Below are 69268 nucleotides of genomic sequence, written 5' to 3' on the forward strand. Positions count from 1 at the left end.
ATGAATGTTGTACAGCTAATCGATGCAATCTCGTTGGGAAAAAAAACTGTTATTGTTTTTATTTCTTTCTCTCAAATTTGATTAAATATTTTAGGACTTTGTATCAATGTTATTTATATTTAAGTGAACTTATTTATTTGTAGCAAAAGTTAGTCCAATTGATTTATAGTTTTGGCCACCCTAGGCTACATTATATTAGTGTGACTTTGCATTATTTAATAGTAGTGATGTACAGGTAACAGAAGACAATTATATTTTGCGTAACTATTCACAAATGATTAACCGGAGGCTGATTTGGTGCTGTAATTAATCCAGTGAGCAGGTAATAAAGTAAAGCTTGACCATCCACTGTATAGCTAAATTTCCATCCGAAGATTGAGCACGTGTTTTGTGTTTGACAGAGACATTTATAGATGTATTAGAGCATGTACAATGGGATGCTTAGGGGCAGGCCCGGGCCAGATGAGTGTGCAAGCTGTGCGATGGCACAGGCCCCGCCCCTCTTTCTTTTGCTATGCTATATTGTACAGCACGGCCCCACATGTCACAACCCAGCAACAGGCCTCCTGGCCAGCTCTTGCTGCAGGCCTTGATCGGCCGCACCAACGCTTGCCAAGGAGCCGAGGACTCTGGCCGGCTCATCCAACAAAGAGGGACACGAGCGAGGAAGCGAGTATTTGATTGAGGAGCGAGCGATATCACGCGCCAACCCGCGGTAACTTTAATTAAGTAATTTTTTAACCCTCAATCTAGCGAGTCTAGTCCGCCCCATTTTAGAATTTTGTACAGAACCCCAGTTTATACCGGCCCGGCCCTGCTTAGGGGAGGTGCTTAGCAAAAGAAAACGTTTTCTTTCACCATTCAATAAACACTTTGTGCTTAAAAGATGGCAAACATGCTTAAATTAGAACCGGTGCTTAATGTGTGTTAACAAGGTAGTTTATCCTATCTAAGCACCAGTTGCATTGTAACAATTAGTTTCTATACTAGTGCTTCACATTATAACTTCATTCTCTCTCTTTATGCACTTAGGTTTAAGCACTTAAATTGTACATGTCCAAACGTAGTACATTATTTCATACTCTCTCTGTTTCACACCCACCAAGGTCAGCAGAGCCGCTCGTGCCCTCTCTACTTCGTCGAGCTTGCTCTCCCCTATCCATCTCTTGTCTGAACCTCGCCTTCCACCGCAGCTTCAGGCGCCGCCATCTCTACGCTCTCTACCAGTGCCACTGCGGTGGAACGGCAAGCCCCGCCGCGGAGCTCCGAACGCCGACGCACGCCGTGCCTATGGCCACGCCTCGCTGCCACTCCTCTAAGCCCGAGCCCAGGCCACAAACCACCGCCCTAGCCCTCTTTAGCCCTTGCACGTGCCCTCCGGCAACCTTGCCGCTGGAGTCGGCGATGCCGCCGCCGCCATCCTAGCCTAGCACCTCGCGGGGCCCACAAACCGGCATCTGCGGGAGGTCGCCACGAGCATAGTGGTGCCTCCCTACCGCCTCTAACCTCTCCGCCGGCGGTCAAAGCTCTCCCCTGCTCTGAGCATATGACAGGTGGGCCCGGTTTGACTCTGGGTCCCCTACATCAGCCCCTCCTTGTACACAGCATCGGGTGCACCTAGCAGTTCCCTTAGTTTTTTGTTTTTATTTTTCTTTTTTTAGAAAAAGTGCCAAACTTCAAAAATTCATATCTTGAGCTAGAGAAATTCAAAATCGGTGAACCAAATTTTTTTTAGCTTCATAATTTTATGTTCTACTTGATAGAAACTTGAAACTTGAATTTTGGTAAATTTTGTAGGGTGCATTATTTAACCTATTTAATTTCTCTTTTAATTAGATAAATGCAAAACTAATTCTAGGAGTGTGATAAAAAATGTAATTCTTGTTTTTCTAGATTTTTGATGACATCTAGATGCTAGGAAATATATTAATATTGCTGTTTAGATATATTTTCTAGGGTGTCTTGATTTATCCTTGTTTAAATGCTTGTTATAAAGAGGAAATAAGTAAAATAAGTTATATGTGTCGAAAAATTGTGAAACCAATTTCGTTGCTTTGTTTCTGCATGAATAAGCTAGGAAAAATGTTGAACCTACAGTCTGAGTGCTTTTTTGTACCTTTTGTTTTAACCATGTTCTTGTTGATTAAAAGCTAGTTCTACTTGTTCTTTTTGTAGATTCAGTTTGGTATCTCTAAAAATTCTGAAATTTTTACAGTAAGCTATTGGTTTCATGAGTTAGCTTATGTAATTGTTCCATAATTTTCTGTGCACAGAAAATAACATTTCACTTTTCACCTATAATTCTTATATAAAATGGTAAGGGCATGTAAATAATTTATTTAGGCTTAACCATGAACTTTTCTAGCATGTTTAGGAAATGTACAAACTTTCTTGATAAGTGGATTTTCCCAGATTTTATTTTTTGTATATAACTTGTTTACTTGGTGCTTGCAATATATGTGAAAGTGCTCCTTTTAATCTTTTCTAGAGAATGCATGTTAGTGTAATGTATGAAACCTTGTAGATGTGCTAGCATACCTGATGATTAGTTTGATAGATGTAAGATAAAACTTGTCTTCTCTACCAGAGAAGAGATTTGCACCTACTTAGTAAAAAGAATTTAAAATTGATCACCATTTTTGCCACCTCTGCGTTGTATGTTCAGTGGACTTGTTTCGTATGCACTAGGGCTGCATGTGATCATCTTTGTTTTGCATCATGTCATACCTTCTATTGCGTCTCCTATGCACCCCTTTTATTTTTGCACCATATTCATGCATATAGGATCAGAGAAAGCACCACTGGAGGAGTTCGTGATCCTGAGGAAGGAGAATCCTCGAGAGCAGTAGCCCGAAGAAGACGCACAGGTCTCTGAGTAGCTTTCTGGTGTGCCCAAACAATGTCTTACTACTTGAGGCAAGCCCCCGGAGCATACTTTATATTTCCGTGTCCTTTTATTAAAAATGCACTTGGGTTTATAAGATAGTTTGTGCATTAGGTTGATGGGAGTTGAATTAGAACCCCTTGCTGCATATCTTACCTTGTCTAGAAATAATAACCTACAACATTCCAACTAAATGTAGATTGTTTTAATGCTTAGCTATGCTTAGACCGGTAGAAGTCAGATGATTCCTGTCATCTGCGAGATATAGGTTGGCGACTTATCTTATCCTTTTTGGAACCTAACTCGAGACCGGGCGGATCCGGTGTTACTGTGGTTGTTGTTGGGCAGGCTTGGCCTGTGTTTTTAATCCCGCCTGTATTGATTAAGGGACCGTACCATTGACTGGACCTTGGTTGAGATTGCACACCTTCACATAACGGTCGGTAAGTTGTTCCGACCGTGAAGCAAGTACCTCGTTCGATGTGAGAGCACTTTGGGCTGAACTAGCATCGCGGGGAGGTGAGCATGATGCGGAGGGGAGGAGCGGGTGCCAGTATTTTATCGGCAAGTCTATTTAAAAATACAGTAATAGATTTGTTGGTAGGATGTCATCAAGAATAGAAATTCGAAGGTGCTAGCAACACAAGTTTAGATATATTCGGACCGCGAGTTGCGTAATACTCTACGTTCTGTTGGGTAGTTTGTATTGCCTAGGATTAATTATGTTCTAGAGGGGGCCTTGCCCGCTCTTATATACTCTGAGGGATAGGGTTACAGATATCCTAGCCTAGTACGGGCTTATGAGTCCTACCGAGTACTACTCGGGTAGTTTCCTTCTGCACCAACTAGTCCTACTCAGAGTCCGAGTACATTACATCAGATATAAGCTACGGGACATGCTACGTCCCTATTCTAGAATATTCTATGTCTTATGAGTAGTCCCGCTGCCCCGGATCTGACAAGCCACCGAGCTGTTTGTAGTCATCCTTGAGTTCTTCTAAAACTATATCTTGAAAGTATCTTCCGATTATTTCGTTGGCTGCTTCGAGACCGTGAGTTGTTGTACCCCATTAGCTTTTAAGTTTTTGAAAATAATCTTCTATGTTGGGTATATAAAGTAGCTCCCGAATCTTAGGTTGAATCGAAAAATCAGGCTGCCCACCAAGCATAACAAATTCAAGAGGAAGTTGGAAGCTGAGGGCACCTGTGATATTTGCGGACTAAATTCAGAAACAAGCTTCCATGATGCTGTGGTGGCTTGTCAGCAGGCGCTGCGCGACCACTGGGAACTACCAGCGGAGAATTGTTTCAGTGACAGTGAACCGGACTGGCTGCTGGTACTACTCGACTATGAAGCACCGATACTGCACCGAACCACAGTATCAGTATCTCGATACGTATCCGATACTTCGATACACCGATACTCCTCCGATACCGTATCGGTAAAGTATCAGAAAATAAGGGCAGAAAAATAAATAAAATTAATCCCGATACTTATTCGATACACTTCGATACCTCTTCGATACTTTATGGCCCATAACCACTCATTTTGCAGCCCGTAGACTCAACAGCCATGCAGCTAAATGTTACTTGCTATTTCATATTATTAGTTATTTCTCTTTAGAACTTTATTGCAAGAACAAAATACTATGCTGTCTGGAATGTGTTATTGAACCATGCTTTCTTTAATTATCTTTATTGTTATTTTTATTTTTATTTTTTATATTTTGGAGTATCGGAGTATCCTTATTTTTCGTAGCTGCCGTATCGCTGTATCGGAGTATCAGTATCCAGTATCCGTGCATCGTAGCTACTCGATGGGTGCACACGGGAGCTGAAGGAAAACTCTCTCTTATTGCTATGAAGAGCTTGGCTAGTGCACAACAACACCCATGAGTCCGGCCCTACGGGTGTCGTGGAGTCTGTCCATGCACTAATCAGTCTGAAATCAAGCTTCCAAGAGAACCGCCAGCAGCCTGAGGTTACTGGTAAAGGAAAAGAGCAAGCGAATCTAGCAAGAAAAGGATCACACAAGGCGGAAGCTGGTCCCAGGGAAACATGGGCGCGACCACCACACGGGTGGATCAAAGTGAACGTGGATGCTTCCTTTGTGGGCGCTACAGAGTGCACAGGGGCTGGGGTGGTCGCAAGAGACAGTGAAGGAAGGGTGATTCTTACTGCTTGGCGTGCGCACAACTGCGCTAGCGTGGCGGAAGCCGAAGCCCTTGCGTGCGTTCAAGGTGTAAGACTCGCCTTCTAATGGTGCCATCGTCTGATTATCCTGAAATCAAACTGTGCCCGTGTGATTCAGGCAATATCGTGTACACGTTCAGAGATAAGCTTCATTATAGCCGAGGGCAAAGAGCTATCTCAGCTTCTGCTGAAACTGAAGATAGTTAAGGTTAAGAGAGATTGTAACAAAGTTGCTAATGAATTAGCTGCATTAGCTATGTGCAATACTCATTTAGCGGTGTGGTTAGGTCAGGCTTCTACGTGGATTGTAACCAGATCCCTGCCTAGTTAATAAAGCTCTCTATTTACCCGGGGGGAAAAGATGAACACTAAAGGAAAAAATTGTAAGATAGGTGCTGCAACAGGCTTTTGTAACAATCAGGTTTTAGTTTTTCTAAAAGTTCCTTTTCATCAAATGTAAGTTCAGGCTGGTCAGCTCAATGGGTCTTTTTTTGAAAATTTTGTTTATTTATTTGCAATGTTCCTCTGCATCGTCGTGCACATATACAGGCTGACAGAACAGAACTAAACAAGCAGGGTTCCTTCAGATTTCCATTTTTCGTTCATCGTGGATGATGATGATGAGTTTCCTGATTCATCAGGTTCAATGGAGACCAATACGAGCAGCGCTTATCTTCCACCACCAATCTCAATTTCTCAATGTATGTAGATGTCTGCCTCGCCTTGCAAATTTCAAGGACACTCGGTTTGGATTTCGTCTTGTTGATTTGAATTGATAAATGGCTAGGCCAGCAGGTGAGGAGGGCCAGCAATGGAGGTGGAGCAGAGGAGACCAAGACGGCCAGACGATGGTGTTGCCGTGGAGCTGGGGCTCCGGCGGACGGTTGCGAGCGCGGCGCCGGAGGCAGCGGCGCGGGCAGGGCCGACGCTGCAGCCGCCACCACCGCTGGTTGGTTCTGTTGAGGGGTGGTGGCGTCGGATGTACGGTGACGGGATTCGCGGTGTTCGCCGGCGGCAGCGCGGCCTCGCCGGCGGCAGCGCGGCCTCGCCGGCAGGCAAGTCACCGCCCTGGATAATTTGCATAAAGACCCCTCATTTGAATCGCGATTATTAATCGCGATCCGATATTTTACAAAAACCCCTCTGATTTGGATCGAGATCTATAATTTCAATCCAAATAAGGGGGATTTGTGTAAACTACCGGATCGATATTTTACAAAAAGCCCCTTTAGAATTTATAAATGAGCCCTCCCCTGTCGTTGGCAGCTCATTTGGCTTCTTCCCCTGCTTCCGACGCCGTCGCCGACGGCCACCGCCCGTGGCAGCTCAAAACCCTAGCAGCGCAAGCTTTTGGCTCTCCCTGTTCAAAGGAGATCGAGGAGATTCCCCGGCCGACCCCGGCGGCACGGGCACCCGAAGCAAGCGCGCGACTCAACTGCTCCGATGTAGGGGACCACCCGTCGCCGATGCGCTCGCGGCTCGCGGGACGGGACGAGACTCGATTGCGTCGAGCCGGCGGCCATGGGATGGCAAAGCGGGAGCAATGAGCGTGCTGCGTGCCATGACAAGGGATGCTGCAGATTCTGATGCAATTTGAAGCGATTCAGGAAACATGCAAATTGCGAAAAGGAAAAAAAGACGAAATCCTGATGAACTAATAATTGATTTCGCAAACTGAATTTCTTCTGTAATGTAAGCGATGCAGGCTGTCCACAATCAACATCAGTCGTCAGCTAAGGGAGGCGGCAACACATCGGTGAACGGATGCAGTTCTTGTTCTTCCCGATGGATCCTTCCTATGAGCCTCACGTCTCCATTTCTCCAACGCATTTGATGAGCATATAGGGGCATTGCTTGTTTCTCTGAAGATCCTCGATTAGGTTCAGATCTCTACTTAGATATAATTATGCAGCAACTTACGTTCAAAACCTATTTTGATGCAGCAGGAGATGATGGCACATTCTTACCTTATGGACATGATGGTTTGCTTTACTACTGTAGATCTGAAAACAATACCCATCTGAACGTATCCTGTAAAAATGATGGCAAACTGTATCTAATCAGTAACGAAAAAGAGGAAAAGAAACTCGAATAGCGCAGTGATAGCATGTTACAAGATTTTGCAGAAAATAACAAACAGAATTGGGGCTCAAAAAGAACAGAATGCAAACAGCAGAACACAAGAAAATGTACATTCAGAAACCTGAGGGTGTTGTGAAGACACTGCACTACTGCAACAAAATGAAAAAACATTATAATTATAAGTAAACACTTTGCGAGAGATGCCGTGAGATACATCAGGCAATGCAGTGCTAGTGCCGAGTACAATTGAAGAAAACTGTTTTTTTTAAGAAACAAGATGAAGTATGCTTCTGAAGCTACAAGTGGAAAAGGCACCGCGGAACAAGGTTACAAGATATTGCGAATACAGAATTGCAGATGAACACAGGGATGAGTGCTGTATGTCGTTGATATGTTTCAAAGCAAATTCAGCATCATTCTTCAGTCAATGTGCCTGCACAAGCCACAGAAAACAGACAGAGACGAGATATATGTATGTACACAGTATTATCTAAATGACATTTTATGATAACTGTCCACAATATTTACAATGGCAATAACCAAGAACTGAGAATGCCATCATACTCCCTCATAAAAGCACATATCATGTCCAATGTCACCAGACATACATATAGAAACAAAAATGCACCACCCGTAAGTTATACCTATGCACAGACGTCACAGTATTCCGCTGGAAACACAAATATCTGACACGGCCTTATTCTCAATACACCACCTACCAGTAGGCCAGTACTAGACCGGTAGTAGACACCATGGTCGAACACACCGGCTGCTGCATACCCCAGGTATGGCCTATGATACCTTCGAAGCATACCTCTGTTGTCAAAAGTCAAAACTGGCAAGAGGTGCCCAGCCTCTGCGTCAGCCATGGGCTGCAGGCTGCAGTTTGCTTCCTCTCGTGGAACATGCTTGGGAGCAACTCCTGAAACTTTTCAAGGAATGCACTCCATTCAATGGCACTCAAGTCTGACAGCTTCACAAAACTTGAGCTGGGAGGCAGCATCTCGTTGGCGCTCCAACCTGCAGACTGATACTCGCTACGATAGCCACTATAATAGTCAGTTTTAGCACTCACCCTATTCTTTGGAACACTGGTGCGGCACTTGCTGTTTCCACTAAAGCAAAGCCCCTTCAAAGAGACCGGCAATTTTGAGGTGGAATGAGTACATTTAGGAACTGGACTGGTGCAAGCGTCGACGTCATCCTGGCTCACCTCATTACTTTCATCCTCCTCGATGTCCTCATTGCCCTCGGTTAATTTTGAAAGTGGGTTCCTGCAACTTACCCCAATAGACCCATACTTGTTGAAAAATGATGCTTCATATGTAGCTGCATCATCTCCTGAGTCGAGATCGAACTGGGTGAAGTCTGCATCGCAATCATCATCGTCGTCATCTTCTTCAAAGTCAGCTTCTGGTAGAAGTAATTCTCTTCCCTTAACCCAGTTCCTTGCTTCCATACACAGAACTTCAAGCGTACTAGGTTCCTCTTCTTTCCCAGTGAACTGCCTGCTCATCATGTCCCCTATCTCAGACAAGCAGAGGCCATAAGCTGCAGCTTCCTTAAGAAATGTTGTCGAGAGGACCAGCACCCTGAGACTTGCCTCATGAATCATGGGCAGCTCCATGCGAAGCATTTCAGCATCCTTTATAGGGTCCAGATTTCTGATGTACTCAAGTTCTTCCTCGGAGAAAGGAATAGATGCCTGCGGCCAGTGAATCCACTCAAAGTAAGGATCTTCCAGACTTTCTGGAAGACAGAGACCATGATCAATAGGAATGAGTTCTGCCCGTGCTTCAAACCGACCAGATTCACTGTCAAGCTTCTTGACTAGAAGATTTCCACCATGTCTATCGGTGTTGAAGATTCTGATATCAAGTATGCCAATCCTGTGAATGCAAGAGACAGGAAAGCTTGATGTTCCATGGTCACTGGCGTCATAGTCATGTGGAATAAACTGCTGCAATGAGGCAATCTTGCTATGAGCCTGCGATCTATTCTTACTGGTCTTATTTTTGCAGTTAACATCTTCATTCACATTAAACACACTGTGGGTAACTTTGACTAACATAGTAAGAGGAACTTTTGCGAAATTCTTGTGATCAAGGAGGTATGCAGCAACCTCTCGGAACCCTGTCTCACCAACCCGTACTGATCTTTTGAGGCCTGGCTGCCCAAGAGTCTTCCCGACAAAACCTTTAGGATTATTTGGAGCAAAAGGTTCCTCATCAGTAGGTTTAACAATTGCAACACGTTGGCCCAAGATATCCCCAAAATAGTAGGCACCTCCCATCCCACCAGTAACAGCTATTGGATCAACACCATTGGTAATTCCCCTGATGATATCCTTAACCAACTGTTTCATTGCAGCCGAAGGGCTTGAGCAGCCAAGGATTTCAATAACTTTACTTCGATCACGCTGCTGACCTTCCCCTTTGGGAGAGAGGCAAGGTGTGGAGCAGCTTCTATGCATGTGATTTCTGGTGAGCAGCAATGGCGAGTCATTCAGAACATAGCTGAGATCATTGTTCAAAACTTGATCACCAAATGTCAGTGAGCTCTCCTCTGTGGATACATTAAGGGCTATCTGCATCTTCTTTTTTACGGTGTGTGCATTTTCTCCTGGCTCTAGTTCAATGCCCAGAACAGAACCATTGTCAGTTTGAACAAACACACGCTTCCAGCTAAGGGACCTCCCCTCAGTTATGTTCTTCGAGGGGTAATCATTGCTCAAGCTGTGATCCAGAACTGCAACAGCCATCTGTGTCTTAACAGGACTGTCAGTGTTCCAAGGCATATATTGCTATGAAGAAACTGTCGGTAATAGCTGCTACCTCCTCTCTTGTGCCCTGGCAAGCACTAGTTGAGCTGGCAATAAGAGGGAGAGTAAACCAAGTTTTCCAACTTATGGCAGTCGGATAAATTTCTAACTACTGATGATTAAGCATGTCCAATTGCACCTTAAGCTGCTGTGACATCTAATACTGAGTGCTAGTCATTACACATCTAACTGGCATAGATCCTGAAAACAATAAAAAACAAAAGCTCAGCGACTTGCACAGTTCACGGTTATTTCACCATGTCTATATAAAAATGAGTAAGGAAAAGGCAGGACCAACCAATTAGGAGGAAATTAACAAGATCCCCATGTGCTCAATCAAGACCATTAAAGTAATTGTAAACCCAGCGCTAGAAATGGCTAATTTGTGGGAGGTTGACATCCACATACTATTGTTACAGCTCTGCCAGCTAAACGAAAGGATAGGTAAATTCTGGTTTCATTCGAATACAAGGATCAGCTACAGAATTTCAAATTCAGTGCCTTTTTGTTTTTTACTTCAAACATAAGGATATTATTAAGTATATGCTGGTCTCATAATATGAGAAGAGACGAAATAGGCACATTCCACCGTATTTAGTACATGCTATTGCTTAAGCAGAAATCCAACACAAACAGTCAGAAGACAAAAAAACCAAAACTGTCTTTAGAAAACAAAAACTGAAACCGGGTGTATCTGCTTGTTTGGAATGGTACAATCCAGAATTCAAACTGTGCCACATGATTCAATTTGTATTAATTAATTTGTCCAACTTACACGCAGGAGACAATCAAGTAATGAGCTCTATAGCATATCCATGGCTTCTCCCAAGCTCATTGGTAACTATAGGCATAACAATCAGGTTCCGTTTGGATGTAGATATTGGAAGGCTTAGCATTGAATTGGGTTCAATGCCAAATCAGAGTAATATTGGTAATGGGTTACAGTACCAAATCCATTGTTTGGATGTAGATGAAATTGTTAGATGGAATCCAATGAGCTAACAGATTCTATTTCATGTTTGGGTGTCCAACCTTGGCATTGAGAATTAGACCATCTTCTTCTCCTCTCCACTCGGCGATGCTGGCGGCGGACCGCGCCTGGGGCGGAGCTCACCACGCCTCCCGCCTCCTGGGCCCGAGCTCACCCGCGCCGCCCGCCTCCTGGGCGGAGCTCGCCGCGCCTCCCGCCTCCTGGCCAAAGCTCACCCGCGTCGCCCGCCCTCCGGGCCGGAGCTCACCCATGCCGCCCGCCTCCACGGGGCACAGGAAGAGGAGGGGTGCCAGCCGCGAGGAGGAGGAGGAGGAGGAGGAGGGGTGCCGGCCACAAGGAAGAGGAGTAGGAGGAAGAGGAGGGGCGCCAGCCGCGAGGAAGAGGAAGGGCACCGGCTGCGAGGAAGAGGAGGAGGGGCGCCGGCCGCGAGGAAGACAAGTAGGAGGAGGAGGAGGAGGGGCGCCGGTCACGGAGGGAAGGAGTGGGAGGGCGGCGCGGCCCGCCGGCGGAGGGAGAGGGAGGGTGGCGCACCGGCAGAGGGAGAGGGATGGTGGCATGACCCGCCGACTGGGGGAGGAGAGGGCGAGCGGCGCGGGGACGAGACGACGAATGCATCGCAATACCGAGGTGCGGGGCTCCGATTTGCTGCGGGCAAGTGAAGCGAATGCCGCGCGGTAGTCGCTCACGTTTCCAATTTTCAATTCTAGTGACGTCCAAACGACGGTACTGGTGCCAGCGAATTCCAATTCCTGATTCCAAGCTCCAATGCCAACATCCAAACAGGGTGTCAGATGTATGCTATTTTGCTGTCAAAAACTTACACCGCCGTCTGCAGCTTGCATCAATTTTTGTTATACAACGGCAATGTTAAAAAAATCCTGCTCATTCCATCATAAATGCCCCCAAAAACATCTCAGCAACGAGCTAGCCAAAAATGTACTGCTCGATCCGCATTATTACTCGCAAACATAATAAAATTCTCCGCATCCTCCAAACCCAAAATTTTGGAAGAGATTAAAAGTCACGGCTGAATCAAAGCACCAGCCAGCCGCAATGCGCCCCTCCACCGCAACCAGAGCAGGACCACACCGGCATTGACGACACAGGGGGGCATCGGAACTCACCGTTCCGTCCGGCCCACGCGCGCGGGGGGTGGCGGCGATGAGGGAGGAGCAGCTTGTTTCCGGCGGGGGCCGGGAAGGAGACCCACGAGCGGCCGCGGCCTCACCGCCGCCAAGCCGACGGCCGAGATTGGCCGGCGCCGTCCCCAGTTACAGGCTCAACTCGCCGTCCGTCCGGAGGACGGATCAAACTCATAACCGTGGTTAAAAAGAGAGGCGAGGCGCCCGCGGCCGGCGCCCTCTTATAGCCCCCCCGCTGCCTGCCGCCCCTCGCTGGTCCCTCTCGGAGGAGCAGTTGCAGCTGGCGACGGCACCCTTTTAGCCATGGCCGAGAATAGTCTCCGTGCAATTTTTGGCGCGGTCTTAGCTGGAAGATACGATCTTTTCTTCTTTAGTAAAAGCTCGTGCGCAATGCTTATCCGGAGATGCAGCTATTTTTAGTGCACGTCTCGGTCGGACCAGTAAATCTGTAGAGCAACGGAGTTGGGCAAGGACAGAGCATGTTTGCAGCTGTGTTTCATTCCAAGGTGTGTGTTTTTGTGCCAATGAAAGTTTGGTGATTCAATGCATGCCCATGGAAAGGGAGTTCCTAATACTTATCATGGCTTCTGAGAAATGCCATGAGAGCATTTTTGTTTTCGTTTCGCTAGATCTTGGTCATCTTGCCAGTTGATGAGGCACGCTACAAACTGGTGGCAACCTTTCTCAGGCAGGAGGGTACCTTCTGGGCATTGTGCAGGCAGACAGCAAACCGCCCGCTGCTTCAGAACCTGGCTCTAATTTCTTGCATTTTACGCCGAAAGGCGCGCGAACACGAGGAGCCGGCCGAGCGTCTGGAACCACAACTTCCTTTTCTAGGGATCGAATGCGCATCGTGCAATCATAAGATATGCACCGTCCAGGCGTCCACGATCGACGACATCACAAGGCGACCACGCAGGAGACAAGGGCAACCGCCGGCAAGCAAGCAGCGAGCTTTCGGTCCGAAAGGCCTCTGGAAGTCACTGGAACCACGTCACACACACACAGAGTAATGTGCAACCAGAGTTACAGTGGCGTCTGGGTCATCTCGGCACAGAAAAGGTGAGACCCGCCGCACCCACCACGAAGGCAAGCAAGGTGCCTCCATTGCTGTCGAGCCTATCACCACGAGCTTGCCGTTGCAAGAACATGCGGGGCATCTGGCACCTGCGGCGTTCCAGCACTGCATGACTGCACCATCAAAAAAGAAAGACGGGACGACTACCTGATAATTGAGTGTAAGACAGCTGCTGACTGATGATTGTTTGTTTCGACTGAGACGCTGTCTGAGGTGGTGCTGTATTTCGAACGAAGGCCCCCTTTGAAAAGGGTGCATAATAACCCGGGAGCTCCTATATAACTTGTGGAAGCTGGTTAACCAATATAACTTTAAAGCCCATTAGGTCCAAATCAGATGTCTAAAGTTCAACATTTCGAAAGACTAGATTCAACAATTTTTGAAAGATAAATCAACATTTAAAAATAGTAGATTCAACATTTCTCACAAACACATTGCAACATTTTTAAAAATACTAGGATCAACATTCTTCGTAACCTATTTCAACATTTCAAAAGAATGGATTCAACATTTTTCAAAACTTAGATCAACATCGTAAGAAATAATTTGTTCATTGGTTTTCTTCTCCGGCGACGGCGGGCAGATGTGGAGCGAGCACAGTGGGGCGGTGCACCGTGGTAGGCGCGGTGAAGGTGGCTGGGCAGGGCGCAGCTGCGAGAGCGGCGCGCCGCAGCGGGAGGTGGCGGGGGTTAGGTGCAAAGCGGCGCGCGACGACCGCAGCAGCTCCGGCGGCGAGCGCAGCGGCTGGTGGGGCGCGCGGAGGAGGCGCTGGGGGCGGCCCGCGGCAGCTGGAGCGGCGCGTGGCGGAGGAGAGGGGCGGCGCGCAGCAACGGAAGCGGCGGGCGAGCGCTTGAGAGGCGGCGGGTGAGCGCGTGGGAGGCGCCGGGTAGGAGACGGTGGAGCCGAGGTGAGACCAAACGGTCACGGGGCACTGCATGAATCTCAAACACCGGAATTCATGTAACAAACGGGCTTCCGGAAGGTATATAGGTTTGCTGTAATAGCCCTGGAGTTGTTTGGGCTTTGCTTTAGACCCAATGCAAGTCTAGTTGGCCTGGGTCATCCACATGTCCGTTTTATTGGCTCAAGACACCATGAAGCATGGTCTTATTTGGCATAGCTTCTGTATTAGTATAAGATACACAATTATGTAACATATAAAGTTATAGTTTGTACATAACTTTATTTCACTCTATGTGGTCATTTGCTTTTATTGATTTTAAGTTCATGTCTGCATTAGCCCATGCATATGCACGGATTGACGGCTAGCCTCAAAAAACAAATAAAACCTGCAGAGGTGAAACAAAGCTGCTCGGATTCTTGGGAGTGTCCATTAGAAAAATAATCTACATAATCCACTAACTATTTATAGTGGACTACTTCACCTCGCCCAAACTATAAAACCGGATATTCTACCCCTTGAACTTTCCAAAACCATTCAAATAACTCCCCAAGTGAGTTTGGACTGTGGTTTTGTTTCAGTGGCGCGGTTTTATCTTTTTTTATTTCCGCTGAATCTTTAAAAAATCATACTAAATCGCAAAAAAATTATAAAATAGAAAATTTAATTTTATTGGACTCCACATGAGTAGATCTACACACTGGACATATAATATGGTATTCTTTAGTACAAAGTTTTTGTTGTATCTTTAGATCTATGCTTTTCCGTAATTAATTGGAATAATTCATAACTGCAGCTCTATGGTACAATTGTGGTGAAATTTTTATGGTGGGAAAATTATTGTATGCTTGAACTGTAGTAAAAATTTAATACTTATTGAATAGTTCAATCATAAATAACTAAGTTATGATCCAATAAGTATTAAATTTTTACTACGGTTCAAGCATAAAATATTTTGTCAACCATAAAAATTTCACAACAGTTGGACCATATAAACTGCAGCTTTGAATTATTTTAATTAATTATAAAAAAGCATAGATCTAAAGCTACAGAAAAAATTTTGTACTAAAGCATACTATATTATATCTTCACTATTTAGATCTACTCACGTGGAGTCCAACAAAATTGAATTTTCCATTTTATGATTTTTTTTGATTTACTATGATTTTTCAAATATTCAGCATAAATAAATAAAAAATTAAAAATAAAACCGCGCCACCGTAGCAAAACCACTGTTCAAAACCACTTGAGGAATTATTTGACCGGTTTTGAAAAGTTTAGGGGTAGAATATCTGGTTTTATAGTTTTGGGAGATAAAGTAGTTCACCATAAATAGTTAGAGGTTATGTAGATTTTTTCATGCCCATTAACCTTCATACGCATTATATGGAATCAGCTCCATTATATATCTATTCTGAATATTATGACAATATGTCAGCCCATTAGCTACTGCTATACTTTTGGGCAACTTAAGGTCCAGCATTACCAATGTACCATGCTATGAGATGTTTAAGCATCTTCCTTGCACGTTATTAGTTGTAGCTAGCAGAAAACTAAGAGCTTACATGATTCAATCTGGATAGGCAAGAGCTGTTTTAGTTGCAGTAGCTGCAGGTAACAACAGGTAACTTAAGTTGGAACTTGGAAGGTGTCATAGCTACATAAACGAAAGAACAATGGTAACTACGCCAGGTGCTCTTTGCCTTGCAGATCTGAAGATACAAATCAAACAACATTATCGTACAATGACAGCTGTTGCTACATTCATGTCAGCGTGGCACGCAAAAAAAGGCAGAAACACATGTTATTCGAACACATTATATTACCACACATCAGCTGAACATATACACGGATATGTTACAGACTTACAGTTAGTACACTGGAGAGTTCAGATTAAGCAAGCCGCCAATTCAGATAGATCAGAAAACTTCCTTTCTGAATCAGCGCTCGTAGAAAATATACAGACAAAGCTACCAACATTGTACACATGCACATAGGTTTTACACACACACATATATCAAACCTAGCAAGTGGACTACCAGTCCAAGTGTCCAGCAACGCCAACTCTAGAACCCAAGCTTCAAATCCAGCGCCGCGTTCAAGCTTCCGTCCTCGTCGATCTTCCGCGGCAATGGCGGCATCGTCCCCGGCGGCGGCAGGTTGAGATCCAGCGTGGTGGCCACCGCCGCCGCTCCTGACGTTGCCAACGTGCTGCAGCTGCTAGGTGCTGCAACCGCCACCCCCTCTGCGCATGCCCTCTCCCAGTGGCACCGCTTGTGCCCGCCCAGAGCCTGCCCGGTCGCGAACCCCCGAGCGCAGACGCTGCACTTGTGGCCGTCGCACCTGGGCGGCGCCGGCGCGGCGGCGGTCGGCGAAGGAGTCGGCGTGCTGCAGCTCTCCTTCTTCGCGCTAGACGGGACAAGGGTGCTCTTCTTGCCCTTGACACCGCCGGGTCGTGCGCCGGCGAGCATGAGCAGGCTCGTGGCGATCTCGCGCTCCTGCACGGTGAACTGGTCCCCCGCGGCCGCCGCCACGGCGAGGTGCTGGTGTCGGAAGTGCGGCGGCGGCGTGATCCCGCGCCACTGGCGCTCCGGGTGGCACCGCATGTGGCCGAACAGCGCCTTCCACGACGTGAACCGCTTGCCGCACTCGGTGCACGGCGGCGTGTCCCCTGTCGGCGAGGACCGCACCCTGGCGAACGCGGTGGAGGAGGAGGCGACGCCGTCCGGCCGCGGCCTCCGCGCCTGCAGCGGCCTCGGGGAGAGCGCGCAGGCGAACGGGGGAGGCGGCAGCGGGGGCGGCAGCGCGAGCGCCAGCGTGAGCGTCGTGTCGTGGTGAGGATGCGGCGGCGGAGGGCGAGGAGGAGGAGCGGCGGCGGGCTGTACCGGAGTGGCCATGGCGAACCAGCAGATCGATCGGGGAGGATGGAAAATGGAAGTGGAAGTTGCGGACGAGGTGGGGGCATCTGGGCATGGCGGCGCATATGTACGGGCGCGCTCGTATCGTGGCGGTTGCCGGCTTGCCGGCGGTTGCTGCGTTTGGAGAGGATGCCTCATGCCTGCGGGCCGCGGTTGCACCTTACACGTTCCTTCGTGCGGCCGACGATGGCACAAAAATTGCTGTGAAGTGTGAATCATGCAAAGCAAACGTCTGCCCTAGTTTAGTACTATTGAAATGACATGTGTATTCTGTTTTCTGATGAATGTTCATTCGATAATTATCTACTGAACAACCCCCTCAACATTTGTGAAAACTGAGCAAGAATTCATTTCTAAATCTGGTTGGACAGTTTTTTTTCTAAAAACCATGCAACAACATTTTTTGAGTGAACGTTTACTGAATAAAAAAAAGTTTGGTGCCCATGAGCCAAGAACTTATTTTTCTTGAAACTTTCCTCCTACTGATCGAAAGCGCCTCCAATAATAAGTCAGTTTGCTAGCTATAAGATTGCACATGTCATTATAGATAACATAACGGATACATAGCTACATGGATTTTTCTTTTTTAAGAAATTTGCAGGAGCACTGCACCGTCGTTTAAGCTGGGAGAAGCAATTGGAGTGTCTTACAGAGTTGATATTACATAAAAAGTCTGAATCTCTAACACCGAAACAAACCAACCAAACAAGCAGCTAAACATTAAAGAAACTAAGGTAACTCTGGCCCTCCACAGGCCAGTCTTCTTGCCTCCACCTCCATCTTGATCTCATGTAGCACGTCAGCTGGTGTCCCTTGTTTGTTCTCGAAGATCCGCAGATTTCTTTCCTTCCATATGTTCCAGGCGCCATACATCATGAACGCAGCTTTTGTTCTTCTTGTTTTCTTTGGCAGTTGTGCTAGTTCTTTTTGGCACCAATCAATTATTTCGAACCCTCCCTGCGGTGGATGCACTAACTCTCTCGTCCAATCTTCCATTTTCTCCCACACCAATCGTGCGAATGGACAATGCAGTATGAGGTGCGCCGCCGTCTCCTGCTCATGGTTGCAAAGCACACATACCGGATTGCATGGCCATTGCCTGGCCATCAATTTGTCTGTTGTGAGTATTTTGGATTGCACCAGTAGCCACGCAAAAAATTTATGTTTGCCTTCAGATTCTGCCTTCCAAATAGATGCTCCACTGGAAAGACCCCAAGAACTGTGTATTGTAAGCTGATTTTGCAGTGTAAACTCCATCTGCAGTCCACCTCCATGTAATCTTGTCTGGCTCATTGCTGAGTTGCGCAGCGTGTACAAGTCCCAAAGCTTCACAAAGTTTGCCATCTCTTCAATTGTTTGCGTCTTCCACAAACCTCTTGTCCAGTTTAGATTGACCAACTCTTCTTGAACTATTTTATTTTTGCGCCAAGCTAACTTGAACAGATCAGGAAGACAGGAAAGAGATCCATTGGCGCCTGTCCTTGTAGCCATGAAGATTGCCAAAAAGATGGCCTTAGATCCATCTCCCAGGGTCACCACAGTGCTTGCTCGGAATAATTGTCTGTCAACAGCGTTCGCTGGTGGTTCAGTGCCTACCCACGGCCTATTTGGTGAAGTCCATTCATACCAAAGCCATCTCAAACGTAGAGCTCTACTGAACAAGTCCAGATCTAGTATCCCCATCCCTCCAAAACATTTCGGCCTCATTGTTTTACTCCACCTAATCAGGCAGTGACCTCCATTTGTCTCTTCTGACCCTTTCCATAGGAAGCTTCTTCTTAATTTGTCTATTTTCTTGATTGCCCATTTCTGCAGTCTGAAAACTGTCAAAAAATGTGTTGGTATTGCTGTTAAAACTGAATTGATTATCCTTAGCCTTCCTGCTCTATTCAGCAGCCTTCCCTTCCATGTTTGCAATCTTTTCCCCACTTTATCTATCAATGGTTGCATATCTACTCGTCTGACATTTTTCACATGTAAAGGCAGGCCCAGATATGTACATGGAAAGGATTTTATTGGGCATTGGAAAGGTTCCATGATGTGCTGCAAATCGAACCCTTCACACTTGACTATATAGACTGCACTCTTGTCAGTATTTGTGATCAGTCCTGACACGCTTGCAAAAGCATTTAGAATGTTTTTCACCACTTCCATCTCTGCACTCACCGGGTTGAGGAAAATTGCTGCATCATCTACAAAGAGACTGATTCTGAGCTTGGCTTTTCTATTGCAAATTGGTGTTAGCATCCCTTCATCTGTAGCTTTGTTAAGCATTAGCTGTAACGGTTCCATGACTAAAATGAACTGCATTGGAGATAATGGATCTCCTTGCCTTAACCCTGTCCTGTGTCTGAACCATTCCCCCTTGCTCCATTCAGAAGAACTGATGATGTTGAAGTTGCTAGCAAAGTTGTCACCCAAGACCTCCATCTGTGGCCAAATCCAAATTTATGTAGCACTTCTTGCAGGTAGTCCCATCTAACTGTGTCAAATGCTTTTGCAATATCCAATTTCAAGAATAAAGTTGGCTTTCCAGCTCTATGCAGCTCTCTGATTAAATTTTGTGTGTAAAGGAAGTTATCTTGTATGCTCATTTTCCTTATGAAGGCACTTTGAGCTCTGGACACCAATAAATCTAGATCTGATGATAGTCTGGCAGCCAACATCTTGGAGATGAGTTTGACAATACTGTGAGAGAGACTGATTGGCCTGAAATCTCCCACCACCTTTGCATCCTCCTTTTTTGGCAGTGGCACAATGTGTGCATTGTTCAGTAAGTTGAAGTGCTAATCGGTGCTACATGGATATTGAAATGTGTTATTGGCTGACTACTACCTTCGAGTGCTACCTGTGTGAAAAGCTTATGTAAGCAATCTTATAGCTGGCTGATGTGGCGTTGTTGGAGAGGCCTCGAGTCAAATCAAGTAATTAATCATTGTAACTAAGCAAAAACAAGAGAAGTCAAGTAGTAAGCATTACAAACCCAACTAGCCTAGTTACTGAATTTCTGTACGGAGGTATGGGGGCGTCTGTCATTGCACAATCTTTTCATGAGCAGTGTGGTATGCTCTGCAGCACCCGTTCGCAATGCTCAGGTTGTTTACTCAGTAATTAATGGATCCGCTCGTCAATTTTGTTTCTGAAAGCGATTTGGAGGGGAGTGAAATGTATATCCGTCTCAACGAAGCTTGCCTGTGCTTAGCCAATTGCAGAGTTGAAAATACTACAGACTACACCTAAAAGAGCTTGTTGGAGATGCTAAACAGGTGATGTATTATTGAGTTCGATTGTCCATTCATGTGCCGTTGTTTTTACATTTATCATTATCCTTGTGAGAGTGAGATTCGTGCAAACTGATGTGGACTTTGAAATTCGACTCATTTTCATTGTGCCAATATTACTAAGTTTTTCATTTCACTTTTGCAAAGAGACATGACCAAAACTTAGCCCAGAAGCCAACAGGAGGTAAGTAGGTAACTTCACCTCCACAAAAAGCCAAGGTCACCATATCACTTTATTAGCAAGCTAACCAAACACAAACTTTCTAGACCAGGCTTAGCTCATGCAGGAAAACCAAACAACAGCACATTGCATTGTGCAAGACAGGCTTCAGCTGGCCTGGGTTAGGTCCAAGTCTGGCTAGTCCTAAACCAAGCAACCAATCACTATAAGTACTATCAAGGAGAGCCAATGGTGATCTGTCCTCGATGTGCAAGTGCCATCTGTGGTTTGTGCTTGTAGCCAGCCGCTACAGAGCGACTGCATCTCGTACAACTACAAAGGGAACATTACTACACGTGCCTGGCTGGCTGCGGTGGAGGATCGAGCGTGCGCGCGGCGCGAGACACGGCAGGGCAGCTCAGAGCCGTGGCTGGCCGTGCATTCTTGGCTGCTGCAACCTGCAAGCCACCACGCACGGGAGACGGCAGGTCGGTACAGCCGTAGCGGCGCGGAGGATGAGCTGAAGGACAAGAGGATGAGCCGCTGCTCTCCCAGCTGAGCCGAACCAGGAAGATCTTGCCGTGGCGGATACCATGCTAGCAACCCCTTTCCACGCGCATCACTCTTTCCCCGGAGTCCTGACCATACCCGGCCGTCGGCATCCATCCTGTCATCCTGATGACTAGTTTCCCTTTCCCTTCCCTGATCCATCCTGAAGAAAACGCATCAACCGAAGTGCATGCCTGAATGGACTATTCGTGGATCTGCACTTGACAATTGCGTGTACGGAACCCTGGCGGCGGCCGGGGATGAAAGTCCAAACCCTATCATGGCTGCACCGGTGAGCGTTGACATGCGCATCGACCAATCATGGCTACTGCAAAGAGTTCAGGACCTCAAGGATCTCTGTCGGGCAACAACGGCCAACGGGGTCGGGATACCGGCAGTCCAAAACGGGTGAGATCAGATCAGTCATGGATTGGATGGCATTTGTATGATGGTACGCTACAGTGCTACTAATGCAACTGCAAATCTGCAATTGCTAAAAAAGGGGGGTCTGAACAGTGATCAGGATCACTGCTGCAGACACACGAGCGGAACAGCCGCCCCCAACGAATCCAAGCGGAACCCCACGGGCTGCTGCAGGCTGCAGCTGCAGAGGTCGGCAGCGAGCTCGCGTCACGGCGGGTCAGTAACAGTTGCTCGCCAGCGAGTCGGCAGCGCCCGGCGCCGTGGGGCCCGGCTTGCCCAGGCAGAGTCTGGCGCCGGCAGCCGGCAGCAGCGGCGGCGTCAGCGCGCCCCGGGCAGGCGGGTACTCACGTGAGGATCTGGGCCCGCTCGCCCGCCCAGCTGGCCCGGGGCGGGGACAGGTCGCCGCTGGGCTTGGCCACCACATGCTGCTGCCGCACCCGCACGGCGGCCGCGTTAAAGAAGAGAGGCCCCGGCCCCGCCGCCCCGGCCAAGCCACGGCCAGGCGGACGACGACGGGGAGAGGAGACTAGAGGGGGGCGTCCCCGCCGGCGGCGCGGGGGAGAAAGCAAAAGCGAGGCGTTTGCTGGGCTGCGTGGGGCGTGTGGCCCACCGGCGCCCACTTGACACGTCCCCCGCCCGTGGGCCCGACAAGGCTGCACGTGCTCGGTTGCTCCGGGTCGGGCCCGCCTAACTTCCAGCTCCTTTTTCCCATCCGGCTCGATCCAAACCCTGCACGAAACGAGTCGCTGTCTGTCACGATTCTCTTTTTTTGTGCTTGTTGTGACGAGCCTAGACTCAGCGTTCGGCGACGTGGTTCATGCTGCGCCTGGGACGGGACAGAGGTCACCCGTGTCGAGATGCCGGCAGAGCCTTTGACGGGCTCGGAGAACCACCTCGCCGCCGGCTGGCCGGCGGAAAAAAGAGTAGGGGGATCGGACTAAAGGTTGACGTCAACCTCTCGGGAAACGCACGCGCAGCAGCGGGCAGGTCAGGCGTCGGGCGTGCTCGGCGAGCGCGAGCAAAAACTCGACGGGAACAGAGGGTTCGAGGCCACGTGCGCGGCGCCGCGCCGCCCGGACTACGGCGTCGCCGTCCGTCCGCCCGCCCGCCTAACGCCGCGCCGTCCCACCCACCTGACGGCGTCCGAGCCGGACGCCTCGCTTTCGGCTCTGCGGCCTCCACCTCAGGCGCTCGGCGACAAGCGGGGGCGACCGGCCGAGGCGGGGGGCGGGGCCCACCGCACGCGGCGCGGGCCACCTGTCACGCCTCTCGAGGCGACGGTTCGGAGGCCGCCGTGCGGTGGGTCCGCGCGTCTCCCCGCGGTGCGGCTCGGGTGGGCACCGGGCACGGGAGAGGCCCGGCCGGCTAGGCTAAGGGTCGTGCTGTCCGCACGTGAGCGGAGCCGCGCCGACGCCTCCCTCGCGTGGCCTCGACAGCGACGGCGGCGCGGCGGGGCCGCCACGACGTGCCGGCCACGCTCGATTCCCCGGACGACGTTTTCTTCAGCCATCTTCCGTCCGATTTTCTGGACGCTCGTTCGTCTACCCCCACAGCCTGCTGTCTGCAAGAAGGTCACATGCACACGCAGGCGTGCTTTCGCCTTCCAAGACGTGGGCCTGTTTAGATTGCAAGCAACTTGCAACAGTGCTACTGTAGCACTTTCGTTTGTATTTGATAAATTTTATCTAATTATGGACTAACTAGGCTTAAAAGATTCGTCTCGTGGTGTACAATTAAACTATGCAATTAGTTATTTTTTTACATATATTTACTGCTACATGCATATATTCCAAAATTGATGTGATGGAGAGAGAGTGTAAAAAGTTGGAATTTTGAAGTCATCTAAACAAGACCGTGATTTTGGATCACTGGTTCACTGCACGATTGGGGGAAAAAAGGACACGACGCAACAAACCTGCAGAGCAGTTGGGACTTGGGAGTCTTGGAGAGCACGGGCGCACGGCGCGCAAACGCAGAGAGGCCCCCAGGGGAAAAGGATCCCGCACCCGCAGAAGCCTCCCCTTTTCCTCGCCGCTTCTTTTGCCGTCCCCCGGCGCGCGCGGGGGGCGGCGGGACCCGCCGGGCCACCGCGTGTGCGTTGGCCACGTGATCCGCCGGATGCCTGGACGGCGACGGCGACGACGACGACGTGCTTCCATCCCCTCCCCCGCGCCCGCGCCCGCGCCCGCCCGCCCTCACGTGATCCGGCGGCGCGGCGCCAACCGCAGGCGCCCACCACCGCCCGCGCGCGCGGCCCCACGCGTCCCGGCCACTAGCGCTTTAATTAAGCGCTCACATGGCGCGCGCAACGGCGATTATTAAGCGGGGGCACGGCATCACGTCACGGCGGCCGCTAGTTAATCCAAACCCTGACGCCCAAGCAGCAGCAGAGGCTGTGGCCTGTGGGGTTAGCACTAGCAGGGCGATGACTTCTGCAGCCAGCAGGTTAATTTACGGACCCCTAAACCGATTCTTTAAACAAAGGGGAGGTCCGAGACCCAGCGCAGGGGGAATGTCGATCAAGTGGGTGAACCAGTTCTTAATCCGGCCCTGCTTAAACTACTCCGAACCCGCGGGCCTTTTCATCCATCCATCCCCGGAATCTTCCTCTCTGTCAGACTGTCACTGTGTCGGCTAGCTCCGTCACCTTTACTAATCAAATACACCTCTAGTTCATTAACCAACTAATTAATTATTAAGTAGTTCGATTAATTAATCTAATAATAATTAGTTCCTCCCGCGAAAGGACGGGGCTAGCTGCCACGTACTAGCTCTGGGAGTGTTTTTTTTTTTTCTGTTGAGAGCTGTTTCGTTTATGCCAAGGAGCTGGCATGTCCGGCTTTGGGCGGAGGGCGCGCATGCATGAGACGTACGCCGTGGCGCGATCGAGTACTCGAGTGGTTCATTCCTCTTTGGAGCAAGGAGGACGAACAGGTAGGTAGGTGGCCAAGGGGTCATGTGACTCCATGATTGCCATTGGCGTGTGACCGATAGTTAACTTCATCCTGTCTACCATTTGTCAAGGAAAAGAAACCCCGGACCCTTGCTTTGTAGTTTTGTTTTATTAGTTACATTCCGCTTAATTAAGTTTTGAGCGCTAATCGCACCGCGGCGATGGATCTACGCCTTTAATGATTGGTTTGCCAAAGAGAAATAGCGAGAACATGGGGGGATGCCGCGAGCATGATGGAGGGAGGGGTCGGATCGTCCAAAGCGAGAGGGGAGCCAGCGTGCATGCACGGGAGTATACAAATGGAGAAAGGGAGCTTAGCGTAACATGGCCGGGCGATGCGAACGGAGCTACAGGCTGGTGTGCTCCGGGCGCGCCGCGCATACGGATGCGGGTTGCTACTTGTAAAGCTACTGGTATTTTAAATCGCGGTCGCGGCTAGATCCCTGCAGAAATGATTGGCGCCAGGCACTTTTCTCGCTCTGACATGGGGATACTGTTGTCAGAGGAGCTGGTACCGAATTGTACAGTGGTGACTGCCTACAGAATAGCTGCTCTGTAATAAACCTAGGAGACGTACAGTGTTCAGGCCACGCACAAGTACAGCAGCGCCAAAAGCGTATGCACAAAAAATAACAAATAGTATGTCACCGATAGCTCAATATAAACACGAGCTTTTACTTTGATGATTTATCTGGATTAACTGGATAAAAACAGCAAAAAAAAGTACGTTTGATAACTTTTTTATCTCACAAAATCACAGAACTATGCACTTGTTGCGCCGAAACACGGGGGGTAATGATTGTCGTACAGGACGATTAGCACACGGTGCCGCTTGTGAGGGAAACATGGGGCCGGCGCTTGTTTACGCTTTTCTTATTAGCTGGGGAGCGCTCCCCATGGCGGCCGCGCCACTGCTTTCGCGTAGCCCTGCACTAAACAATGCACCGCCACCGGCGACCCTGGCCATGCTCGTAGTCACGGGGCCGTCTTTTCCCGGCACGCGGAGACGGAGACGACGGGGCGGACGCGCCGCGCATGCGCGTATCCGGCCGGCCTCGCTTTCGTGTCATCGTGTGCAACCACCGCGGCATATGGGTGTCGCCTGTCGGCCACGTACGAGTCGAGAGGGTGACGGGTAAAGGCACCTGCCGGGGCCGTCCTGGCTAGCTTGGCAAAGGCGAGGAGTAGTAGTAGCAGCCTAGCCTTCGGAAAAGTACTCGTTGTGTCGAGTTGGCGCGGCACATGAGGGTCGTGGATCAGGGCGCATGACAGAGGGGCAGAAAAGAAAGGCTCGATCCTGATCGCCGTAGCTGGAGAGGCCGGCCCTCCGCCCTGGCCGCGATCCCGATCTGTGCCGGCAGGCCACTAGCGGCAACTAGTGCCGGGAAAAGGCGTACGCGGACGCAGTGCCTCGGCTCGGCGCCACGCTCACGGCGCGGGGCCACGGGCACCGGCCCCCGGCGCAGGCGCAGCCGCGCAGGCAAGCCACGCGGGGGCCTCTGACGGGCACGGGCCGTCCGGGCGGTCGCGGCGCTGCGTCGGCACGTGCGGCGGGTGTCAGCGCCACACGTGGGTCGTCGGCGTCGGGCCCTCCTGCACCCGCAAAGGCTGCGGCGCGGGCCTCCCCGCCGGCCGCGCACGCGGCGCGAGCAGTGCGCCTGCGCGCGTGCGGCGTCGCGCATGGAGGTGGCCCGTTGCCCAGTTGGGTGATTGGGGTCAGGTGGGGGAGGCGGGGAGCCATGTCTGCGCACCCGCACGGGGCTTTGTCCCCCCTCAACTCGGCGCACGTCGTACATTGGCCGAGGTGACGGTCCACGCCGTACGTGGCCGCACATGCATCGCGCATTCGTGCATGGTGACCGGTTACGAGGTTACGCGGGCTGGTACACGAACACCGTGTCCGTCTCCCGTGGATGGATCACATACAGCAAAATGTTTTCCTCGTAAAAGAAAAACAAAATCGCATGCATTTTGTTTTCAAAATTTTTAGACGCAATTTGACTTGGCAGGCTTTCTGTTCATCACTCGCGCATCATGAACACTGGCTCGACACGTATCATCTGCGCTAGTAAAGCTTTGAAAGGGAGCTCCGATTCCGCACGGCACCATCACGAGAGTCAAGCCAGCGCATGTTTCTTTCGTGACGCTTAGCTAGCTTTATTTCCCCGCCTTTTTTGAAGAAAGAAAAAGGGCGGGGGTCGGGTCATGCGGAATCGCCGCGGTCGCTGTCGCGATTTAACTGAGTGCAGCGTCCAGATATGGTCCGTCGACTGGTGTGGAAATACGCAGGGCGTTAGGGTAGGTTCTAAATTAGAGTTTATTCGGATACATATGGCTAAATTTTAGTCTCGTTACATCAGATATTTGAACACCAATTATAAGTATTCAATGTAGATCAATTATAATATTAATTGTATAAATGAAGGTTAATTCACAAGACGAATTAATTAAGTCTAATTAATATGTTTACTGTAGCACAACATGATCAAATTACAGACTAATTAGATTTAATGAATTCATCTCCTAAATTAGTCTCCATCTATATAATTAGTTTTATAATTAACCTATATTTAATACTTCTAATTAGTTTCAATTAGTGTTTAAACATCCGATATAACATGAACTAAAATTTAAAGTTAAAGTTCAGTGTGGTGATAACCTTTAGTCATTTTTAAAGAAAAATGATTCGAATTCTCTGACAAATTATCCGCCGTAAAAACAAAGCTTCCCAGAGGATCAGGACGGGAGTTCATTGAAAATCAGCCGTACCAGCGCCGCCCTAATCTAATCCTCGCGAGGTGTTCCAGTTTCACGAGGTGCACGCGCGCGCGGCTCAGGAACAGGCACCGGCGCCAGAGAGCGCATGCGCAGAGGGCGCGATCACGTGAAGTGCTCTCCTCGGCGGGAGCGCACGTCTGCCCCCCCCGGCCCGGTCGATGGATTCATCATGGAATGGATCGATCGGATCCGTTCCATCTCTGGACGCAGGACCACCTTTTTACCCTGGTTAAAAGAGTCAAGGTTGAACACAGCGTCTGCTCTGAAACCGGAGGATCAAAAGGTTGCCCGTCCACGTCACCACTCACAGGTGCGGTAAGAATCTTCTTAATCCATGCCTGATGGTGTTCACTGTTCAGCCGCACGGTGTGGATCGGCGGTGATGCGATGCCGGTGTCACGCTGCTTATGACAGCAAGCAAAGCAAAGCAAGCGAGAGGCGCGGATGCCACCGGCGTACTAGCAGCCAACATTATTGAGGTCGCTGTTGGACAAAGGGGGAAAGGAAAGGAGTGGCCCTGCGGAATCTGGCGGGCGGGGAGGCACATGACCGGCCCCGGCGACCACCCCTCCCCCTACCTCCGATCTCTATCCACGGGATCCCCGCAATCTTCGGCCTCATGTGCCGCCGCGGAGGGGCCCCAGCCTCCCCCTCCAACCGTCACGTGACCCAATCACCCGACCTCCTTCTTTCCTCCTCTCGCTGTCTGCTCCAGTGCCCCTCCTCCGACCTCCGGCGCCGCGCATCCGAGCGGCGGCTGGTTGCTCGTGATCTTGCAGTAGCACGCGAGGCTCTACCATCCACGACCTGAGAGCCCTGAGCTCCGCCGGGGGTCCCTTCCGTGCGGCGCCAGGCCCGAGACCGCTCCTCCCCTGGCTGCTGGCGTCGCCGTCCGGCATCACATGCCCCCGTTCCCGTCCAAAATCCCCTTCGTTTTCGCCGCCCCGCGCGCGCGTGAACCGGCAACGAGCGGGCGCCCAGACAAAGCACCGAGCGTCTGATCCCTATCAGCGCCGTCGGGATCACGCCCCACTAGCGACCGCGATGATTTTACCTTAATCTAATCTACTACGAGTAGTAAGGTAGTGTTTAGTTAGGGAGCGGATCGGAACGGAGCTGCTTCGCTCCCATTTTCCGCGTGTTTGGTTGTAATTGAGTAGAAGCGGAGTGGCTCCAGGAGCCCAAAGATGCCAATATTCCTATAAGATGCGGAACGAGACCGCTCGCCCAAATCGACCGGACGTGAGCGCTCCCGTTCCTACCGCCCGTCCGCCCCGCTCCCCTCTCCCGGGGCGCCGCCGCCAGAGCCCTGCCGCCGGAGGATGCCTAGGTGCGCGCCCACCCCCCCCCTACCAGCCGCCCGCCCGCCGGCGATTCCAGTCGCCCCCCCGCCGGAAGACGGCCCCGCCGAGGATGCAGGCGCCCGTCACCCCCACCCACCCCTCCCCCCCCCGCGCCGGATCCGGACGGCCCCGCCGACGGTGCAGGCGCCCGCCGGAGGCCGCCCAGGCAACTGCCCGGAGGATGCCCGCTTCCCCTCCCCCCCGGCCCAGGCGCGCGCCCGCGCCCGCCCGCCAGCGATTCCAGTCTCCCCCCCCCCCCCCCCCCGGAGGATGGCCCCGCCGAGGATGCAGGCACCCGCCGGAGGCCGCCCAGGTGCTCGCCCCGGAGGATGCCGTGGCGCACCCCGCCCCCGCCCCGCGCCTGCCCCGCTGCCGGCCGGAATCCAGATTGAATGGAATGGTTCTCCAACCAAGCACGGGATGGAATGGTTCCGCTCTACTGCGCTCTCCAACCAAACGAAAAATGGAGCGGCTCCGTTCTATTTGCCAAACGTAGAACAGAGCGGCTCCATTCTCAGAAATTAGAATGGAGCCGTTCCATCCAACTTAGCACCCCAACCAAACGGACCCTAATATAAATTATATTAGAAACCACCGCGGGCAGGGGGCTTAGCGGCGACTCTTCCCCTCGGTTAAAAAAAGAGAGGAAAAGTTACTGTGCTTCTAGTCAACGCTCCGGTCAACCCACGTCCGGCACGTGCTGGATCCCCACCGCGCCACCAGCCAGCCTCCACCGGCCGCGGTACCCGTACACCTCAGGCCTCATCCCCCGCGCGCCGCTAACGGCCGTTGCGGTCGGGTAACGCCGTCGTCACGGAGGAGCGGAAAAGGCCTCTCGTCTCCGCTGCCGGGTGCCGCCGTATAAAGCATCCCGCGGCACAGGAGGAAAGGAGAGGCCAGAGAGAGAAGCAGCCTTTGAGCAGCAGCAGAGATCTCTCCCTCTCCCTCCTTCCCCCACCTCCCTCCCTCCCACGCGCCCCGCGGGCTCGAGGTAGACGAAGGCGGAGCCGAGCTGCCGAGGTGTAATGCGTGGTTATGGGGCTGCAAGGTAAAAATCCCGCTCACGCCATTGCTCGACCTGCTTTTTTCTTCGTCTCGAGCTTCGAATTTCGAATTCTCGGTTTCACGGGTGGGGGAGGCGGATCGGGTGATCCTCCTCGCGTCTGGTTTCCTGACCCCTGACGGCGAGAGGTTGCTGTTGCGAATGCAGGGGATAAGGCGACGCACGACTTCCTCTCGCTCTACAGCACCGCCAAGGACTCCGCCCTGCCGCTGCTGCCGGAATCCAAGCCGCCGCCGCCGGCCGCTCATCAAGGTGCGTGCGCTTCACCATCTCTCTCTCTTCCTCTGCCTCTGTCTCCGGGTGATGGATCAGAATTCAGACGCTCGCGCGGCGGATCCTTGCAAGATTTTGCCCAATTCGGTAATTCTACTAGCACACGATAGGTTGGGTCTGAAACAGTCGGATATGCTATTTGCTACAATGTGCCTGCACGAATTAGCCTTCGAAAATTACCTTTTTTATTTTAGTTTTACGTTGCGTGGATAGCGTGGTTAGAGAAAAGTAGAAAACGACAGATTAACGGAACAAAGAAATGATCACGTGCAGCTAGCTGAGGAGGAGGGCGCCTAGTGGTGGATGCAAAGAGCCGTGCACGACCTTTTCTGCGCTCCTGGCAATCCGTCCATATTTTAATTCAATTTTCAGGTTTCGCAAACTGCAAATTCGAACGGGTTCGGTGTAGTTTTCTCGACAATTTCGTGCCCCAATCATCAGATCTCCATGGGCTTTTTTTTACATGCTTTTATTCGTCGAGCTGGAAAGATTTCACCGTGTTTCGCGGTGATTACGAATTTTTGCTGTTTTTATCGCGACGCTGTTGCCGCGGCAGCTTTGTTCTGAACTGAAACCACAGCCGGTGCATGCTCGTCGCGCAGGTTTCTTCCTCAAGACGCACGACTTCCTGCAGCCGCTGGAGCGGCCGTCGTCGCAGTCGCCGCCGCCGCGACCCGCCGCGGAGAAGCCGGTCCGCCAGCACGCGCTGCCCGGCGGCATCGGCACGTTCAGCATCAGCCGCGCCGCCGCCGCCGCCAACCAGCCCGGCGCGGCCGTCAAGCAGGAGCAGCCGCCCTTCGCCGTCTGGGGCCAGCCGGACCCTCGAGGTACGCCACGCACCACGCGCGCTCTCGTTTTCCTTTCGCCGCTCCGGCCCCGGTTGGTGGCGGCTTGACGCCGACGCGTAGCTCGCCGCAGGCGTGAGTCGCGTGGCACGCGAACGCGAAGGTGCGTGCGTGCCGAGGCGTGGAGCTTTTCTAGGGTGGGCGACGCTATATTCGTAGACTCGTAGGTCTGGTCGGCGCGGGATCCATGGACCCGGGCCGGACCCATAGGCTAGGCCTTGTGGGCCTACTGCGGGCCAGGATGTTGCGCGGGCCTCTAACGGGCCCCAAGTGCATGGGTGGATGGGGGAACCTGAACAGTTTGACGTTGTTGTAGCCGAGGATAAATAAATAAATAAATAAACTCACGAACATCCTGATTTCAGATTACACCTTCTTCCTCAAAAATAAAAAAGGGGGGAAACATCTTGAGCTACTGCTCCCTTTCCTCTCCTGTGAAGTCCAATTTCTTTTGCCAACCTTTCCCATGTGTAACTACCGATGTTCTAATTCCAAACTCCAACTGATTTTTTATGTTAAACCTGCATCCATTTTACTTTGAAAAGCTTATCATTGTGGTAGGCTCGTTTTTTTTAACTGAACGTATGTTACACTTTGCCAACCTCCAATTATTCATCAAACAAAAAGCCGGGGAAAAGGAAGACGTAGCTAAAGGCGTGTGCTTTCCGCTCTGTCTGTTTGTCGACTTGGCAGGTCACCCGTGGTCGCTCCCCTTCGCCGCGCGCTGTGTCGCCGTCGCCTCCGCCAGGCCGCAGCCACAGCAGCAGCAGCAGCAGAGGCCGCCGGAGCGGAAGGCGGGCGGTGGCTTCATGGACGCGGGCTCCAGATCCAGCGGCGGGGCGGGCTTCGACGACGACGACGGCCTCGCCGCTCGCCGCGAGGTCTCCTCCGCGCTCAAAGGTAACACTAGGTCAATTATGATAAATCTGACTTTTGTTCGTGTTGTTCGAGCCGTTTCGGAGATTCGGTGATGGAGGAGGCGATTTTGACAGTTTTTTTTTGTGTGTACTTTCTTGGTTGCAGAACTCTCGGTCAGGGTGGAGACCAAGGGTGGAAGCTGCAGCGGCAGCGCTGGGACGGACCAACTGCCCAACACGCCGCGCTCCAAGCACTCCGCCACCGAGCAGCGCAGGCGCAGCAAGATCAACGACAGGTTGGTTGCTCTAGCTCCCGCAGCTCATTTAGAAATGGTTGGCCGTGCTGTTTCTTTCATTCGATTGCTTGCGTGTCCTTGATGCCTAAGCGCACATGTGTCAATAAGCACGTTTTTGCAGTGTAATATTGTAGTCTCTAGCTTGATTCAACTCGATCTGCGCACGTAGCGCACGTATACTATCTAGTCTAACAGATGTGGGTAGAAGCATGCTGCAGCAACGTGCAACACCATTTGGTTTGGCTGGGAAATAGTCAAAGAGGATACATCTGGAACTTAGTGACAGTGACGGCCCTACTGTATTTTTAGAACAAGGGATTAGATACCGCAGTAGATGTGGCCTGGCTAAGGGCCCGTTTCTCAGTTGAGATGTGAATATTTTATGGACTTCCTGGTACGAGGTGTTCAGAAATCATGTGCTGACCCTGAAGAATGCTAGAATATGTGAAGATTTAGCTCCATATGTATTGTGCGGTGAAATGAATGTCTTTGCTTTTTATTTCGTGACAAAGATTTATTGGTACGCCATTAAGTAGTAAGAACTGTTCAGAACACTAAACATGCACTTGATCTAATGTTTCTACTCCTAATCCTTTTACAGATTTCAGATACTTAGAGAAATTTTGCCACAAAATGATCAAAAGCGTGACAAAGCATCATTCCTCTTAGAGGTAAGACATCGCAGCCTTTTATTCTTTCCAGACAAAGACTGCATTCACTAAGATACGGAGCTCTCCTATGTATTCTGGACAATCTGTTCCCAACTTATTATTTACCATTCTATCAACAACTGCTTAAATGCAGGTTATCGAATACATAAGGTTTTTGCAAGAGAAAGTACAAAAGTACGAGGTTTCAAACCCAGAGTGGAACCAAGAAAATGCAAAGATCATGCCATGGTCTAACATCTACTTCCGATCTTCCTGGAAAAATTCACAGGTAAACTATTAAAGCAACTTTATCTTCTGCACAATGAGTCTTCTGAGGCTGAGATTCTAACCCTCCCCTTGTCTGAACCTTATCCTTGTGCTGCAGAACAAGGACGAAATAAATGGAGATCTGGCCTCCGATCCATCACAAGTTATAAAAAATGGTTCCTCCCCACGGTTCCCTTTTGCTGCAAAGCCTGAGGACCATAACAATGCAGGTGCATTTGAGATTGCTTCGGGTGCACAGGAACTGGCAGAACCAAAGGGTTGTGTGCCTTTCAAACAGGCTGAAACTCCCAGCAATATCACAAGTATGGTTTGCTCAATCCAATTACCGTTTACAATCTGCTCTATTTTATGTACTCCTTCAATGGAACTATTAATCTCTGTAGCTCATGGAAGATGTTTTATTCATGTGCAGACACTGTTGCATCCCAGCAACCAGGGCCATTGACAAATTCATCACCTTCAGACGATGGTGCAGCACCCAATGGAATGTTAAGCAACCCAGAATTGGCAATAGACGAGGGGACAATCAGTTTGTCAAGCCAATATTCCCAAGGGTATGCACTAATAATGGATCCTAACAAAATAATTTTTTTTCATACGTTTATTGGATCCTCTGTATTTTTATGTTTCTGTTTCTCCCAATGCTGTTTTCTTGTTGCATTTGTAGTGCTTGAAATCTGTATAGCTTCCTAGTGAAAAAAATTATTTTTTTCCTTATAACAGGTTGCTTACTACGCTGAATCTTGCACTTCAAAACTCGGGTATAGATTTGTCACAGGCTAGCATCTCGGTGCAGATCAATCTTGGTAAGCGGGCTATCAAGAGATCTGCTCCCGGGTTGAACTCCACCTCCAAGGTACAATATTCCAAAATCAAGATGCTCCAGTCATGTTATCAATCTGCCGTCCCCTGTAGGATTTAGTCATATAGATGACATGTTTGGTTTCAGTTTCAGAACGTTGTTACAGTCTGTGCTGCTTTTCCTTGTGAAATTCTTACCAGAAACCCTTTGCATCACAGGATCTCATCACTCAAGCGTCCCGTGATCAAGAGATCGGGCACCAGCTGGGGTCAGGGGATGGCGCAAGAGAACATTCCCAGGCGACCAAGCGGCATAAGTCAGACAGATAACAGCTGATTCCAGCTCCTTGCAGAAGCCCGGATAGTCTGATCCATTTTTTGCGCTCCCCCCCACGGGGGAGCCTTCATGTTTCGTGTATACTACGCTCGCTTCCCGCGACGTCCAGACGCACAAGACCATGCTGCATTGCTGCTGCATTCTTTTCATTCGATCGCGCTGCCGCTCTAGCGTTAGGCTGCTTCCCAAAAGCTTCCATCGCAGATTGTGAAGCTGCTTCTGTTCTGTCCATAGGCTTCCATTCATATGAGAAGTTCAGGCCGTCCCCCGTTCTGACGGACCCCTCTTGTAACATATTCTGGTGCTGAATTCCTCGTCACTGTGCAGCCGCTTCAGAGCGAAACATCAATGTGCTGTAACCTTTTCTGTGCAGCGTGCCTCTGTTCCTCTGACCATCCTATGACCTGGGAATGGCACTGCCTGCAATTACATGCTTTCACCCTGCTCCCTTGCAGTGTTTAGCACTGCTACGAATTCTTCTTTTTAGAGTAAGAGGCAGCCACGTCCTGCCCCATTCCATTAGAACAAAGCCATTGCTACGAATTCTGTGGCAGCCGATCACGTGAGTGGCGTCTGCCGTGTGCCGCACTAACGCGAAATCAGCAATCCGGGCAGCGTGGTTCTGCAGGCCTGCCTGTGGTAGCCTTTTCTTCTGATGGATGGAATTGATGCCTGCCTGGCGAGTGGAGTGGACTCCACGAGCTTGACATTCCCCAGCCGGGAAAAAAAATCTGGCATGGTTGATTAGTGGGTGGGGGAGGCCTGCAAGAACTCGATCCCCTCTGGTCATACTGGCATGATGATCGCGAGGATCTTCCCGATCCAAAGTACGATCGACACGAGAGGGCACCGAAGCAGAGCGGGGGCGGAGCGCGCGTGCGCGGGAGGCCCCAGCGCGCGCGGCGGCCGATCCTGCCGTGATCCTCCGCGGCCCCGCCGAGTGCGCGCCCACTCCTCCTAGTCCCTAGAGGAGACCCCCCCGGCGTCGCGTCCGCGCCGACAGACAGGTGCTGCTCCCCCGAACCCCCCGACCTGATCCTCCGATCGCGACGTGAGCCATGGACTTTGACGGGGCCTCCGGGACGTGATCTGATCCGTGACCGGACGGATCCGGCGGCGACGGGGACCGGGCGAGCGGCGCCACCCCGCGTCCCGTCCCCGTGGGCGTGGCGGGTTCCCAAGCCCCTCCGCGACGTGCCGGTGGGCGTCGACTCGGGGGTGGTGGTTGCGTGCGTCGTCGGCGGACGGATTCGGCCGCGCCACCACCCATATCGTCCGCCCCGCGGAGAACGTCGCGCCACGTCGCCCCCACTGTCCCCGCTTGTGCGCCGGCGCCAAGCGGGAGCGCGGCTGGCGCGCGCGAGCGAGCGAATAATGGAGGCGACGAGAGGTCGGATGGCGCGCCTTGAATGATAGGCGACGGCACATGGCACGTCGAGCTGCTGAACAAACCCAGCCCAAATTCGCTCCTGGTTCCATCGCGAGTGGACTCGTGATGATGGCAACGATCAACGAGGTAGCTGGCTGGCGCAGTGGCTTGGCTTGGAACCGCAGGAATTGGCGTCGTGCTCATCTTCGACATGGGGAACAAAGACAGCGCGGCGGATGAGAACGAGAGCGCGCGAGAGGCCGGCCGATTCCCGATGGATCGGTGGGTGGGTCATCGGCGGGCCGCGGGCGGACCCCGCCGCACGAAGTGGACGGGGCGGAATCCAGTGCGATCCGATCGACGCCGGGCGCGGTCGTTCTCGGCGGATCCCCACGCGCCCTCCGCCACAGGTCGTGCGCCCGGCGGCCCGCGCGCACACGCGGCGACCGGCGAGCCCCGCCAGATGATGCGCGCCAATGGCTGGAGGGCGCCGCTGTGCCGGCGCGGGCGGGCGGGGGCTGCTGGGGGGCCATGTGCGCGTGGCGGCGCCGTGGACGCGACGCGACGCCAACCCGTTCGAATTCCTCTGGCGTGACGGGCGAAGCGGCACCACGCCTCCACGGCACGGGCGCATGGGCGAGCGGAGCGGGAGCGCGGCCGCCACCGCAGCGGGCGGCGGAGGGTCTGCGGCTGCGCGCGTGGGCGACGCGATTCCTTGCGTGATGCGTCTCGCGTCGGGGGAGGACGGGGGGTCCATGCCGGGGCCCCACCCACGCGGCGACCGAGACCACCGTCCATGCCACGCCATGTGCCGTGCGCGCGCGCGGCACCGGGGGCCAGAGGGGGCGTACGGCCGGCGGCCCGCGCCCGAACCGAGTTCGGCGGGCAGAGCAGAGCAGGCGGGGGCCACATGTGGGGGCAATGTGCTTGGTCGGGACTCGTGACCCGTCGCATGTTTCAGAGTCTCTGACGTGCGTGATGGGTCAGCAGGCAGGGACTAGGAAGGTTTACACCAGCGAAGTTTGAGCAAATAGAACGGGATGCACTTGGTTTATCCGTGGAGTTGAGCTGTGGGAAGTGTATGTATAATAAAAAAATAATTCTAATCACTGTTTTTGCTAAATTGTATAGATATATTGGCACCCCTAATTGCTATCTACCTTCGCTTGTGAGGAAGGAGCGCGTGGGATTAGTTGCGGCCGCCATGGAGAGGCGCTGATACTGGATTCGTGGTACTGGATGGGATAAGGTGTTTTTGGATCCATCGCATTAAAATTTAATCCCGTCACATTGTATCTTTGAATACCAATTAGAATTGTTAAATAAAGATTAATTATAAAATTAATTATATAAATGAAAGCAAATTTATGAGATTAATCTATTAAATCTAATTAATCCATCATTAGCATATTTTTTCTGTAGCACAACATGATCAAATTATGAACTAATTAGGTTTAGTGAATTCGTTTCGTGAATTAGCCGCCATCTGTGCAATTAGTTTTGTAATTAGTCTATATTCTAGTATCAAACATCTGATGTGATATGGATTAAAATTTAGTCAGTTAAGGGCCGTTTGGATCCAGGTACTAACTTTTTAGTCCGGATCACATTGAATATTTAGATACCAAATAGAGAGATTCAAGATGAGCTAACTATAAAACTAATTGCATAAACCGGTGCTAATTTACGATATAAATCTATTAAACCTAATTAATTTATCATTAGCATATGTTACTGTAGCACAATATGATCAAATTATATACTGATTAGATTTAATTTATTTGTATCGTGAATTAGCCTCCATTTATATAATTAATTTTATAATTAAACAATATTTAATACCAAACAGTCCCTTGGTCGTCGACGAAGCATTAGACGGCCAGCTGGGAAGGATGGCAGTTGACGAGTGATTTTTTCTTCGCTCTAAAAACGTGGGCGAACGTAACTAAACTGACGACGACCGACGGCGGCTTGCCGTCGACCCATCGGTCGATCCGGTCAGATCACACACCCAACGAGTAGAGGGGCAGGCGGCGAAACAAACAGCAGCAGGCACTGCAGGGTAGAGACTTCCAGGAGCAGGTGGTCGGGCCCCACCAGCGCGGCTACAGGCAGGCAGGCGTCAACTCGCGCGGGCCCCGCAGGAGGCGGTACGCCCGGCCCCACCTCTAGCCTAGAGCCTCGCGGAGCGTAGCTGCCCCTGCCCGACCAACGCGCCGCCCCGGGACGTGGCGCGCTCCGGACCACCCGAGGCGAGCCGGCGGTGGCCGACAGGGCGCGTGGTTCCGTTCCGTCCCGTGCGCCTAGACCCCCAAACCCAACCACCCCGCCCCACGGTAACTCGGCGGCGGTGGCTTCGCGACGGATGGGGCGCCGACACGTCGGCCGAGCCGGGCGCGCGGCGGCCGGCCGGCCGGCCAGGCCAGGCCAACCGCTGTCGCCGGCTCGCCGCGGCTGCCGCGCTACGCTCCACGCGCGCGTACGGCGCGGCGGGCCGCGACGGGTGCGGTGCCCCGTCCCTCGCGGCACAAAACTGACAGCGATCGCGCGCGCCTGTACGGGGTCACTACTCCGCTGACGCGCCGGCCCCACCGGGTGCCCTGGTCGCGTCGCGCCGTCGACCTCACCGCGGCGCCGCCCCTCACGTCACGCGGTGTGGCCTCTCTGGACCGTGGGCCCGGGCGGGGTCTGGCTGGTCCACTGGGGTACCCGCTGTGATGGCGCGAGCCGCGAGCACGTCGCCATCGCCATAACCGCGACGCGACCATAAGAGAAGAGCCTAGCGAACCCCCGGCGGCAACCGCCCCCTCGCGTTCGTGCGCTTTCAGTTCCCACACCCCTCCCTTCTCCTCGCTCCGCTCTCTTCTCTCTCCGCCGGAGGCGCGCGCGGGCGCAGGCAGGCAGCTACGGCGCCGTCGCGCATGCAGGAGGCGGCGGCCGAGCCGGGACGCCGGCCGGCGCAGCAGCAGCAGTTCGTGGGCGTCGACCTCCGCCGGCCCAAGGGCTACGCCGCGCCGGTGGCGAGCCAGGCGGTGGCGGCGGCGGCCCAGCCAGCGGAGGGGGATCCCTGCCCGCGGTGCGAGTCGCGGGACACCAAGTTCTGCTACTACAACAACTACAACACGTCGCAGCCGCGCCACTTCTGCAAGGGCTGCCGGCGCTACTGGACCAAGGGCGGCACGCTGCGCAACGTCCCCATCGGCGGCGGCACCCGCAAGAAGCCCTCGTCTTTGCCGCCCTCGTCCTACGGGGCCGCCACCAACTCCGACAAGCCCAAGAAGCCGTCCAAGAAGAAGCGCCGCGTCGTAGCGCCGCCCCCGGAGCCCGCTCCAGCCGCCGCGTCCGCCGCCACCGACGCCGCCCCGGCCGCCGACTCCGCCAAGACGGCGGCGACGGCGACTACCACGACGGTGGCAACACCGGCGACGACCGACCCCGCGAGCGAGATCACCACCGAGCTCGTGGTCCCGGCGGCTGAGGAGGAGGACTCCCTCGCCCACCTGCTGCAGCCGGACGTCGCGCTGGGGCTCGGCATCTCCGACTTCCCGGCGGGGAAGGGGCTGGACGTGGAGCCGGACTCGTTTGAGTGGCCCGCGGCTTTCGACCTGGGCGCGTGCTGGAGCAGCGCCGGGTTCGCCGACCCGGACCCCGCCGGCCTGTTCCTCAACCTCCCGTGACGGGGGACACGCGACGGCGGACACCGCGCGCACCGCGACGTGCTCCGTGCCGTTCTGCGCGCCGGCGCCGGCGCCGGCTGCTCAGGTGTGGGTTTTGAGACCGCCCTGATAAACGGTTCTCTTCTTTGCAGCTTAACTAGCGGTACATGATAACATGCTTTCGGGTATATGATATGATCGTGACGACGACGACGAAGAACTTGATTTTTAGCTTTGTTTTTTTGGAGGTCAACTAGTGGCCGCTGGATGTTTTACTCATCAGATGGCTAACTCTACAGCTCCGGGGATGGTGTTTCATCTGTCTATAGACTGAGCTTTGTTTGAGCTGCTTCTTACATGGCTATGCACAACTTCTTCCTGGCCTCTCATCTCGATGTCGTGATCCGAATCAATCTGCCGGCGCCTGCGTGAAACGTTGATTTTTTTTCTATGTTCACTCTAGCAAGAGCAAGAGCAAGATCATGGAGTTCATCAGCAAGTTTGGAGTCGAATGACGGTTAGCTAGCTCCTAGCCCGAGAAGGGAGGAGTTGCTGATGGCTGGTGGCACGTCGAAGACGCCACGATTCGCCGGTGGGTCGGTTCCGGCCGCCGAAGCAACGGCCCTGAAGATTCTTCGGCATCGTTGCCTCAGCGGTGAGCCTCGAGTAGATGATTCGCCGGCTCCAGCCAGCCTGACGCGCAAGCCCCATGATTCCGAGCGCGCGGTGGGGGAGCCATCCCGTTTCGTCCACCACCCGGGCGCCGCCGCGCGGCAAGGCATCCGATTCCCGCGGCGGCCGCCTCTCGGCGTCACGCGCGCGTCCCCCGGCATCATTCGCCGATGCCCGTGTCCGCGCCGCGTGACCGGCCGGCCGCCTGGCGTGGTGTGGCGTGGCCTGTGCGCGCCCGGTCCAGGGAATAATTGCTTGCGCGCGGAGCAGCGGCCAGCGGTAGGGCGCGGTTGGCGCCGACGCCGAGCTCCAACCCCACTTGATGGCAAGTACGACCGGCAGGCGCCGCCCCGCCCCGCCCGCGCGCGGGGTCGGCCGAGGGATCCCAGCCCGGGCGTCGCTTCGCGGGGCGGAGGAGCACGCGCCTCCTCGACGGGGCGGCGGCGTGCGGGCCGTGTCGCGTGGCGCGTCCGGTTTCGGTTGGACGTCGCGGTCCGCGGCTTGAATGGCGGGTGGGAGCGGGGTGCCGGTCGCTCGGTCAGCCAAGGGGCGCAAGGGGGCGGCATGGCGTCGACGACGCGCGCCCTCGCGCGGCACCCGTGAGCCTTGACCCCGCCGTGACCGCGACAGATGGGGGGTTGTGGTGGGGCGCGCGCACGTCGGGGTCAGATCAGAGCCCCGATCAGATCGCGCGTCGGGGGGCGCGGCCGCTGCTGATGGCTCGCGGCGCGGGCCCGGCGCGGCACTCAGCAGCCGCGACGCGTCGCGCCGGCGGCCCGCGTGAATCGTGGCGGGTGTCGCGGGCGCGTACTGTCGACAGCGGCGGCGAGCCCTGCCCAGCGCGCCCGGTCCGACGGATTCGGTGTTGGGCTGCGGGCGGTTGCGCGGGCGCGTCACGTTCCGGGCAATCTGTTGTCTACGCGCGTCGTGCCGGCGGGGGTGGTTCGACGCGCGACGGCGACGCGCGGTCGCCGTGCCGCGGGTCCGACGACGTGTCGACCGGCGGTTGGGTCGACGCGGTCAGTCGCAGACCTAACCTGGTACGGGCAGAGCTGTCGAGAACTGTTACGCATGTCACCGCGTCGCTCCAAGGAGGGCCGCGTCACCGCCACGCTATCCTGGAGCCCGGTGGCGGACCGCGACGCCGACGGGGTTGACGCTTGGCAGCCGCGCTCGACCATGGATTCGCTCCAAGTTCAGACACCCCCGGGCTGGAATGGAACCCGGCGAGCTGCCTGCAGTATAAGTGTATAATATCCTACTGTGCAGAAATGTCAAGCTAGCGAATAGGTTCCTATGTTTTCTGTTCTAGGCGTTGACGATGAAAGAAAACAAATACAGAGACAGCAATCATCCAAGGAAAGCGATCTTGGTGCGGCCGAGAGCACGTTCGAGATCCAGCCCTGTGCAGCGGCAAACGAGAAAGAAAAGAGCTCGAGTGACTGTGAGAAGAGAACAATAAACGTAACAGATAAAACTGCTGTATGTAAATTGGGTGTAGCAGCAATTGGATTTTGGAGTTGAAAAATTCGCGAATAAAAACCAGAAGACGTAGCGCGCTGTTGCTGTTTGGGGGTGTTAAAGCATAAGAAGCACAACTCATAGTGGAGATCATTTGAAGGAAAATAAATCGCAGAAAGTACGATGCCGCGTCACATCAGTGACCAGAGCCTGCAGGCAATAACCTGATGAATTGGATTCGCAGAAACTCCAAAAGTCAGCAGTTCTCTTTGCCACCCAAAACATATATTTACATTCAATTTATCAGAATTTCAGAATTAAAGCAATACGCTGCTCTTTCCATCTCAAATTATTAGTCGTTTTAATTTTTCTAGATTTATAGGTTTTGCTATGCATCTAGACATATATATATATATATATAAATTAATATATCTAGAAAAATCAAAACGACTACTCCCTTCGTCCCAAATTATCAGTTGTTTTAACTTTTCTAGATTCGTAAATTTTGCTATGCATTTAAATATAATAAATATATCTAGGTGTATAGAAAAAAACTCGACCGATATCAAGTATCAATGCTAAAAAAAATTAAAGATATCACTGTCCTAACGTTCTTGTAGGCGTCTATTTCATAAAATAGAGAAGATTCAGTTGAATTAATTGATTTAATTCGAACATCATGCGTACACATACAACTCAGAAAGATAGGAATCAATTATCAATTCATGAGCTCAGCAGGCTGCGCACCTCACGTTGGGGGTCTTCGGCCTTGCGTTGCAGGCAGCGGCAGCGATGCATGAGCCGATGAGCGCACAAGGAGACACAGACTCGCCGAGATGCAGCGCCGTCATGTCGTCAAGGCATAGGCTGTCAAAGTTTGGGGCCCTTCCTTCGTTTGGGGGCCCGGAGCGGTCGCCCACCCCGCTCCTGGCCTGACTTTCGAGTAAACCTGAGCATAAAAGGCTCTGCCCCCGGCCAACGGCCGTTCAAGGCCGTGGGGTGTGGTGCTGAATTAATCGGCCCGACAAAGGCCGGCTCGAAATAGTTAAATCGTTTATTTTTCTATTAAAAACAGATGTTTGGCCACTAAAAAAAAACTGATGTTTGGCCCGATTTTGCCCGGACTGATGGATTTAATGGCCGGGTTGGGCGTGGAATTTAGGATGTGTTTGGTCGGGGAGCCAACTTAAATGGAATAGCTCCATTCTAATTTCTGAGAATGGAGCCGCTCCATTCTACGTTTGGTAAGCAGAATGGAGCCACTCCATTTTTTGTTTGGTTGGAGAGCGCGATAGAGTAGAACCATTCCATTCTGTGCTTAGTTGGAGAACCATTCGAGTCAAAGATAGACGACGAGCGGTCGCTTGGATCCTCCGGCGGGGGGGGGGGGGGTGGTCGCCTGGAACTGGATCCGCCGAGGGGTGGGGGCCGGCGAGCAGCCGCCTGGATACTCCGGCGGGGGCGGCCACGGGGGAGGCGGGCGGCGTCGGGGGGGGGGGGGGGGGGGGGGGGTGAGGGGAGACGGGAACGGGAGCACTCGTGTCCGGTCGGTTTGGCCGAGCGGTCTGGTTCCGCATATTAGGGGAATATTCCTATATTTTGGCTCCCGAAGCCACTCCGCTTATACTCCATTGCAACCAAATGCGTAGAAAAAAAGGAGCGGAGCGGCTCCATTCCGATTCGCTCCCTAACCAAACACACCCTTAGCTCCGAAAGAAAACGGGCTTTCCGTCTCCCTGGCCTACCTGACGGTCAGATCTAGTTTCAAGTGGCAGAAGCTGAGTTGTACACGCCAAAATTTTACCAAATAATGATGTGGATTGGGGTGTACTTCAAGGGCCGGAAGAACAAACAATTGCTGATAAAAATATGGCGGAAGTTTTAACTTCGGTAACGCCACCAGCTTGCTGGTGGGAGGGCACAAGGTTTGATCGTCCCTGCAGTAAAAATACTAAATCTGCAGACTGGTACACACATACCGAAGGATACACCAACGTCGTCGGTAAAATGTTACTCTAGCAGGAACACTAGGAGTCGGATCTACTTATTGCTGGTAACAAACTGAACTTCCTACTGATATGCTGGTAGCTCATATGAGCTAAAGCTTCTATGTTACAACGTTCATAATCACAGATATGTAGTCACACTTGCTTGGTGCCTGCAAAAGATAATGAAGATTATACGAGTATCTCATGGCATCAAGAACCAGATGAAAATTTGTAGGCCAAGGCCCCAGGGTATATAATTATATGGCACAGTCTACCACCTCTATGGCGTCCCTTTCACTGCTCTATTTAACCTGATAGATAATAAATCAAGAAGAAAATGTGATGAGCAAACAGATTGATAACACATATAAATGCACTGTATTCTTGTCATACATCAACATAATGGAAGAAAGGATAATTTAATGTTGGTAGACATACCACATTCCGCATGCAAACAGGAGTTAGATTCATCCTGAAATGCTGCTGTGTGCAAAAGAATAGACAAAAAAAGAAACATGGATTATGGAACCAATAAGTCACCTTTGGAGCATATGGGGCAAAAATGGCCTCAACGTCTTCGAGCACCTCAGGATTTGGTTTCGCCGCATCAATATATTTTGTATTCAAGGTGGTTTTGATCCAAGTATGACTCACAGAGTCAGTTTGGCACGGTTCATTAGCTTCGCTTCTGTAGCAAGAGCGAGAGAAACTTAAGAAATAATGCAACTCCCAGATAAAAGACTTCATACCCATTGCACAGTCCCGGACACCCACGTTAAAAGACACGCAGAAATTTCTTGCTAAAATCACCCACATGTGACTTCATAACGAACGAAAAATAGATCACGAATATAACTTGCAAGGTGGAACAACCATCCTTCCACCATGATATCAGTCAAAAGCATGATGCCTTGCCCTTAAACTGGTTTCTCACCTCCCCAACCACAAAAATTTAAACAGGAAGCAACTATCAGTTACATATCTCAGAGGAGGAATGAACCACAAGAATGTCCAAAAAGTCATTATAATTTGTCCACTACCAACAGAGGCAGATGGGCAAAAGACAATCATAATACCAACCATTTGATCATCCTAAGGCTACGACAGAAATAGTTGTCCCAGTTCTTCGATAACAACAACAACGCAAAGCATCGGTCCCGAATTACAAAGTAGATCATTACGTCTTCAGGAAACTCAAGACATTTAACACTGCATACAATACGAGGCAGCAACTATTATCCAGGGAAGTAGGCCTTTCACACAGCTGAGCAGGGTTCCAACCACGCAGTCCTGCAAAATGAGAAGAAAGGCATTAGTGGCCTTAAAAAAAGTTACAACAGAACAGTGCATGAGAAGAAACCATGACAAGCCACATCGCATTGGGAAGCCTGCAAAACCCGTGATAAAGCACAGCAGTACCACTTAGAGACCAGGTACAAGTCAAAGCAGCATACTGTGGCTTCACATGATGGAAGAACCTCACGATGGGAAATACAAGAAATAATCATAGCAAGCACCCTCCACATATTATCTAAGAATATAACAAGGAATATGGCATTGCTCCCATAATCATACTATTTCTATGTTTATCACAAACTTTAGTGCACCCTATTCCTGATACTCAATGGCAAAACAGTACTTAAAACTAGCCAAAAAAAAGTACAGAAAGCTAGGAAGATATCCTAATACAATATATATATTTAACATCTAGAAGCTCCAAAGGTCAGCAGCTCAAGTAAATAGACTACAAATGTTCTACCATCTTTGCACAAAAGAACACTAAATATTGGACATGTAACAGATTAAAAAATATATAAAGCAGTCATGCGGAGTTATGTAGCAAAATACAGCTCAAGCTTCAGAGAAAGAAGTCACGGAACATATGCATTGAACTAAATGGTAAGTAATATTTTTCACAAAATACCACTCAAGCATACCCAAGTGTGCCCTTATTCCAAAATCAAAGATAGCATGCTCTTAAAGTACTCGCGGAAATCCACCAGGACAAATTACTAGTTAGACTGAATATTCTAAAGCATCTTATTTTTTCGCCAAGTATCTTATCAAAGTAAATATAAAAACGTTCCTCCCCGCATGCCATGTATATTTAGGTGAAAATATGATTAATCATCATTACTGGAAAGGACAAACATTCTAAAGCAGCTAGTAGGTTGGCAGAAACAAGTCGTTAATGAAATTGAATGTACAACAATTCTGTGCCCTAATGGAACCAATCATCTGTCATAATGTTTTTCGAGGCCATAGTCCTACAGCAGTTCACTAAAACCATTTCAAATATTTCAACTAAACCATTCATTATATCTTCGGCCACCTATTTTCAAGAATCATTCTGTGTACATGCTACTATGCTTAGCCTAACAGGTGGTCGAGTGACACATCTTTATATAAAAACTGAATAAATGACTTGTACAGATGATACTCTATCTAGTGTTCACGATGCAAATTCATACAAGAACAGGCTCAGTGCAATTGAGGTCAACATAAACTGTTAATTTATCACGTCATCCTCTCTACATGTAAATATTAAATGCAATGCTCCCACTTCCAATCAGTAATGTATTACAAACCAAATGTACAACAAAATAGCCTTTACAGATTCCCTTTTCCTAAATACATATTGACAATCAAGATGATTACAAGGAGACATCGATTGCTACAGCAAAAAAATTTACATTCCATTGTCCTAGACAAGTACACTATGTTACAATTGTTGCCTTAGACAATGCCATGTAGCTACAAATAAACAAATCAGAATGGAAAAAGAAACAATTTTGTGTACATGACAAGTTACAAGAAAAGTCCCGGTACAAAAGGGAATCTTACATGGTGTTACCAGCATGCAACTACCAAACAGTACAATTAAAATTAGAGGGTTACAGTTGGAAACAAACAAGTAATCAGATTAAGCTCACTTACATCTCAAATTCTTGCTACAACAAATTGCCGGAGACACATGACACCATAGCCACAAGCATTAAGAAGATGCTAGTTGTTAATGAACCATGCCTGTGTGCAAATAAGACGCTGCCCTGGATCATTGTTGCCTCTATATTAGTAGCTCACCAAGCTACATTACTGAGGTGTCATCCGCCTACGCTTGGAGTGGTCGGCCTCCCTCGACCTGCTGCGTATCCCAGATGACCTCCCCCTGTCCCAGTCCTCATTGCGTTCTGAATCACGATCTCTGTGCCTGTGATAATCACCATAGCGATCTCTGTCATCCCTATGCCTGTCCCTCTCCCTCTCCCTGTCTCTGTCCCTCTCTCTGTCTCTGTCTCGATCTCTCTCTCTGTCACGATCTCTTTCCCTCTCTCTGTCATAGTCACGATTCCTCTCTCGGTCCATGTCACGCTCATCCCGATGCCTCCTCTCTGGCCACTCCTGTGCTGGGGGCGCATCCCTATCCCTCTCACGCCTCCTCTCTGGTGCACCAGACCACTCCCTCTCTGGTGGCCTCTCTTTCCCATGGCTACCCCCTTCCCCATGTTGCTGATCAGATGCCGCATCATCCCCATAACTTGATTGTTCCTCCCCACCCCAAGCCCCCATGTTGGGATCAGGCCACATTCCGCCAGCCCCCATTCCGCCACGGCCAAAGAAAGCCGGGTTAACATGTGGAGCAACAACCGGCGGGAATGGCTGCATCAGCCCAGGGAATGGCATGGCTCCTGGTCCACCGGGGAAACCGCCAAATCCACCACCCATCCTTCCCATAGCGCCATAGCCAGTAGGATCGAAACCCTGCCCCAGCATTCCACCCGGTGGCATCATAGGTGGTGGAGGTGCAACCATTCCCCCATTGCCCATGATCCCGCGGCCACCACCAGCTGGGCCCATCCTGTTCCTCATATTACCAACCGGACCTCTATTTCCCATGCCTCCGCCACCTCTTCCCCAATTCCCACCACCTCCGCCTGCTCCACCACCAGCACCAGGTCCAGCAGCTCCTCCACGGCCACCACCATAATTACCACCTACCTGTGGCCCTGCGGAACCGCCGCCGCCTCGCCCACCCTTCGGCTGCATAGCAGATGTCTGTGCAGCCATGGCCTGCTGGTTCTTCACCTGTGCCTCGCCCATCCGTCGCACGGTGTTCGGTGTGGCGAATGCCACAACACATGGACGGCCATTAAACAGGTGCCCGTTCATGCCCTCCTTGCAAGCAGCGGCTGCACCAGGGTCGTAGAAGTCGACCTGGCAATAGCCCTTGGACTTGCCGCTGGCCTTCTCATCGAAGAACCTCACCTCCTTCACCGGCCCATACTTGCTAAGCTCAGACTCCAGATCTGCGTCCGTCGTCCACCAGTGGAGCTCCCCGACGAACAGCGTCGTGCCGCCAGGGCCGTCACCCCCGCTAGCGGGGCCACCGTTCCCGACCACGATGGGACCACCGCCGAAGTTCCCTCCGGGGCGGTTGATCCCGTCGCCTTGCTGAATCTGGTGGTGCTGAGGCAGCGGCGGCGCGGGCGCGGCCGGCGGCTGAGGTGGCGGCGGGAGGTTGGGCTGGGCGGGAGGTATACCAGGAGCAGGAACGGGCACCCCCGGGATGCGTACCTGCTGCTGCTGCGGGGGTGGGGCCTGTGGCGGTGGCGGCGGGAGGGTGTGTGCCGGTGGATGCTGCTGCGGCTGCTGCTGGGGCGGCGGAGGCAGCTGTTGCTGCTGGTGCTGGTTCTGCTGCGGCGGCGGGGCCTGCTGGGTCGGTGGAGGCGGCGGCGGCGGCGCCTGGTGGGAGGCGTGGAGGAAGCCGTCGCCGACGTTGACGTCGTTGTAGAGGTCGTCGAAGTCGTCGTCGTCGCCGTAGTACTGGTCGACGTCCTGGACGGCGGAGATGGCCTCGCTGCGGTGGAACGCCGGGTCGCCGTCGGGGTCCATGGCGGCGGCGGCCGGTCGAGCTCTAGGGTTAGGGTTTTCCGGATCCGGGTGGGCGGAGGCGGGGAACGGAGCTGCGGGGTTGTTCGCGTAGGCTCGGGCGAGAACATATCAGCAGCTATAGGGCGCATCAGGTGCTGCCCTCTGACGTCGGCCGTCCGATGGGGAATGAACGGACCAGATTTGCGCAAGGACTTCCCCGCACAGGCGGGTCGCTGTGGGGCCCTGGTGCCAGTGACAGGTGAGGAGAAGGTGTACGAATGTTCGTGGGTTCACCCGGAAGTTCGGTGGTAATGGGCTTAATTTAAATACTAGGCCGTAACGTGTTGTGGGCATCGGACAGGTCTGTAATAAAGCCCAGCAGAACCGGTACTGCATATGAGAATTTCAAACATGGATATCTGCACTCTAAAATAGTAGATGAACTGTTATGCTTCAGATTTTTTTCCCCGAAAATCTGTGCGTGTACATCTTGAGTTCATGACAAATCATACGCGTGTGTAAAAATCTTGTGCGTGCCATATCACTCGTTTTTTTCCTGCTCAAGCACAATGGACAAAAAGATTTGTAATTATGCACATGTACAGATTGGTTTAATGCTTTTAAATTTATAAAATGCAGAAGTTCACGTACCCATAATCGGTGTAGAGTGTAGATAGACTTGACAAAAAGAATCCTCTCAAAGTCTCAATGTAGTGTTCGCAAAACTTAGCTCGTAAACCACCGTCATTAGTCTAGGAGCTACAGAGTTGTTTCTTCCAACGTTGCACTGCGACGTTTAAAACTTCTTGATGATCCCTGCAGTTGACTTCAGGAGCAAGAACCAAGCACAAACACGAAGGTCAAAAGATTGCAGTCCCAGCTAAACTATGAGCAAAATTCATGCAAAGCGTCATATGGTGGTCAACTCTAGTCAACCGTCGCAGGTCATGATCACAGTCCCACATACAGCCGTAGGATCTGAAAGGGGGCAGATCCAACGGCTGCAAACAAACAGACCAAAAATACCCGCCATTTTCCCAGCGGGCCACCGCCACCGTCGCAGGCGGAGGAGCCCATGGAGGCGCGACGCGACGCGCTGAGAGGCCCCCCAAATATAGACACCGACTCCACCGTGTTTCTCTCGCCGGCAGGTTCCCCCCGCCGTCGCCTATATAGCTCCGCGGCGACTCCTCACGCCGTGACCACCAGACGGGAACCGACGAGCAGGATATCGCACGCACGCACCATGGCCCGCGCTCTCGCTCTCGCCGTCGCCCTCCTTGTCGCCTCCGCCGCCGTGGCCTTCGCCGCGGAGGCCCCGGCCGCCTCGCCGAAGCACTCGGCCTCGGGCTCATCGGCCTCGCCATCGAAGGCGCCCGCGGCAGCCGAGAAGTCCGAGAAGGCCCCCGCGGCGACCCCCAAGGCGGCAACCACCGCCAAGGCCCCGGCCTCCAAGTTAGAGACCGCGCCTTCCGAGGCGCCCACCTCCGAGTCCGGTGCCGCGTCACCTAGCGAAAGTACCGCGTCGAAGGCGTCCCCCGCCGGTGCCCCCGAGAGCGAAACGTCCGGCGGCCCTTCCGCGTCCTCGTCGGAAGAGGCCGCATCGCCCGACAGCAGCGCCGCCGCCGCGGAAGGGCCTTCCGGCAGCAGCGACGCCGCCGCCGCCGCCGCCGAGGAACCGTCGACGGCGGAGGCGGCCGCAGGCCCAGCCGCCGATAGCCCGCCCGAGCCCACCCACGCCTCGGACACGCCAGCGGAGTCTCCTGGTCCAGCCGCTGATGAAAGCGGCGGCACGGGCATGGGTACCGGCGTCGCTGCTGCCGTGGTGGCCGCCGTCGCCGCCTCCGTTGTGCTTTCTTTCTAGACAGGCCCCGGTGGCTTTGGGCTCTGATGGTATGTACACTCTTCTTTTATTTCAGAGGAGGCACGTTTCTGAGGAATACGGGTGATCTTTGACACTTGAGGAGTCAGAAGATTTATTAGGCGTCTCTGAATTTCTTCTCAAAATATTTAGGTCTTTTCCTTTGGTGTATGGTTAAATTTGTCCGATCCCGTTGTATTGTGTATCTGTAATTTGAACATCGATGAATTATACATAGTTGTGTTTCTTTTTCTTTTTTTGTCAGTTCCGTATTGAGTGAACATTATGCAAACCATGTCAGTATCTCGCATACTAAACTGAACATAAAACTTCCGAAAGGCCAAGTGAATCAAAACTGGCTATAACCTCCTTTCACAAATATATGTGAGATAGTCTACATTCGTAGCGATTTTGCAAAATGCAACATATGGAACTTATATAGAGCAAAGCTCCTTAAAACTCGCAATCAACTCCTTTAAACGTACCTGAAATCCGTCAATTGTATGTAGAAATGCTTAAGTTTACATATCTAATTTTTTACTCCAGAGTAACAAGTATGGAACTTACTGCCTGTTTGGGTCCACCTAGATCATCTAGCTTTTACTATCTAGCCTTTATAATCTCATAAGCTGCCCCTCTCTAGCTTATACCAGCTTGTGCATTGTAGCTTTGTAAAACTCTGACTGATCCAAAAGGTCCAGTTCATTGCAAGTTTAAGCGGATCCGAGCATTATACATTTAAAGGAGTTGATTGTGAGTTTTAAGGAGTAAGTGGATTCGAGTAGGGGCTTTATAGATATAAATTAATCCTTCTATTCTAACAAGTAGTATGTTTTTAGCTAGGATAAGGCTTAGAAAAACAATCATTTCATTATTTTTTATTTTTGTGATACAAAAATATAACTATGATAAAGTATTTTTGGACTACAAAACTAGTAACATCAAAGTTTGTATCATAAAAATAATATCATGATAGCAATTGTTGATCAAACATTTAGCCTAACAAAATGATCTGAAACTTCTAAATTAAAATGGAAAGATTATTTGAAGAAAATAAACATCATTCATGTATGATGGCGAATGGTATCATCGATCTTATGTTCTCCACCCTGCCCCCCCCCCCCCCCCCCCCCCCCAAATGAAGTTGTATTTCCTCTAATGAAGTTATATTTCTAGGGAATAGCTAATACATAGAAGTTTTCAATGGTTAATTCTATATAAGGCCCCCTCAAACCACGCAATTGTTGAATAATGATGCAATGCTTCAATCCTGGAAATCACCCGAATCTGATTTCGGTTAGTACTAAACCTGCACGCCACGCCCGCGTACGCGTACGCCTCAACTTCCATCTCCAGCCAGCTAGCTAGCGCCCGTTCTATGCATGGTGGGTGGATAGGGTGAGCAACAAACATGATAAACAGCAGATGGAAGGCTGTTAGCTTAGTATGAATAAGGCATCCAAAAGGACTGATTAAAGCAGGCACATGATTAAAGCGCGATGGAATAAACCATCATTAGGAATGACTGTTCAATATTTACAGAGACAACCGACGTACAGATCATGTTTACTGAACAAAAGAGCAAACAAATAAAAACATTGCAGTGTGCAGAACACTAAATCACCTCTATATAAGCTTACATATATACTAGCTGATTCCAAGGGCTCTCAGATAGTAAATTTACATTTTTAGCACTAATGTTTATTATTGCTTGATCCTCTAGTGAAAAAGATGGGCCAACACAGCATTGGCGAGAAGCATCATAAAGATGACTGAACATTCATTATTGCTGTGAATAGTGCTTAAGGAAGCAAGCCTCTCTTACCTCACGAATCTCCATGGTGGATGAGGCTCTGCAATACTGAAGATACTCAAGGAAGTTTTAGAGATAAGAAATTTGCACGACAAAGTAACACTAGTGTAAATAAAGCCTGGACAAACGTTTTTGTCTTTCTATGTAATGCAGCTCGGTACTGGAATAAAAGCAACCAAGGAACATGATTGATCAGTAGCTCAATCATGTTGAAGCCAAACTCAAGTCCAATGAAGAAACTGTCGCAGTTAAGGTTTTACTCTAGATGCTTTACACTAGGCTACGACTTGACCCGTCAAATCCTATAGAAACTACTAAGCATATATACTGGTCACTTGACAATAAGCTAGCTTTGGCCCTATTTAGCATTATAAAACCTATTTATTTTAGTCGCACACAAGGCCTCAAACTCACTTTCACCGGAGCTCTACGATAATGTATCCATGAAATCCAATTTAATTACTCCATCCATCTTAAAATATAACCTTTTTAGGTTTATTTAAAGCCAAACTATCTTAGGTTAGATCAAGTTTGTAGAAAAATATATTCGCACCTACGAAGCTAAATAAGTATGCCATGGAAATATATTTCATGATTTGATGATACTATCTTGAAATATTTTCATATAAATTTTGTTAAGATAGTTTGATATAGAAGAAATGTAAAAATAGCTATATTTTGAGACGGATGGGTTACAATACTACTACAAAAGTAGAAAATCAGTTGCAGCACTCGCACATACTCCCTCCGTCCCAAATTAAAATTCGTTTTGATTTTTTAAATACATAATTTTTGCTATGTATCTAGACATGGAGTAAATCTAGATGTATAGCAAAATATATGTATCTAGAAAGCCAAAATGAATTGTAATTTTAATTTGGGACGGAGGTAGTATGGTGTATCATCGCTTATTGTTCGGCGGTCGTTAATGGTTATGTGCTAAATTGCCGCGTTGCAAGGTTGCAGCAGAGAGGTTCTCCGGTCAAAGTCTCAAAAGCTAACCTCTAGGTATGGCTGGGTGTTCGGGTTATGTGAAAATTCGGGTTGGGTTTTTCGGGTTTCTCAAATTTTGAGTTTTGAAAACTGCAGCCCGAGATTTCCTAAAAATTAACAAAAACCCGACACTTCGGGTACCCGACCTTTCGGGTTCGGGTTTGGGTTTACCCGAACTTCCCAACTAAACTCTGCAGTACGGTAGTCACAGTCATTGATTTTTCAATTTCAAAGACGACACGATGCAATCAGAGTTTAAGGTTAACCAAGATAATAACAATTATACGGAACAACAGTACATGACGAAACTGAGAGTTCACATTTCAAATATCACAATAAATAAATATAGTTTTGAAGCACACAAATCATAGATCATAGAACTACATGACTTCCATCCAGGTGCAATTATGATCCAACTCCAAGCCTCCAAACCACCCAGCAGCACCAGTGCACCACCCTACATGCAAAGCAACAAGACAGGGATGCAAATTAACATAATTTGTATGATCAAAAAGGTAAAAAACCATTAGAACATTATTTTTGAAACCAATGACAATATTACCTTTCAAGATGTAGATGTTCCGGCTTTCGAGATAGACTTGGAGTTGCTTCCTGTTGGTGTTGATGTCATTGTTGCTTGTGTCTTGGTAGTGGAAGGCTTCTTTTTCTTTCTCTTTTCCTTTGCCAATATTCTGGGCCTTATGGTTACCAAATTCTTCAATTAACTCTAGAATGATAGGAATCCAAGCAATGAGTAAAATTTTACAATGATGCAACAAATGCATAAAGGAATCAAGGAAAATTTTGTACCTTTTTCCATAATTTCTAATTCCTCCATATTCTCTTTGATGTCAATAGGAGTTGTTCTCCTCAGCCAGTCATGTGCACAAACTAGAGCCTCTACCATGAATGGAGCAAGAGAGGTACGGAAATCATCTAAATACGTCCACTTATGCTGAAAGCGGACTCTGATGCTACTGTTGAGATAGGTATAGTAAGCACATCACGAGCCAAGTGAGCTAAAACTCGAAGCCTGGGTGCGTTGTATTTCCACCAAACAAGGATGCCAATCTTCTTATTCCTATCCTCTGTATCTTCACTAAGATATTTGTCAAGTTTTGACTTGGTTGTGTTGCTGGAACCACTTTCCATCCTCATCCTCTTTGCAATTTTTTCAGCAAGCATGCCTTGTCTACCTCCACTTAATTGATTGGGATCATTTGTTCAGTTTGAACTTCTGCCTATATTCTTCAAACAGCTCATAGAGACAAGATTTAATAGCTGCCTGTCAGACCCGGGGCCACGGGGCTGTGTACATTAAGGAGTCCGTATTGGACTAGGGGATAGGACATGTCCTGTACCTTATTTATGTTGTATTCTACTCGCATGCGGAGTAGAACTAGTCGATACAGAAGGAAACTACTCGAGTTGTACTTGAGTACGATTCCTAAGCTAGTATCAGGCAAGGATTCATGTAACCCTGTCCCCCCGGATATATAAGGGCGGGCAGGGACCCCCTCAAAACATAAGATCACCAGATCAACACCAAGGCAATACAAACCATCATACAGGACGTAGGGCATTACGCATATTGCGGCCTGAACCTGTCTAAATCTTGTGTTGTCTGCACCTTCGAGTTCCTGATCTCGGCGCATCCCAACCTAAAACCTACCACCTTGGGTATACCCCTTGGTGGGCAGCCGGATAAAACCCGACAGCTGGCGCGCCAGGTAGGGGTGCGCATCAGAGATCCACTGGAGAACTCGATGGCGATTTTCAAGTTCCCCAGTCCCGTGCTCCCTGAGGGCACGACCTTTGTTTTTGGCTCGTGGGTCTGCGTTGCCAACGGCGCCGGCGGTTCCCGTCGGCACACCGTCGACGACACCTTCAAGCTAAAGACACTCGCCGCAAGGCTCGACGACTTTGTCGATAATCTCGACGAGTTGCCGTTTTCTGACTCTGCCAGGGAGACCGAGGCAGCGTCTGTTTCTACTGTTCCTTTTTCCACGTTGGAAAAGGACTTGAACTCTTTGCTCCAGGCGGGAGATTCCGGGGCCACCGCATGTCGGGAGGCTGAAGATCACCTGGCCGCTTGCGGGCTGATGATCACCACCACCTCCGAAGGACGAATTGTTCATTGGAGGGGGATGAACTTGTCCGACTCACTCGGACATGAAGACCGATTGGTAGCCCATCTGGAGCCTTTGCCTTTTCAGGAGGGCAGGGCGTTGGCTGCCATATCCGAGGGCTCGACTGAGCTAGTCGAAGCCCCTTCCGAAGAACTCGCAACTCGCCAAGTCCTGATGGCGGAAGAAGGGGACGACGACGCCCTCATCCCCATTGGCGCACTTGATGGCATATCGGAAGATGAAGACACCGCAGAAGCCGAGCACGAGAACGACGCCGAGCGCGACGCGCGACGTGCAAGGAACAGAGCTCGTGCGGTTCGCAGAAGGCGCGCCAACGAGCGCATACGTTCTGCACAGCGCGAACTCGACGCCGAATTCGCCGTGGCAGATGAACGTGGTTTCAGGACTCCTGTAGCCAACATTGCTCGGGTAACAGCACTACTCGAGCGAAGCAACGACCCCAACGTCCGACAAGCACTCATCTACGCCCAACGGGCGTGGGTCCAGTTGGACCAGCAGGCTCCGCCATCGCTCGTCAGGGACGGACACGTCGGAGACAGCCGAAGCCAGGCCCCAAGTCGAACAACGGGTCATCGCCCGCGACCCCAACGCAGCAACAACAATGATGGCGTGGGTGGAAGCCAGATCACCGGTGGGAGGCGACAGCCACCTCCGGCAAACAACCCGAGGCAGCCCAATCCTCCACGTCACCAACCTGACCTTCGTCAGAAGATCAATGAGGGGCGCGATGCCCGGTCAGTCCTCGACTCGAGGCGACGGGAGCGCGAGGTAGTCGAGCGAGACGATGCTGACTGCAGCGATCGTTTCCCCGCGTTCACTGCGAGATTCAACAACTACAAGTACCCGGAGGGTTTCAAGCCAATTGGCATTACCAAGTATGACGGCAAGCAGGCCCCCCAGCAATGGCTCCGCTGTTATTCTACTGCCATTGAGGTGGCTGGCGGCTCCAACACTACCAAGGTCGTCTACTTTCCGATGGCTTTGGAACCTGCACCGTTGACTTGGCTGGAAAGTCTCCCCAGCGATTCCATCGACTCCTGGGAAGGCCTCAAGAAGGTCTTCATCGATAACTTCCAGGGGGCCATATCTCGAGCAGGAACCCGGCACGACCTCGCCCAGTGCAAGCAAGAGCGCAATGAACTCCTCCGATCCTACACCCGCCGTTTCTTCGATGTGCGGGCCACCATCGCCAACATCTCAGAAGAGGACATTATCGACTGCTTCTACAACGGCCTCACTGACCCAGGTATATATCGTGATTTTGGGCGTAACAGGCCAAAGACAGTTGCAGGTTTACGCGACATGATGCACGACTGGTCTGAACAAGAAGAAAAGATGCGCGAGAGGTTTCCAAGACGTACCGACCTCAACCATAAGCGCAACAACGACAACCGGGCTGACAAAGGCCAGCGGGATTTTTCGGGTTCTTCCCGAAAGCGCAAGCCAGACGATCTCGTCGCGGCTGTGGACCGTCCTTCGCGGGGCAAGAAGTCGACCACACAGGAGCAGTTTGAAAAACTCCTGCAGAAGAAGTGCCCGTGGTGTGTCAACTCCAAACACGCAGCGATCGATTGCTTTCAGCTCAAGCGCACCTTCGGCTCTCCTGGGAACGGCAAGAAAAACAAGTCGACGGGCAAAGAGCCCGAAGACGAGGAACAGGAAGACAAATCTGAGACGCCTAAGTTCCAGGATGCCTCCAAGACCGTCAATGTTATCTTTGGCGGTGACGAAGATTTTTGCTCCAAGCGGGAACAGAAGTTGCTGCTACGAGAGATCCTGTCCGTTGAACCAGCGGTACCACGACCACTCCGATGGTCGGAGGTCCCCATATCATTTTCCCGTGACGATCAATGGACTAGCTTCTCCGAACCTGGGAAGTTCCCATTGGTGCTGGATCCCGTGGTCGCAGAAGTCAAGCTTACTCGGGTTCTTATCGACGGCGGGAGCGGACTCAATCTTATCTTCGCCAGTACACTAAAGAAGATGGGTTTGGACCTCACCAACAAACTTGCTCCGAGCAAAGCTCCTTTTTACGGTATTGTTCCTGGCAATGCCGCGCATCCGCTTGGGACAGTTGTTCTTCCAGTCACTTTCGGGACGAGGGAGAGTTATCGTACCGAGTTCATCAAGTTCGAGGTGGCCAGCTTCGAATCTTCCTACCACGCCATACTGGGGAGGCCGGCGCTCGCCAAGTTCATGGCGGTGCCACATTATGTCTACTTGCTTCTCAAGATGCCAGGACGTAACGGTGTGCTCACGCTCCGAGGCGACTTGAAGAAGTCCTATGATTGTAACCAAGAAGCCATCCAGTATGCATCGACTTCCCGCGTGCCAGATGCTTCCGCTGAAGTACTCGCGGCCGCACAGCAACTCTCTCAAGCTGAGCTGGACATCCCGACGAAGAAGGCGAGTAAATCGGGCGTCAAGTCGACGGGCGAGGTGGCTCTCAAGACGATCCAGCTCCAAGAAGGCGATTCATCTAAGACAGCCATCATCGGCGCGGGCTTGGGTGACAAATAGGAACTCGCGCTCGTCAGTTTCCTGCGGGCTAACCGAGACATATTCGCATGGAAGCCATCGGATATGCCAGGGGTGCTCAAGGAGCTGATCGAGCATGGTCTTAATGTGTACCCACAGGCTGTACCAAAGAAGCAACGACTTCGTCGTTTTGCCCCCGATAAACGGGAGGCTATCAAACGGGAAATAGCTAAACTCCTCGCGGCTGGATTCATTAAAGAAGTAATCCACCCAGAGTGGGTGGCTAACCCCGTCCTTGTATTAAAAAAGAACAAAGAATGGAGAATGTGTGTTGACTATACCGATCTCAACAAGCATTGCCCAAAGGATCACTTTGGGCTCCCTCGCATCGATCAGGTAGTCGACTCAACCGCAGGTTGCGTATTGTTATGTTTCCTTGATTGTTACTCAGGTTACCACCAGATCGCTCTCAAGGAAGAAGACCAGATCAAGACCGCGTTCATCACCCCGTTTGGGACTTATGCCTACAAGACGATGTCTTTCGGGTTGAAGAACGCTGGCGCCACCTATCAGCGGGCAATTCAGATGTGCTTTGCTGATCAGCTACACCGGAATGTGGAGGCCTACGTGGACGATGTGGTTGTGAAAACTCGAAGTCCCGAGGGCCTCATCGCGGATCTGGAGGAAACTTTCGCCAGCCTAAGGAAGTACCGATGGAAGCTTAATCCGACTAAGTGCGTTTTTGGTGTTCCGTCAGGAAAACTGCTCGGGTTCATAGTCAGTAACCGGGGCATTGAGGCCAACCCTGAAAAGATTACCGCCATCACTGATATGGAGGCACCTGCCACAATCAAAGATGTACAGAAACTCACAGGGTGCATGGCAGCTCTCAACAGATTCATCTCCCGGCTCGGGGAGAGAGGATTACCTTTTTTCAAACTCTTAAAGCGTCAGGACAAGTTTCACTGGACAGAGGAAGCCGAGCAGGCTCTGCAGAATCTCAAGCAACACCTACAGTCACCCCCGATCCTCACAGCACCATTGCCGGGCGAGACTCTTTTACTTTACATTGCGGCAACTACCCACGTTATTAGCAGTGCTATTGTTGTCGAGCGCTCCGAGGAAGGCCATGCTTTTGGCGTGCAGCGGCCCGTATACTTTGTCAGTGAAGTACTCTCGGAGTCTAAGGTGCGCTACCCGGCGGTGCAAAAGCTTCTCTATGGCATATTGATTACTTCGAGGAAATTACGCCATTACTTTGAAGAGTACCAGATCGTCGTGATCACAGACTACCCTTTGGCGGATATCCTACACAACCAAGATGCCACGGGTCGTATTTCAAAATGGGCAGTGGAACTGGGGGCTTTGTCGATCGACTTCAAGCCACGAACTGCAATCAAGTCCCAAGCTCTAGTCGACTTCATGGCTGAGTGGAGGGAAAATCAAGTCTCAACTCCAGTTGACAAGCCAGAGCATTGGACCATGTACTTTGATGGTTCTCTCAAGCTCGATGGCGGCGGCGGTGGAGTTTTATTCGTTTCCCCGAGAGGCGAACAACTCAAATACGTCCTCCAAATTCTCTGGGAGGTATCCAACAATGAAGCCGAGTATGAAGCGTTGCTTCACGGGCTCCGTTTGGCGATATCACTAGGGATTAAGCGACTAATTGTATATGGCGATTCACTCTTGGTCGTTCAGCAAGTCAACAAAGAGTGGGACTGCAACAAGGTGACCATGGAAGCTTATGTACAAGAAATACGCAAGCTAGAAAACAAATTTTCTGGCCTAGAAATTCACCACGTGCTGCGGGAACACAATGTTGCTGCCGATGCCTTATCCAAGCTGGGATCAACCCGAGCTCAAGTCCCGGCAGGGGTATTCGTTCAGGAGCTGACGCACCCGTCCATCAGCCCTTCACCACCGGTTTCCACCGCCACTGGCTCCGTACAACCAGAACGGGAGGTACTACTGGTCGGTGAGGACTGGAGAGGACCTTTCATCGACTTCATCCGAGATCTCGTCTTACCGACCGGGATGGACCCCAAAAGCGCTGCTGCCGCCCGCCTCATGCGACGGAGCAAGGGGTTTGTCCTAGTCGAAGACAAACTTTATCGGCGGAGCGCACGATCCGGAGTACTCATGAAATGCGTCACAACAGAAGATGGTCTGGACATATTGCGAGAAATACACGAGGGCGTGTGTGGTAACCATGCCGCCTCAAGGTCACTGGTTGGCAAAGCATACAGAGCCGGTTTCTGGTGGCCTACCGCCGTGTCCGACGCCGAAGATCTGGTACGTCGATGTCAGAACTGCCAGTTCTTCGGTAAGCAAACTCATGTCCCGGCCCACACCCTCATCACCATACCGCCTTCCTGGCCATTTGCTTGCTGGAGCCTCGATATGATTGGGCCCTTCACAACGGCGCCAGGAGGTTTTACTCATGTTCTGGTGGCTATCGATAAGTTCACCAAGTGGATCGAGTTCAAGCCGATCGCCAAGCTTACCCCAGACAGGGTGGTCGACTTCATCTCCGACATCTTACATCGTTTCGGCTTCCCCAACACTATTATCACTGACTTGGGTTCAAATTTCACGGCCAACCAATTCTGGGAATTTTGTGAAAACTCATCCATCGAGGTTAAATATGTTTCAGTGGCTCACCCAAGGGCAAATGGGCAAGTCGAGAGGGCGAATGGTTTGATTATCGATGGCCTCAAGAAAAGACTTTACGACGCCAACAGCAAAAAGGGCGGGAAGTGGATTCACGAGTTGCCACACGTAATCTGGGGGCTCAGGACTCAACCTTCAAAGGCCACAGGGCAGACCCCGTTCTTCCTTGTCTACGGCTCCGAGGCGATTCTTCCAGCAGATATCATGTGGAAATCCCCAAGGGTTGAGATGTATAAAGAAGGCGAGGCAGACGAAGCACGACAGCTGGAGTTGGACTCTGTTGAAGAGGCTCGCTGCTCTGCTCTCGTTCAGTCAGCCCGTTACCTACAGGGAATCCGGCGATATCATGATCGCAACATTAAGGAAAGGTCATTTAGCATTGGCGACCTTGTCCTTCGTCGCGTTCAGGATGAGTCGGGTTTGCACAAGCTTAACTCAAGATGGGAAGGACCGTTCATCGTCAAGAGGGTTATAAGACCGGGATCTTATCAACTCCGGCACCCCGATGGTCAGGATGTACCCAACTCGTGGAACATCCAGCACCTGCGACGGTTCTACCCCTAGGCAGACTCGTGTCCAATTTATGTATGCATTCATGGCAAGTTTTACTTTTTCTGGGTCGATTTGGCGGCTTTGTGCCACACAGCCCGAAACGTAAATTCTTGAATATAACGGTGGCGGCTTCTGGCCACGCTCAAATTCTATATAAAATCGACTACTTGCCGTTGGCACAATGTGACGCCCTGAAAATTTACTTAATAAAATCATGCGCTCGAGTAATTCGTAAAAACGGTTCGACGTCAAAACCCTAGCCCTAATCGGATCGCTGTTCCGTTCCGCGTCGCTCGCGACCGTCCGCCGCGCGAATACCGCGCGCGTGGCCGACCGGCCGTGACCGCTGCCGCAATTAGCGCTGGCGCTCCTCGGGCCGCGCGCGAATCCCCGCGCGCGCATGGCCGACCGGCCGCGATCGTCGCCGCGACCGGCGCCAACACGCGCCTCCTCTCTTTTCTCTTTCCCTCTCCTTTTCCTTTTCCTCCCTCTCCCATTTCTTTTCTTCCTCTTTTCCTTTTCCTCCTTTTCCTTTCTTCTTTCTTTTCCTCTTCTTCCTTCTCTCTTTCTTTCCTGGCTTTCCTGCCCCGAGGCCGCACGCCTCCTCCCCTGGCCGGACACCACGGCCCTCCCCCCCCCCACGCGCACGTGCATGCCCGAACCCGCGCGCTGGCCCTGCCCTGTGCCCGGCTGCCCGCGCCCACGCGCGCGCGCGCGTGCACCGCGTGCCGCGCCGCCCGCCGTGCCGACCGCGCACGGCCGAGCCGAGGCGACGCGCCGCCCGCCGCTGCACCCCGCCTCGCCGCTTGTGTCGCCGCCTGTGCCGCCCCTGTGCCCGCACACCGCCGCCCGGCCCCCCCATGTGCACGGCTGTGCACGGCCGTGCCTCGCCGCACGCCACGGGCGCCATTAATGGCCGCCCGTGGAGCCGCCCGCCGGCCACCGCCTCCCCCTACCGCCGGCCGCCTATAAGTAGGCCGGCCGCGGCCCCTCGTTCCCCCACACCCCCCACCGCCGCCTCCTGCCTCTCCTCGCGCCCCCATTGCCGCCCGCCCGAGCCGCACGGCCGCCGCCGCCTGCCCCACGCCGGCCCGCCGCCTCGCACAGCCCCCGCCCGAGGTGAGCCCCAAAGTGGAACCCCCTCTTCCTCCTCTCCCTTTTCCCCCACACACCCGAGCCGATTAGGCCCCTAGGCCGCCGGATTTGGGGCCGGCCCGAGCTCCCCCTTCCCTCCCCTGTTTCTGTCAACGGGAGGAAGAAGAAGGAGGGCAAGTTTTCCCAAAACCCCCTGGCCTTCCCTGCTTTTTCAAGGAGACCCCCCCCCCCCTCACTCTAATGACCAAAAGACATTTCCTTTCGCAAAAGAAACCCTGCTCTATCGGACATTTCAAATAAACCCTTCATTACACGAACTTAATTACGCCCGACACCCTTTAGCATGCCCTGATTAATTCTAGGGTTCGCAAATAAACCCTTACCTCCTTTAGATAATTACGAACAAGTCCCTGGACCCCTGTTTAACTCCTGAAACCACCTTTAACCCGTCATTTTATGTGCGAAACGACCTCCGATCGACCCGAAACTTTACCACTCCGTTTCTAGTATAGTTTTGGCCATGCCATTAAGAAACCACCCAAAGATATCACCCCTAACTCCGTAACTAAATTATTTCCGATTCAAGCCCAACGATAAAAGCTTTTAGTTCTTTCGCTTGATTGTGCGTCTGTTTGTTTGCGTCGTAGGACACGGAGTGAACGACGAGAGTTCCGACCGCGACCAAGCAACTGAGGACCAGTTCTGCGACCCCGAACCCGAAGGACAGTGCTTCGATCAGGACTTCCCGCAAGGGTTTGACGATGGCAAGTTCAATTCCGCCCTTTGATGCATGTTTTTGTCCTAGTTTTTATAAACTCAACCCAGTGGCCTGTTTTATAAAATTTGCATGGTTTTGCGTGCTGAAAATATGGTAGGATAGCCACCCTTGTTTGAGATAACCCTACCATGACCACCTGATTTCATAAAGAAAATGTGTGTGTGTGGGAAGGGATACAATGTGGTTTTGAAAGACGAGTTAGACGGGATGGATGGCATTTCTGTGTGAATTGCCGTTGGTGTGCTCGTACCTGTGTGGTTGAGCGAGGAAGGGAGATATCCATCCTGTCACCCCTAAGGACCGAGTTGTTGTGACATCTCACCTAGCTTCCGGTCGTGCAAACCACTTGACCGTTGTATGGGCAACGGCTTAGCATAAATCCCACTAGTTAGTCTGATAGCCATCAGGAGAGCTGGGAGCAACGGGTGATCAAGGAGACGGGATAAGCTCTGTGTGACTTATGCCCCGGTTAAACCTCGGTGACAGGTCGAATGACCCCTTGATAGAACCCGTGGTGGCTAGTCAGGTCTAGCTAAGGTGGGTAAGGGCTTCGATGGGATCTGCACCGGCACTAAGGTGTTCGTGCTGTGGTACCCCACCTGTGGGTAAAGTTGCACACCTCTGCAGAGTTGAAAATCTATTCGAATAGCCGTGCCCACGGTACTGGGCAAGTTACGGTGTGGTCACATAACTAGTGTTTATCTTGGGAATGGATGGGCTAGTGTGAGTTGTTTGGAAAGTGTCCGGCAGTTGTGCCGTGTGCTACGGCGGACGGGGAGTCCGGTAGCAGTTTAAAACTGGGATCCTGTGTGGATCAACATCGTGTGCTCCTTGGTATTGGAAAAACTTGTTTTGAAAAGTGTTTTCAAAATGAACCCCTGCATATAACCGAGTTTTTCCGCAAACAAACCCTAACCGTACCCTTGGATTGTCCTTTGCATTAATTTCTATACCCCCTCCGTGGGTGTGATTGGACTTGCTGAGTACGTTTGTACTCACCCGTTCTTACTTTACAGTGGAAGATCCCGACTACATCCCCGAGAACGACGAGTAGGGCCCCGTCCTGCACCCAGTCTTGCCTGTGGGTGAGGTCACCGTTGGAGCTCCGCATGGCGCAAGACTCTGATGATCCCCTGTTTGTAGTTAGTATAATAGTATGGGTTTTTGTTGTAATCCTCGCGATAGTGGCGCTTCACTGCCCATTACCGCGAAGAGTTATACGGTGATGTACCATCTGATGTAATAAAAGTGTTATCAGCCTCCTGGGACTGATAAAGTAACACTTTTAAGTCTTCCCTGATGGGGGGGACGCTTCAGGTGGTATCAGAGCCGTAGGCTGGCCGTAGGACGTGACCCTAGGAGCGAAACCCCCTTTTATACCCTAGGACTTGTTTTAATAGATACTTTCTACACAAACACTCACCCCTGGTTTTTGCCCTGTTCCAGATGGCTGACAATGGATGGGTCAACGGAATCTGCCACGCAGAGCCCGGCCTTCCTAAATTATTATTGCTCAGCCTGGAACGCATTGGGGTCATGGAACCACCGGAGTATGCCTACCGTGAGCACATCGCCGGAGGCACCCTTCGGTGCGACATGATGGCTTTTGTGGAGAAAAGCACCCGCTACCCTGATGTGGACCCTTGGTTCATCTCCACAACTGGTTTCCGCTTCCCCGACACCTACCGAAAGGCCGCCCGTAAAGCCCTACGACGACTGCGTGTGCTATACAGGCACCACCTTCGACGGACTCCTATGGGATTTTTCCCACCCGCTGAAAGAAGAGGACGCACTTGGATTGCCCGGATGAGGGGACTTGGACGAGAAGAAGAAGACCTAGAAGATACGGTCTCCCACCTGTCCATCTACCTTACTGGCTTGGATGCACTCTACCGCGAACAGGCGGCACAACTGAAGCAGCTAATCCATGGGATTGAAAAGATAACCTAGGAGCTGGAGGAACAACGGACAAGAGCCGCAAGCGCCGAGTATTCCTTAGCCACCCTCCAAGCCCAGATGCAAGAATACGAGAACCGTAATGGCATAGGTGGATGGATAGAGGAAGAAGAAAAAGAACCCATGGAAACCCATTGGGATAAGGGTACTCAGACCGAAAATGAGATGGATCGATTCCTCCCAATAAAGAAGCGCTCTATCAGAATCGAGGAGGAATCCCCATGATAGGATTAGCACTCTAAGCTAGAACCCTACCCTAATGACCACGTATCCATGAAAACTGTACCACCCTTGTTGTAATAATAAATATCATCTACTCCCTTTTACACCTGTACCAGATTGTTTACCCTGTTACTGTTTCAGATGGCTGAGGAAGGATGGACCCAGGGCGATTGCCAAGCCGCACCTGGATTCCCCAGCCTTTTGATCAACACCCTGGAAGACCTTGGCGTTACGGAGCGCCCAAGGTACTACAGCCGAGAGTACGAGCACCATGGTACCCTCCGCTGCAGGGTGATCCTGGTCATCGCCAGGAGCAACCGCTACCCCGACATCCAGCCTTGGCGTGCGACCGCCACGGGGTTTAGACACCAAGACACCTACCCTTTGGCCATCAGAAAAGCACTCCGTTATTTGTGCCGGATTTTTGAAGAACACCTCGCCCCCACACCAGCAAAGTTCTTCCCGCCGGCCATCAGAACCCCAGTTTGGGAAGCACGCATGAGAAACCTAGAACGACGTCGCCACGAAGAAGGCCCCCTGTACCAAGTAGCTACTTACCTAGCCGCCCTGGACCAGCTCTTCGATGAACAAGCCAACCTTCTAAGGGAGCAGACCCATCGAGCTGAGCAAGCGGAGCTAGCAGTGAGACTACGGCAGATCCAAGCCGCCCACGCCGAAGCAAGAGCCGCAGCCGCGATCAGTAGCGAAGCCGTAGCCCAAGAGAGCCTCAGGCAAGCACGAGACCGGCGTATGCAAGATTGGACCCGAAGTGGAACGCCAGTCCCGGCAATTGGGGAAGATCATGTTTTACTCGGGACACCCATCATAGGATGGGGGACACTCTTCAGAAACACACGAGCCCCACCCGAGAACCCTGAAAGTTCCGCTGCTGCCACCGAAGAAAATGCTGCAGCGCAACACTCGACCAATGGAAATCCAGAGGACGGCGAGCAAGGATCACTCACGCTCCCCGCCCCAGAAGAAGGCACGCCCCGCGAGTAGAATGACCGACGCCACCCTAGCGATGTACACCCCAGCCCCTTTTGTTTAAGTCGTACCCTTAGACATGACCCTGGACGAGTAGTACGAGACCTGGTCTCACCCCAAGCTGTACCCCCTTGCAGTAATAAAGTTGCTTGTGCTTGCTGTTTGTGATGATGGGTGCTGATTTGTTGTGCGCTGCTTGTTATATAATTATTGGCAGAAGGTAGATTCTGCCTTATATACGAATTAAACAACTTAAACATCACATAAACGTAACCCCAATCTACCCGATCAACAGGTGACCCCCCGGAGTGTCACGAGGGCCTCCCGTAGCCGGAACCCCGCAGCCGCTGGTGCCGGAGCACAGCCTGCTGAACGAAATCCCCCTCAGGCAGAGCAAGAAGTAAGCCAGAACCGAGGGGAAAATCAAGGAGAGCAACTGCCACCACCCCCACCCCTCGGAGACTTGGCACAGATAATCCATAACCAGACCCTCATACTGGAAACACTGGCCAACGCCATTGTTAACAGGCAACCACGCGGACAGAATATGAATGACAAGCTGACAGCCTTCCTGAGGACCAAGCCGCCCACCTTTGCCGGATCCTGCAACCCTCTGGACGCGGACGATTGGTTGTGAGTGATTCAGAGAAAGCTCGAACCCTTCGAATGCCAGGACCGGGACAAAGTCCTTCTAGCAGCCCACCAGCTCACCGGAACAGCATTATCCTGGTGGGAAAACTATTGTGCCGCAGCCGAAGATGCCTCTACCATCACCTGGGGAGAGTTCGTAAGGGAGTTCCGCCGCTACCACATCCCTTCGGCCACCATGAAACGCAAAGCGGATGAATTCCGCGCACTACAACAAGGGAATATGACGGTGGAAGAATACACCCACCGGTTCATAGAATTGGCCAGGTATGCGCCGGAAGAGGTGAACGATGATGACAAAAAGCAAGACATGTTCAAGAAGGGGCTAAGCCCAGAGCTCCGGACCTTGCTTACTCCCCAGATCTATCCGGACTTCAACACTCTGATGAACAAGGCCATTCTCACAGAAAGGGCCAAGGCCGAAGAAAGAAAGGACAACAAACGCAAGTTCTTGGAAAGTAAGGCTCGCCAACAAGACCGTTTCCAGAAGCCGAGAAATTCCAGCTATACCGCACCAGGAACTCAGGCCCCAATGCAGTATAGGACCCAGTCCCAGGTGACAGGATCACAGGCCCCGCCTAGAAGCCAGAATACCTCGAGGGCCCCGCAAAGCAATGCAAGTCAGGCCACCCCCGACAACAACAATGTTAGAGCTTGTTTCAACTGCCGAGAGACAGGGCATTTCATCGCCAATTGCCCCTACGCCAAGAATAAGCCGGCAACGTCGACCTTCTCCAACACAGTGAACGGGCCCAGACCAGCCCTGACCGGTGCCAACCGGGTGCCCGTCCGCAACAACGACAACAGCCAGCAGGTGAAGCAGCAATCATTTGGACGAGCCCGCGTCAATCACATCGACGCGCAGGAGGCTCAAGAAGCTCAGGGCGTAGTGCTCGGTGAGTACTTAGTCAACTCAGCTCTGGCGACAGTATTATTTGATTCTGGAGCATCGCACTCGTTTATATCCTCAAGCTATGTGGAGAAGCACAAAATACCTACAGTACTACTAAAAACACCCCTATTAACCCGGACGCCTGGAGGCGACATCCATTGCCAATTAGGTTGTTCACGGGTAAGGATCAATTTAAGTGGGGTAGATTTTCTAGCAGATTTGGTAGTACTTAAGCCTGGGGGAATAGACGTGATCCTTGGGATGGATTGGTTAAGCCGACATAATGGTCTCATAAGCTGCACCGACAAAGTGGTACACCTAACAAACCACGAAGGAGTACAAGTGATCTGCCGAACCCGAGATAGTAAGTTTGATCCAATGGTATTTAGCATGGAAGCCAAGCCTTTAGAAGGAGTTCCGGTAGTAAGCGAATACCCAGATGTATTCCCCGAAGAACTTCCTGGCATGCCGCCAGAAAGAGATATAGAGTTCGTCATAGACCTCATCCCCGGAACATCCCCTATAGCCAAGAGACCCTATAGGATGGCGGCCTCGGAATTGACGGAATTAAAGAAGCAACTAGAAGAACTGCAACGGATTGGTTTCATCAGACCAAGCTCGTCGCCTTGGGGAGCCCCAGTCCTGTTTGTCAAAAAGAAAGATGGGAGTATGAGGATGTGTGTAGATTACCGGGCACTGAATGAAGTTACCATTAAGAATAAGTACCCCCTCCCTAGGATTGATGACCTTTTCGATCAGCTAAAAGGAGCTAAGTACTTTTCCAAGATCGATCTAAGGTCAGGATATTTTCAGCTCAAGATTAGGGAAAGTGACATCCCTAAGACAGCTTTTGTCACCCGCTACGGGCAGTTTGAGTTCACCGTAATGTCCTTCGGACTGACCAATGCCCCTGCTTACTTTATGAACCTCATGAACAAAGTGTTTATGGACGAGCTGGATAAGTTTGTCGTAGTCTTTATCGACGACATACTTATTTACTCCAAGAGTGTTCAGGAACATGAACAGCATCTGCGGGTAGTGTTGGAAAAATTAAGGATACACAGACTATATGCAAAATTTAGCAAATGCGAATTCTGGTTGGAGAGAGTAGCCTTCCTTGGTCACATTCTAACCGCGGAAGGAGTAGCAGTGGACCCAGAGAAGGTTGAAGCCGTATCCAATTGGCAGCAACCGACTAACGTTAGTGAGATCAGAAGTTTTCTTGGATTAGCCGGATACTATCGGAGATTTATTGAAGGGTTCTCTAAGATAGCCCGACCCATGACGGAACTTCTTAAGAAGGAGAAAAAGTTCGCTTGGACAGAATCCTGTGAGAGGAGTTTTCAAGAATTGAAGCGAAGACTGACAACCGCCCCAGTGCTGACCCTACCGGACATTCATCGGGACTTTGTCATCTATTGTGACGCATCCCGACAAGGATTAGGATGCGTACTGATGCAAGACGGAAAAGTCGTTGCATATGCCTCCCGCCAACTCAAGACTCATGAGCAGAACTATCCGACCCATGATTTGGAACTAGCAGCCGTAGTGCATGCCCTTAAAATTTGGAGACACTACCTGATCGGAAATAAGTGTGAGGTTTACACTGACCACAAGAGTCTAAAGTACATCTTTACTCAGCCAGATTTAAATTTAAGGCAGAGAAGATGGTTGGAGTTGGTCAAGGACTATAATCTGGAAATTCAGTATCACCCCGGAAAGGCGAACGTGGTAGCCGATGCCTTAAGTCGGAAATCCTATGGGCCCACGAATGACCATCTACAAGAGGAAATGGCACGATTAAATGTGCACATTATACCTCGAGGTTCCAGCCAAGTGCTAAACGTCCAATCAGCATTAGAGGATAAGATTAGAGAAGCCCAAAGCTCGGATCAAGAGTTAGTAAAAATTCGCAAACAAACTGGAGAAAACAAAGCAACGGGCTTCAGAGTGGACGATAAGGGAACATTATGGTACGAGGATAGGATTTGTGTACCCCAGGATGGAGATTTCCGGCAATTGATCATGGACGAAGCCCATAACTCGGCCTACTCTATCCACCCAGGATCCACCAAAATGTATATGGACCTAAAGCAAAAATATTGGTGGAACGGAATGAAGGCGGATATTGCAAAATTTGTGGCTCATTGTGATACTTGCCAAAGGATCAAGGCCGAGCATCAGAAGCCGGCGGGATTATTGCAACCCTTGCCTATTCCGGTGTGGAAGTGGGATGAGATAGGAATGG

At 51.3% G+C, this 69268-nt stretch overlaps 8 protein-coding genes across 12 annotated transcripts in view; 4 read left to right on the forward strand and 4 right to left on the reverse strand.

Moving 5' to 3' along the window:
- Positions 1-287, forward strand: part of LOC112897759 (disease resistance protein RPM1-like) — a 6758-nt gene extending 6471 nt beyond the window's left edge. For all 3 annotated transcript variants that reach the window (XM_025966149.1, XM_025966151.1, XM_025966150.1), the window contains one exon: positions 1-287. This exon is cut by the window's left edge and continues 2037 nt beyond it. The gene's annotated coding sequence lies outside the window, so the exon portion shown is untranslated.
- A 7358-nt stretch (positions 288-7645) lies between these two features.
- On the reverse strand, positions 7646-12343 carry LOC112896212 (phosphatidylinositol 4-kinase gamma 6-like). 2 transcript variants are annotated; one of them, XM_025964134.1, is made up of 2 exons: positions 12096-12343; positions 7646-10181 (listed from the first exon to the last, which is right to left on the reverse strand). In XM_025964134.1, exon 2 carries the CDS (start codon positions 9954-9956, stop codon positions 7989-7991), a length of 1968 nt encoding a protein of 655 aa, XP_025819919.1. In that variant the 5' UTR covers positions 9957-10181; positions 12096-12343; the 3' UTR covers positions 7646-7988. The 2 variants fall into 2 exon arrangements, with proteins under 2 accessions (XP_025819919.1, XP_025819918.1); XM_025964133.1 differs by lacking the exon at positions 12096-12343 and adding an exon at positions 11013-11598.
- A 3815-nt stretch (positions 12344-16158) lies between these two features.
- Positions 16159-16989, reverse strand: LOC112898317 (zinc finger protein ZAT2-like). The gene has a single exon (XM_025966663.1). The coding sequence runs from the start codon at positions 16987-16989 to the stop codon at positions 16159-16161; it is 831 nt and encodes a 276-aa protein (XP_025822448.1).
- Positions 16990-29384: 12395 nt separating this feature from the next.
- LOC112898615 (transcription factor BIM1-like) lies at positions 29385-34279 on the forward strand. 2 transcript variants are annotated; one of them, XM_025966969.1, is made up of 11 exons: positions 29385-29545; positions 29708-29812; positions 30436-30660; positions 31372-31578; positions 31702-31831; positions 32433-32502; positions 32636-32770; positions 32867-33071; positions 33182-33323; positions 33493-33625; positions 33790-34279. In XM_025966969.1, exons 1-11 carry the CDS (start codon positions 29533-29535, stop codon positions 33898-33900), a joined length of 1476 nt encoding a protein of 491 aa, XP_025822754.1. In that variant the 5' UTR covers positions 29385-29532; the 3' UTR covers positions 33901-34279. The 2 variants fall into 2 exon arrangements, with proteins under 2 accessions (XP_025822754.1, XP_025822755.1); XM_025966970.1 differs by lacking the exon at positions 30436-30660.
- Positions 34280-38052: 3773 nt separating this feature from the next.
- On the forward strand, positions 38053-39316 carry LOC112898433 (dof zinc finger protein MNB1A-like). The gene has a single exon (XM_025966753.1). The coding sequence runs from the start codon at positions 38198-38200 to the stop codon at positions 38951-38953; it is 756 nt and encodes a 251-aa protein (XP_025822538.1). The 5' UTR covers positions 38053-38197; the 3' UTR covers positions 38954-39316.
- A 4660-nt stretch (positions 39317-43976) lies between these two features.
- Positions 43977-48040, reverse strand: LOC112896941 (collagen alpha-1(III) chain-like). Its single transcript, XM_025965064.1, has 2 exons — positions 45991-48040; positions 43977-44343 (listed from the first exon to the last, which is right to left on the reverse strand). The coding sequence occupies exon 1, from the start codon at positions 47944-47946 to the stop codon at positions 46147-46149; it is 1800 nt and encodes a 599-aa protein (XP_025820849.1). The 5' UTR covers positions 47947-48040; the 3' UTR covers positions 43977-44343; positions 45991-46146.
- A 1131-nt stretch (positions 48041-49171) lies between these two features.
- LOC112898318 (classical arabinogalactan protein 6-like) lies at positions 49172-49874 on the forward strand. The gene is made up of 2 exons (XM_025966664.1): positions 49172-49522; positions 49845-49874. Exons 1-2 carry the CDS (start codon positions 49172-49174, stop codon positions 49872-49874), a joined length of 381 nt encoding a protein of 126 aa, XP_025822449.1.
- A 3036-nt stretch (positions 49875-52910) lies between these two features.
- Positions 52911-53815, reverse strand: LOC112898451. Its single transcript, XM_025966770.1, has 3 exons — positions 53403-53815; positions 53155-53319; positions 52911-53049 (listed from the first exon to the last, which is right to left on the reverse strand). Exons 1-3 carry the CDS (start codon positions 53497-53499, stop codon positions 52973-52975), a joined length of 339 nt encoding a protein of 112 aa, XP_025822555.1. The 5' UTR covers positions 53500-53815; the 3' UTR covers positions 52911-52972.
- Between the last annotated feature and the right edge of the window lie 15453 nt (positions 53816-69268).

The sequence above is a fragment of the Panicum hallii genome, chromosome 6, assembly GCF_002211085.1.
Source record: "Panicum hallii strain FIL2 chromosome 6, PHallii_v3.1, whole genome shotgun sequence".
Lineage (NCBI taxonomy): Eukaryota > Viridiplantae > Streptophyta > Magnoliopsida > Poales > Poaceae > Panicum > Panicum hallii.

Coding starts and splice junctions, on each gene's coding strand:
- LOC112896212 (XM_025964134.1), bottom strand. CDS start 9,956: ATGCCTTGGAACACTGACAGTCCTGTTAAGACACAGATGGCTGTTGCA.
- LOC112898317 (XM_025966663.1), bottom strand. CDS start 16,989: ATGGCCACTCCGGTACAGCCCGCCGCCGCTCCTCCTCCTCGCCCTCCG.
- LOC112898615 (XM_025966969.1), top strand. Junction 29,813..30,435: donor GCCGCCGGCCGCTCATCAAG/GTGCGTGCGCTT, acceptor CTCGTCGCGCAG/GTTTCTTCCTCAAGACGCAC. Junction 33,324..33,492: donor TCAAGCCAATATTCCCAAGG/GTATGCACTAAT, acceptor TCCTTATAACAG/GTTGCTTACTACGCTGAATC.
- LOC112898433 (XM_025966753.1), top strand. CDS start 38,198: ATGCAGGAGGCGGCGGCCGAGCCGGGACGCCGGCCGGCGCAGCAGCAG.
- LOC112896941 (XM_025965064.1), bottom strand. CDS start 47,946: ATGGACCCCGACGGCGACCCGGCGTTCCACCGCAGCGAGGCCATCTCC.
- LOC112898318 (XM_025966664.1), top strand. CDS start 49,172: ATGGCCCGCGCTCTCGCTCTCGCCGTCGCCCTCCTTGTCGCCTCCGCC. Junction 49,523..49,844: donor CCGCGTCCTCGTCGGAAGAG/GCCGCATCGCCC, acceptor CTTTTATTTCAG/AGGAGGCACGTTTCTGAGGA.
- LOC112898451 (XM_025966770.1), bottom strand. CDS start 53,499: ATGGTAGAGGCTCTAGTTTGTGCACATGACTGGCTGAGGAGAACAACT. Junction 53,320..53,402: donor ATTAGAAATTATGGAAAAAG/GTACAAAATTTT, acceptor CTATCATTCTAG/AGTTAATTGAAGAATTTGGT. Junction 53,050..53,154: donor GAACATCTACATCTTGAAAG/GTAATATTGTCA, acceptor CTTTGCATGTAG/GGTGGTGCACTGGTGCTGCT.